This window comes from Hibiscus syriacus, unplaced genomic scaffold (genome assembly GCF_006381635.1).
Source record: "Hibiscus syriacus cultivar Baekdansim isolate YM2019G1 unplaced genomic scaffold, ASM638163v2 tig00116975_pilon, whole genome shotgun sequence".
Classification (NCBI taxonomy): Eukaryota; Viridiplantae; Streptophyta; class Magnoliopsida; order Malvales; family Malvaceae; genus Hibiscus; species Hibiscus syriacus.
This window is the reverse complement of record NW_024063499.1, coordinates 1,176,876-1,232,215: the sequence shown is the minus strand read 5'-3', so window position 1 is coordinate 1,232,215 and position 55,340 is coordinate 1,176,876. Positions and strand designations below refer to the sequence as shown.

The 55,340-nt window shown below is 33.2% G+C and overlaps 8 protein-coding genes across 13 annotated transcripts; 6 read left to right on the top strand and 2 right to left on the bottom strand.

Annotated features, from left to right (window-relative positions):
- Positions 1-1,816: 1,816 nt before the first annotated feature.
- Positions 1,817-2,385, bottom strand: LOC120192399. The gene has a single exon (XM_039195186.1). The coding sequence runs from the start codon at positions 2,368-2,370 to the stop codon at positions 1,843-1,845; it is 528 nt and encodes a 175-aa protein (XP_039051117.1). The 5' UTR covers positions 2,371-2,385; the 3' UTR covers positions 1,817-1,842.
- A 2,588-nt stretch (positions 2,386-4,973) lies between these two features.
- On the top strand, positions 4,974-6,760 carry LOC120192535. Its single transcript, XM_039195301.1, has 4 exons — positions 4,974-5,072; positions 6,128-6,193; positions 6,389-6,502; positions 6,566-6,760. The coding sequence occupies exons 1-4, from the start codon at positions 4,974-4,976 to the stop codon at positions 6,758-6,760; spliced, it is 474 nt and encodes a 157-aa protein (XP_039051232.1).
- A 4,414-nt stretch (positions 6,761-11,174) lies between these two features.
- Positions 11,175-14,812, top strand: LOC120192503 (NADP-dependent malic enzyme). Its single transcript, XM_039195278.1, has 17 exons — positions 11,175-11,316; positions 11,417-11,612; positions 11,706-11,857; positions 11,985-12,090; positions 12,371-12,436; positions 12,516-12,611; positions 12,706-12,777; positions 12,866-12,949; positions 13,057-13,155; positions 13,254-13,301; positions 13,383-13,535; positions 13,627-13,716; positions 13,817-13,894; positions 13,999-14,073; positions 14,164-14,254; positions 14,350-14,478; positions 14,568-14,812. Exons 1-17 carry the CDS (start codon positions 11,207-11,209, stop codon positions 14,654-14,656), a joined length of 1,734 nt encoding a protein of 577 aa, XP_039051209.1. The 5' UTR covers positions 11,175-11,206; the 3' UTR covers positions 14,657-14,812.
- Positions 14,813-15,603: 791 nt separating this feature from the next.
- LOC120192534 (tryptophan--tRNA ligase, chloroplastic/mitochondrial-like) lies at positions 15,604-23,888 on the top strand. The gene is made up of 17 exons (XM_039195300.1): positions 15,604-15,730; positions 15,827-15,982; positions 17,165-17,252; positions 17,750-17,791; positions 17,951-18,040; positions 18,118-18,240; positions 18,796-18,867; positions 18,977-18,988; positions 19,358-19,423; positions 20,161-20,217; positions 20,677-20,723; positions 20,883-20,950; positions 21,449-21,538; positions 22,243-22,549; positions 22,731-23,351; positions 23,445-23,674; positions 23,719-23,888. The coding sequence occupies exons 1-13, from the start codon at positions 15,663-15,665 to the stop codon at positions 21,490-21,492; spliced, it is 933 nt and encodes a 310-aa protein (XP_039051231.1). The 5' UTR covers positions 15,604-15,662; the 3' UTR covers positions 21,493-21,538; positions 22,243-22,549; positions 22,731-23,351; positions 23,445-23,674; positions 23,719-23,888.
- A 1,252-nt stretch (positions 23,889-25,140) lies between these two features.
- Positions 25,141-27,489, top strand: LOC120192411 (histidine-containing phosphotransfer protein 4-like). Of its 2 annotated transcripts, none has more exons than XM_039195197.1 (6): positions 25,141-25,323; positions 25,809-25,939; positions 26,058-26,126; positions 26,248-26,313; positions 27,250-27,322; positions 27,426-27,489. In XM_039195197.1, exons 1-6 carry the CDS (start codon positions 25,264-25,266, stop codon positions 27,459-27,461), a joined length of 435 nt encoding a protein of 144 aa, XP_039051128.1. In that variant the 5' UTR covers positions 25,141-25,263; the 3' UTR covers positions 27,462-27,489. The 2 variants fall into 2 exon arrangements, with proteins under 2 accessions (XP_039051128.1, XP_039051127.1); XM_039195196.1 differs by having other exon boundaries at positions 25,145-25,323; positions 26,242-26,313.
- A 1,735-nt stretch (positions 27,490-29,224) lies between these two features.
- Positions 29,225-30,751, top strand: LOC120192385 (mitochondrial import inner membrane translocase subunit TIM17-2-like). The gene has a single exon (XM_039195175.1). It carries the CDS (start codon positions 29,798-29,800, stop codon positions 30,503-30,505), a length of 708 nt encoding a protein of 235 aa, XP_039051106.1. The 5' UTR covers positions 29,225-29,797; the 3' UTR covers positions 30,506-30,751.
- Positions 30,752-32,531: 1,780 nt separating this feature from the next.
- Positions 32,532-52,711, bottom strand: LOC120192381 (nuclear poly(A) polymerase 4-like). 5 transcript variants are annotated; one of them, XM_039195170.1, is made up of 14 exons: positions 52,114-52,711; positions 51,962-52,039; positions 51,593-51,700; positions 51,283-51,345; positions 51,024-51,185; positions 50,245-50,358; positions 50,101-50,163; positions 49,687-50,016; positions 49,425-49,589; positions 48,340-49,323; positions 48,143-48,241; positions 47,503-47,579; positions 42,792-42,794; positions 32,532-32,542 (listed from the first exon to the last, which is right to left on the bottom strand). In XM_039195170.1, coding segments are annotated over exons 1-14 (2,379 nt in total). In that variant the 5' UTR covers positions 52,246-52,711; the 3' UTR covers positions 32,532-32,541. The 5 variants fall into 5 exon arrangements, with proteins under 5 accessions (XP_039051101.1, XP_039051102.1, XP_039051099.1 ...); XM_039195168.1 differs by lacking the exons at positions 32,532-32,542; positions 42,792-42,794 and adding an exon at positions 47,121-47,424; XM_039195169.1 differs by lacking the exons at positions 32,532-32,542; positions 42,792-42,794 and adding an exon at positions 47,122-47,390.
- On the top strand, positions 43,672-46,910 carry LOC120192380 (receptor-like protein kinase HSL1). The gene is made up of 2 exons (XM_039195166.1): positions 43,672-46,315; positions 46,432-46,910. The coding sequence occupies exons 1-2, from the start codon at positions 43,690-43,692 to the stop codon at positions 46,878-46,880; spliced, it is 3,075 nt and encodes a 1,024-aa protein (XP_039051097.1). The 5' UTR covers positions 43,672-43,689; the 3' UTR covers positions 46,881-46,910.
- Positions 52,712-55,340: the final 2,629 nt, after the last annotated feature.

The window sequence follows — 55,340 nt, the reverse complement described above, 5'->3', positions numbered from 1 at the left end:
TGCTATAATGTTTTTAAACTTGTCACGTGGGTATAACAATTTTGAAGAAAAAAATTATTTTTTATTGAAATTCGTCATGTCCACGTGTAAGTTACAATAAAAAAATATTTTATTAAAACTCGTTATGCCCACGTAATAAATTCTAAAATACTGTAATAAATTCTAAAATATTATAATAAATATCATAGATCCCAAAATAACTTTCTACTGTCAGTACATTTCAAAAAACAAATTGACGCCATCATTATTGCATTAATTTTGCCTGACTTTTGAACTAATAATTTACTTTAGAAGATGATATGTATATGTATATGTATATGTATATGTATATGTATATGTATATGTATATGTATATGTATATGTATATGTATATGTATATGTATATGTATATGTATATGTATATGTATATGTATATGTATATGTATATGTATATGTATATGTATATGTATATGTATATGTATATGTATATGTATATGTATATGTATATGTATATGTATATGTATATGTATATGTATATGTATATATATATATGTATATGTATATGTATATGTATATGTATATGTATATGTATATGTATATGCATATGCATATGTATATGTATATGTATATGCATATGCATATGTATATGGGCCAATCATAGCTTTTCTGGGCTTAACCATTGTTCCCTCCATTTCCAAGTAATAAACGCGCCTTCTTTGTTGAATCCTAAAACATTTTAAGAAGAACTGTATACAGGCCAACCTTATAGGAACTCGAATTTATGAGCCCAAAAGAAGGGTTAAAGAAATAATGACTTAATTGTATTATACATCCTTAAACTATGATCTATATTTTAAATTAGTCTCTAAATTTAAATGTCTACTTAAATCCGATATAATGTATATTTTAAATTACACGTATACATAGACAACTTATATTTGACGTGTTAACAAAGACATACACAGCAGCGACATATCTTGCTTCTTTCCTAGTTTGGATTAAGCCACCATCGAGCACTCCAAAGATTAATGTTGGTGATGCATGTACTATTGCTTACCCTGGTCTTAGCTCGAGATTTCAGAAGGTTGGAGATTGTTGGCCATGAGTTACCGGTGACGGACTTACACGATTCGAACGTCGTTGAGGCACGCACCATCACCCAAGGGATTCGATTAATAATCAAATAGGTTGACCAAGTTTTATTCTTGAGAGTGATGCTGCTAATGTCGTTGATCAGTAAGTTTATTGTCACTTCAATTTTATTTGTGGTAAGTTTTCATCTTGATGAAGCACGACACAACTCCCACATTCAAGTTTATTACATCCGACAAACTGTCAATACAACTGCGTTCGTCCTTGTTCATTGAGTTATTACTATTGTTCACCGATTTATTTTACTTACAATTATCTTGAATGTATATAAGATATTGTTCTAAATGATGTCATTTTTGACAAATACAAATATAATTCTTATTATTAAAAATTGAATTTGACGTGTTGAAAAGAAAATCCTCTTAAAATTTATCGATATTATTTGTTCTTTTAATACGCAAAGTCTAAATTGTTCCTATGATAATTACATATATGTTTAAACATAATATATTGCAAATATTTTCATATAGAAAAACAGATATGCGGATACAATAAACATATTCACAATACAACTACAAATCGCTCCAAGATACAAATATGCGGATACAACGTACGATCAGTTATTCAAGTACAACTGATAAGTTGCAACTATTTTAGTGCAACAAAATCCTATAATTTATGTCTAAGGCCTTGATTTTAAATTTTGATATGTTAAAACGTGAGATTTATACGACAATACAATTGCAAAGGCTTATTCGAGACCAAAGACACTTAATTCACCATTGCCTGGTCACCAATCCTTCGGCGATAGCCGACATACAACTCAAGCTCCTCGCTACCACCCTTGTTCGGACCACTTCTGTCTCTAGGACTCATCGACTTAGCCCGAATTTCCGAACTCTTCTTCAAGATTTGTCTCATGGCCTCAGCTTGGTACAGCACGGGGTGAGTCCGATCGAACCGATTGAACCTCATACAAGCACTCATATGCTCGTTCAAAGCTTCTTCCCTTTTGCCTCCGTTTTTCTGGGTCTCTTCGCTAATAGCCTCCGCGCAGAGTCCGCACACCAGTTTCCCCGAGAACTTGTCTCGAACTTGGTTAATGTACTCGGGAGTGCACTCCTCGGACATGCCGCAGCACTCGCAGTTGGCGTCCTCCACTTCGGATATGGGCGGAAGCTGCTCCGCCAGGTCGATGGTTTCTTTGCTTAGCTCCAACGATATGTCGGATATCGTTCTTTGGAGACCCTCCATTGAAAGACGTCGAGGCTTGCTGACTGTAGCGTTTTTGGTTTCCATATTCGGTGCCACGGCTGGAATAAGCTAACGGAGAAATGAAATGGAAAGTGTAGAGATTTAACTTATATATAGACGTTGTAATTTCCCGTAAAAACTTATGGGAAAATTATATGGACTGCTGAAAGTTTAGGGTGAAGTCGATTTAAAAATAATTGAGTTACTCAAGTTAAAGAGTTTTATTTTATAATTCAATTTTTTTTAAAAACTCGAATCAAATCGAGTTATTTGATTTAAACTCAAAAAATATTTTTAAATCAAAACATAATTTACAATTAAATCATTCGAGCTCAATTCGTTTAAACTCATTTATACAATTTATATACTTAAACTTTAATTTAAGGTTATAATATACACACACATACGGAGAATGAATATATGCAGTAATTAGAAAGAGTGATCACAGCTAGGTTTGGTATAGGAATATAATAATGAGATATGGTTTGATGAAGGTTGCGTGTTGGACGAAGTTTTAGGGTTTTTCACGAGGTTGTCTATTCCATCCATACAAATTCCAAGTAATAAATTCTGAAACAACGAATACAAAAGAACCCTAATTTCACGAGAAATACTGCAAAGCTTGCATGTGATTAGAGAAATACATATATTATATAAAAGTAGGGTTTTCTTCTTCACAGGGGTCCCGAAGAAAGGGAAGGAAAGTAGCTTTTGCCTAAACCTTTTCCCCTTCTATTGGATTACTGAAAATACTCCGTTAAATTAGTTGTACGGTCAAGTTAAATAAGTCCATTTTACCGAAATATTATACGTACATGTTATAATTACCTGTCAATCACCCTTTCTCCTAATATTTACCGATCTAGCACCTTTTATGACAAGATCACCATCCGCGCCTTCGTGGGGCTTTGTCCGAGCTAGTGCCACATAAGGGAAGGTGCGGATCATCATTCGCGCCTCGCTTCTATAGGTCACATCATTCCTAAAAGCATTTTAAAAACATGCTTTAAAAAATTAAAAAAAAAATTATAGGGATTAACATCATAATTTAATACATATTAGTTCCATGAGTTGAAGAGGTTAATAGGGATAGCTTATATATACATATTGGAGTGTTTAAGTTATGTTTTTTAACAACGTGAGATAAAAGCTAAAATGTGTATTTCTTGACAATGTATTTAGGTTATGTTTCCATGAGTTGTTTTTGATCATTTTCATTACATTTTTATTTCAATTATATACATATAAATGTAATAAGAAGTTGATAAATTATTAATTTTTTTAATTTTTAAGTTACCTTACATCAACCCAAAAAATAAAAGTTAAAAATTAATTGATTAATTACTTAGTATTAGATCATGTTACTACTATATCATCAACGTACATTGTGATATATATATATCTTATATGCATTTGGATTTCGATAAATAGAGAGGAATTAATTTAAGAAATTTAAAAGTGGGAATGAATCAACTTACTTTAGTGGTTAAAATAATTGTTGTTGTTCCTAGAAATTACGAGTTCAAGCACCAATAACTACAAAAGTGATTGAGCATTCATTATTAACCTTGTAATAATGCATGCATACTTCTGCTTAATGTAGTAATGCATTATCAACATCTATAATACGCTAAAAAAATTAATGAAATATTAGTAAGCAAAAAGACAAACAAATATCCAAGTGAAAGGACAATGATGGTAAATATAATAATCATACTTGTTTATCATATTTTGCTAACATCAAAATGGTTTACTTTCCAATGATGAGAAAATAGAAATTTCGACATAGAAATTTCGACCGGTTTGTCTTCTCTTATTTCACACATAAATTTGCATATATTATATAATCTTTTGGAAAGGAAAATAAGAATAACTTAAAAGGATTGGGTTTGGCTAAATGACATCCACAAGCAATTTGTTATGAGTGACGTAATATGATTTATTATTATTTTTTAAACTAAATATCAATATTCGAACTTATAGATAAAACAATCTATACGTCTTTGATTACTCAACACCTAATAAATTTCGTCGTAGTCATATTCTTTTTGTATATAATATATGAACCAAATTAATCATTACCACTAATGGTAATTATTATTTTCCAAATTCATTATATGCAACTAATCATATGGGAGAACATTAATTGAAGAAGACGATGGTTCATATCTCATGACAAAACTTAATGGTACCAATATAAAATATATATACAAAATCTACTTTTAAGTGAGTCAAAAATAAAATTATACTTGTCCTAGTTTTATATATTAACATATAAAAATATATAATATTAATTAATATAAACCTTAATAATAAATATTAACCTAATTTAACTTAATAAGAGTGTATAAGTAGATTCTTTAGATATAAAGATAAAAAAAGTTAAGGAATACACCTTTTAACTTTTATCCCACATTGTCAAGAAACATAACATAAACACTCTAATATGCCTATATAAGCTAACCCTATTAAGCTCTTCAACTCATAGAACTAATATGTATTAAATTACGATGTTAATTTTATAGTTTTTTTTTTTAAATTTAAAGCATATTTTTTTTAAAATGATTTTAGGGATGATGTGGACCTATGGAAGGCGCGCTTCATGATTTGTGCCTTCCATATATGTTAGAGGTTCAATTAAGGCGCAGATGACGATTTGCACCTTCCCTTACGTGGTGTCAGCTTGGACAAAACCCTGCGAAGGCGCAGAAGGTGATCCTCACCTTGTCAGAAAGAGTGTTAAATCGGTAATATTAAGAGAAAGGGTACATGACATATAATTATTACATGTACGGGTATATTTCGGTAAAATCACCAATTAATTCAAAATTAGTGTCTCATGAACACTCTCATAATTTTAAATTAATTCTAATATATCCCTTTAAACTATTATTTATGTTTTAAAATGATCCCAAAAATTTTGAACATTTTAATTTCATCCCTAAACTATGACCATCATTCTAAATTAGTCCACAAACTTTTAGGCATTCTAAATTCATCTTCAAACTATGACTCTCATTCTAAAATGGTCCCCAAAATTTTGAATGTTATGATTACATCCCCCAAAACCATTCAAAAGTTTAGAGATAAAATCAAAATATTCAAAAATTTCAGAACCAATTTAGAATAAGATTCATATTTTTTGGGATAAATTTGAAATACTCAAAAGTTTGAGACTGTAGTTTAACTTAAATTAAATTTAAAGTTTAATGATCTAATTGATAATTTCTTTCAATGGTCTAAATATAATCCACTCCATAATTTAATAATTATAGAAGTAATTTACCAAAAAAGTGTAGGCTCTCTACTATTATCAAGTGAGCTGAACCATTGTATTTTTAATGTGTTTATGAACCCAAAGCCCTTAGGGAATACATTGAGTTCATTTGGGGCTAAAGGTTCCTTTTATTACTCCCGATAAGGCCAAGATTGTCCCTAAAAAGTTAGGGCAAAGCGGGAAGAAAATGAGTTGTCACCATACGAGCAAAAGAGACAATGAGTGGAGATTAACACACTAACAATTATGTCTTAAGAGCTTAAAAATTATATGGTGCTTTCATAATTGTTGCATTTCCAACGTACATTTTATTCATATATTATCGTGAAATGTTTTAATCAATTTTGGATAAAGCACATAAATGATGTTTGATTATAGTGTATTATTTTGTTGAGTCTCTCGACTATTTAAAATTAAAAAATGGTCTTATGACTATAATACATAACTCATGTATTACATTGGTATCTAACGATTAGTTTAAGTTACCGATTTTATGAACTGAATTAATAAGTTTCAAAATTGCAGGCAACTTCATATCCACATATTGAAGAAATGGTGGAGGGAATTGTGCTGACATCTCCAGCTTTGCCTGTCAAGCCAATACACCCACCCAATTGTTAAGGTCAGTTGCTGCTTCTTGTTCTTGGTTTATAACTTTGCTAAAAATTCGAACCCGTATTTTAGACCGAACTTCAACTCGAACGAACTCATGGTCTGAGATGTGTGAGTTTCTTTGGTGTACTATTCTTCCCCATGTTGAATTTTCTACATGGCGTATATATGCAGGCTGTTGCTCCCTTTTTTTCTCTTCAAAGGTGCAAACAAGAGTGGCATCCCTGTTTCGAGGGACCCCGCAGCACTACTGACCAAGTACTCGGACCCCTTGGTCTACCCGGTCCGGTAAGGGTCCGAACCGGGCACTAAATACTACGCATCTCATCTTACTTGATGCAAAACTTGAAGTCCGTGACGGTCCCGTTTTTGGTTCTGCATGGCACCGCAGACAAAGTCACCGATCCACTTGCCTCCCAGGATTTATACAACGAAGCAGCCTCCAAGTTGAAAGACATAAGGCGCTACGATGGCTTCTTGCACGACCTTCTGTTCGAGCCGGAGAGCGAGGCGATAGGGCAATCCACCGGATGGAGAAGAGATTAGATGGTAGCTATTGAAACATTGATTTTAATCATCTTGCACGATAGATTTAAGTGTTCTTTAATTTTCAGATTCTAATAATTTTCATGATTTTATAGATTCTACTGTAATATCTACATCATATTTAATCTTAAAGAATATCTATAATGGTATGGACCTTTTCATCTCTGTCTTTAGCATTTTTATATTATATTTTAAAGATAAGATATTTAAAGTTCGACAACATAAAGTAATAATTATTTGGTAACAACATGTGATGATCATTAACAAATTCTTTTTATTGTCTTTAACATTAACTTTTCCTTCTGATAAAAAAATTAACTTTTCCTTCTGATAAAAAAACATTAACTTTTCCTTTGTTTAATTACTGACGTATGGTTGACAAATAATAATAATAATAATAATAATAATAAAACACCACGTAATATTATAAAACTGATGAGTGGGATAATTATTCCTTTTATTTACACTATGTTTCCTTTTTAATTTGCTTCATAATAAATATTATCTTAGTAATGATGTATTTTTTCTAAATATAATTAAGGGTAAAATATAATAATGGTCACTGAACTTTTCTAAAGCTTTCATTTAGGTCCCTCAACTTTTAAAACTTGCAATAAAGTCCCCCAACAATTAGTCTATTTGTAATATGGTCCCCAACATTTAGTTCATTTGCAATATGGTCCCCGACGTAACTGTTGGGGGACCATATTGCAAATGAACTAAATGTTGGGGGACTGTATTGCAAGTTTTAAAAATTGGGGACCTAAATGAAAGCTTTAAAAAAGTTTAGTGACCATTACTTTACTTTACCCTTATATTAAAAAATTAAGATTTATGTTTTATTAATTTAACATTCAAGGTTTAAAAATGTTATGATTTTTTTTTCATTTACATTATTAAATCTAAACTAAGTTTTTCATTTGTACGGATAATTTTAAAATATTAATATTTTAAAGTAATATTTGACATTTTAATAAAATTGTTATACATATGAATGAGCATTTAATCTATAAACTCAATGAATTTTAATCTGATTTTATAGAATTGAATTTTTTTATTAAAAAAATCAAATTTAAATCGGGTTGAATTTTTTTTAAGGTTGAGGTTAGATTTATAGTGAAAAATACTTGTATTACTCTCTTCACATATTTAATCGATTAAAGGCTGGTGTGAATTTATCTCAAAAATCAAATAATATTTTAAGATAAATAAAACTTTCTCAAACTCAGATCAAATAATAAATAAAAGGGTAAAGTATAGTAATGATCACTGAATTTTTCTAAAACTTTCATTTAGGTCTCTCAACTTTTAAAACTTACTATATAGTCCCCCAACATTTAGTCTGTTTGCAATATGGTCCCCCAACATTTAGTCCATTTGCAATATGGTCCCGATGTAACTGTTGGGGGACCATATTGTAAACGAACTAAATGTTTGGGACTGTATTGCAAGTTTTAAAAGTTTGGGGACCTAAATGAAATATTTAGAAAAGTTCAATGACCATTACTATACTTTACCCTATAATTAATTAAGAAGCTGCATGTCCGCTTCCCCAGCCGCCACCTCCAATTTAAAATAATATCAGATTAACGTGCCGATCACTATCAATTAAAAAATATTTTTTACATTTAAAATGGTTTGTTCCACTACAAATCAAGGGCATAGCAGCTGTTAATCTCATTATGTGCATATAGTATTATAGTAGATCGTACAACCTAATAAAATAAAGCATTTGGGATATAAAAATAAAATAAAGTAATTTTTAGTCTTTAAATATGGTTTTTTTTAATTTAATCTTTGATTCTTGAACCTTAAATTTTATTTATCCATAAGTATTACATAATTTGTTTTGACCATTTTTAGTTACTTAAATTATTGACATGAATAGGAAACATTGCAAAATGCTAAGTTCAAGACTAATATGGCAAAAACTTTTGGGACAAAATAAAAAAATATCAAATTTAGAGAATAAAATTTATTTTATTCTTATAAAATTATAATTTATATATTTTTTAAATTTATGTTTAATTATTGAAACTCTTATATATCTATAAATATAAGCAAACTCGAATCTATATTTAATTTATATATTTTATTATCAGTAATTATAATTTATATTTCATTGTAAACATTAAAAGGGCAAGACGAACAATCATTTTCTAAATCATTATTCACTTTTTATTACTATATTAGTAGCATGAGGTTAGAAATTATTTTGTTCATTGTATCTAATAGTAGCAATTATTTCTACTTAAATTCAATTATAAGTTTATATTAATAGGTTTTTCAATTTGATCAATTCATGTTTTTTGATATTTTTATCATGCCTAAATTCAGGTAATATATTTTTGTTTGACATAATTTGATCTATTTTATTTTATATTATTATTAACTAATTAATCCAACATAATTTTCAATTGTCCAAATTTATTTTGGATTATCTAGAATTTGAATACAGAATTCAATTCTGTGTATAAATAATAAGAGGCGCCGCGTAGGCGTAGTCATGATTCTTGAACAGTGGAAAATGAACGGATGCATGCGCTTTTTGAATTTTATAGGTACTCCCACACAGAACGATTTCAAAGCTTCTTTTTATTTTCATTTCATTCACACCTGTTATGTGAACTGCTGAATTATTTATGTTTATTTATCTATTATTTCAAAGAGATAATTCATACTCCAATTCACAGATTTACTTTTATTTATCACTTTAATATCTAAATTATTATTATATTCTAATTTACTAAAAAAATCAATGAACCAGTCAATAAAAACGAAACACGAAAAAAGAACAAATATAATTAAAAAAATAAATCAGGTATAAAGCATTTTTAAAACAATAATATGGAAATTTGAATCCATGATAGATTATAGGGGCAAATGAAGAAAGAGTTGGAATAATCATAATGGGTCGGGTCAAAAAGTGTAGCAATCTAAAGAGACTTGACCAGGTTTTCTTCCCTCCCAATACATTGAACAGAACACAATTGGATTAGTGGGTCTAAAATATTTAATTTCAACCCCTTAAATTAAATATAATATAATTTTTTATGAAAATTAATATTGTTCCAGTATTTTTTTTAATTTTTAAATTATATCACTTAAATTACCTTTTACTAAAAAAATTTATTTCCTTTTTATTTTTTATTAAAAATATATTTAATTGTTTCACATCAAATGTCTTATGAAAAATATTTCTTTTTTAAAATACGTAGTTACCAACTTCACTGGTTACCACCTGTGTAGTGCTTAGCTAAAGCAAATGAAAAGAATTGTTAAATTCTGAAGATGGTCCTTGTACTAATCGAGTAATCCATATATAATATAATTCAAACTTAATATCTTAACATTTTTTTTAATAAAAATATATCTCGAAATTTATAACATCTCAAGCTCAAGGCGTAATTGAACAAATTTAATGGTTAATTATAAATTATTATTATATTATTAGAGGTTTCATTAAATACTAAATCCTTAAACTACATTTTGTCACCCACCGTTAAATATTTTTAGATGAATGATCTATTATATTCCAAAAACAGGAAAAAACCTTCAACACAACTACAAACAGCAAAAAAAAAAAAAAAAAAACCTGTCAACAAACCACTATCCCTATTAACAGGACACTCCCTATCAACTTGCTTACCCCATAATCTCGATCCGATCAACCATCCCAGAGACAGAAGTCACGTTTCCAGCAAAGAGCATGTGATTCCTCGCCTTCCAAACCACAACAATATAACTATTCCACGTCAACTTCAACACGCGACTAAAATTAACATAACTGCTAACATGATAATTTTTTTTGTTTTTTCAATGATGATGTGACATTATCTTATGATGACATGTATCATTATTGTTAATTTTTTAATAGTGAATGACCAAAATAAAACCAAAACTAAATATTAGGTATGATTTTGAAACAAAAAATAGTTAAGTGGCTAAAATAGAACAAAAGTGATAGTTGCATACTAAACGTGTAGTTTACGCAAAATGTTATTGCTGTCGGTTGTTTCCAGTTTTCACCACGTTCCCTCGTCTTCAACGACCAATAATGCTTCCGCTGCAAAAGAATTCACCCATATTGCAACTTGTACATGATTTTGATAATAATAAAAATTCAATTTTTTGTCTTAAATATCTTTATGAGCAGCCAACACGTGGGCCAAGGCACAGTTTGTTTTTCTTCCATTTGACATGTAAAAAAAGGAAATAATGGAATCGCCGGTCACCTTTGATTTTCCAACTTTCGTAGAACCATCCTTCTGGGATTTCCTTCGCTATAAAAACATAGTTGGTTTTTCTTTTCTGTAATATAGAAGCAAAATCTCATTTTTCTCTGCTATTTTTTATCCTGTTTTGCTCTGTTTCACAGCTTTCTCTGATCTTTGATTGTTGAGTAGAGAAGGAAGATAACCTCGGGTCTATTATTGTTTAGAACAAATGTCGAACGGTGGTGATTACACTGTTGCTGGAGGTGTCGAGGATGCCTACGGTGAGGATGCTGCCTCGATGGATCAGCCCGTCACTCCCTGGACCGTCTCCGTTGCTAGGTGATTTATTTCTTTCACTGGCTTTTGAATGTACGAATCGATGATCTTTTGGTTATTTCGTGTAGCTGAAGATAGATATTTTGTTTGTTGTTGTTTGCAGTGGGTATTCCTTGATGCGTGATCCTCGTCACAACAAAGGGCTCGCCTTCACCGAAAACGAGAGAGATGCACACTACCTGCGTGGCCTTCTTCCCCCCGTCCTTCTCAGTCAAGAGCTTCAAGAGAAGAAGCTCATGCATAACCTTCGCCAATATCAAGTTCCTTTGCAACGATACATGGCCTTGATGGATCTTCAGGTACTTAAACCGTTTGTTGAATTTCCCCAAACATCACAGTTATTGATCGAAATCTCCGGGCACTGACGATGGTTTTTGACCGCGTTTTTGCAGGAGAGAAATGAACGACTTTTCTACAAGCTTCTCGTTGATAATGTGGAGGAACTGCTCCCGGTTGTATACACTCCAACAGTCGGTGAAGCTTGCCAGAAATATGGAAGCATTTTCAGGCGCCCTCAGGGTCTTTACATCAGTTTGAAAGAGAAGTATGTATTCGGTTCGATTAAAAAAAACTAAAATAATCTACAATAATCGAACTGATTTAACTTTATTTTTTTATGTTTTACCTTTTATATGTTGCATATCAAATGCTAAGCATTGTAAATCTAACAGGGGAAAGATTCTTGAAGTATTGAAAAACTGGCCTGAGAGAAGTGTTCAAGTTATTGTTGTCACTGATGGTGAGAGAATTTTGGGACTTGGAGATCTTGGTTGCCAGGTAACCCGTGACTCGAAACAGCGATAAATCTCGAATAGTTTACATTTTACTAGATAATTTAACTTCAACTTTCATCTAAAACAAATTATACCACTTATGCCAACTTCATGGAATAATTTTTGTTTAGAAGCTGCCTTAACTGTAACTGTTCATTGAACAAAATCAACTTTGAGATTTGGTGCAGAGCCGTATGCATTTTGAGCAATTTTTTCATAAAAGTCGAGTGGTTTAAACTCTCTTTTATAGACCAATGATTTTTAATATATGATTTGTTTTTCAGGGAATGGGCATACCTGTAGGAAAACTCTCTCTGTATACAGCTCTAGGAGGAGTCCGCCCCTCAGCAGTAAGCATTACTATAACCATTCTCTTTCATGATTTTCACTGGTATTTGATTGTTTACAACTTTCATTCAATATTTGCAGTGCTTGCCTATTACGATTGATGTTGGGACAAACAATGAGAAGTTGTTAAACGACGAGTTTTACATCGGACTTAGGCAAAGGAGGGCAACTGGACAGGTTTGGAGATTCTTTCCTTTATGCCTATATGATTCATTATGCCAATAAAGTATTTACTTATTTGAAATACTGATTTTGATTTTCCTTGGTATAGGAATATGCTGAACTTCTTCAGGAGTTCATGACTGCAGTTAAGCAGAACTATGGAGAGAAAGTACTAATACAGGTAATATCATAGGATCATATTCCTTTTAGGCATTAACTATGGACTTTTACATGCACTGTTCTCTGAATACACTTTGCTTTGCTTTCAGTTTGAAGATTTTGCCAACCACAATGCATTCGAGTTGTTGGCAAGATACAGTTCTTCTCATCTTGTTTTCAATGACGATATACAGGTAATGCACTATAAATCGATGCCAGCATCTTTTCATGGTTCAAAGTAGCTAGGTTATTTTAGTTTCCAATATCATTTTCTTTTATGAAAACTCTTTCATAATGGCAGGGTACAGCATCTGTTGTGCTGGCTGGGCTTCTTGCATCCCTTAGATTACTTGGTGGAACCCTCGCTGACCATAGGTTCTTGTTCCTCGGTGCTGGAGAGGTAAGGCTCAAACCAACACAATGCCAATAAAAAACTCAACTTTACTGGACAATTCCATGTTTAAAGTCTTGAATGCTTTTTAACTTTTTGATTCATAGGCTGGAACTGGTATAGCTGAGCTCATAGCTCTTGAAATATCAAAGCAGGTAACCAAAGTTTAACCATTTTCTGATGCTATATATATTTGTTTCCTCAGAAAAAAGGTTTATGGTACTTTTTCTTGACAGACTGGAAATCCTATTGAAGAGAACCGCAAGAAGATTTGGCTTGTAGACTCAAAGGGATTGATTGTCGATTCTCGCAAGGAGTCACTTCAACACTTCAAGAAACCTTGGGCTCATGAACATGAACCAGTCAATACACTCTTAGATGCTGTCAAGGTGTGTATATCTTGTCTTGAATCATCCACCAAGACTCGAAAATCATATATGTGTGCTTTCTTTCCTTCTTAACTCTGTGTTGATTAACCAGGCAATCAAGCCAACTATCCTGATTGGAACATCTGGTGTTGGAAAACAATTCACCAAGGAGGTTGTTGAGGCCATGGCATCCTTGAATGAGGTTCATTATCTCTCTCTCTCTCTCTCTATGCATGTCGATACCATCTCGGTCTCAAACAAAGACCTTTGCACTAATCCTAATGGTTGATTTAAACTTGCAGAAACCTCTTATCATGGCTCTGTCTAACCCTACCTCACAAGCGGAGTGTACAGCAGAAGAAGCGTACACATGGACCGAGGTATACATATATGTATATATGACATGCAATTTAGTAAAATGTCAGGTAAAAAATAGTCTTTCTTCATACAATATTTACCTTTTTTTTCATTTTTTTATTTGCAGGGTCGTGCAATCTTTGCCAGTGGAAGCCCATTTGAAACCTTTGAATACAATGGAAAAATCTTCGTGCCTGGCCAGGTTCTATCTACAAACCTCAAAACTATTTTTCAAGTTTGAAGTTTGCTTGCACCCAGATTTTCTTACACTAGTTGTTGTCTGTCATTTCAGGCAAACAATGCTTACATCTTCCCTGGATTTGGTTTGGGTGTCATTATTTCCGGTGCAATTCGTGTTCACGATGACATGCTTTTAGCAGCCTGTAAGTGCATTCAAGCCACTCAAGATCCCTCTTAGTTTATATCAAAAACTCGACCGACTGGACCCTAACGGTTCTCCCTTTTTTCTGTAACGCAGCCGAAGCTTTGGCTGCACAGGTGACGAAGGAACACTACGAGAAGGGAATGATTTACCCGCCATTCTCCGATATCAGAAAGATATCAGCCAACATAGCTGCTAAGGTTGCTGCCAAGGCATATGAACTTGGTGAGTGATCCTTTTATATAATTTGATTACGCTCTTAAAATCATTAAACCTATCCATTAATTAATGTATTATTTGATTGTTTGTTTTAGGTCTGGCTTCTCACCTGCCTCAGCCTAAGGATCTGGTTAAGTATGCCGAGAGCTGCATGTACAGCCCACGATACAGAACCTACCGTTGAAACTTGAAATTGAAGTAGAGCCGTCATGTGTTTTGTTTGTCTGCGATTTGCTAGCATAAGCGTTGTGTTTTGCTCTTGTAATGGCATAGATATTGTATTATGGTCAATTTATTGTTCATTTAATAAATTTTCTGAGAGTTCTTTTATGTTTTGAAATGAACCGCTAGTTTTCTCCCATCATTAAAATGATTTTTTTCCATTGACACGTCATAAAAAGTGTGCAACGAGGTCCAAGAAAAGTCGAGGGTAAATATATTTTGTACCTAAACTTAGTTTTAAGTTACAATTAGGTTTAGGTATATGAACTTGAATTTAAAGTTCAATTTGGTATCTATAGTTTTTTTATCCAATTAAGTACCTGAATTTAGTTTTCTATTCAAATTATTACTTTAACTTCATTTTTTTAAATCTAAATTAGTACTTATGATAAATGAGTTATTTCAACCATGAAGTCAAGTTTGGATACTATTTTGAATCTAAAAGTGAAGTTGAAGTGCCCAACTAGACCTCAAAAACATTTAAGTACTAAATTGATACTTGACTTCACTATTTGTTCTAAATTGTTATTTACACTAAATGGATTATTTTAACTACAAAATCAAATTCAAATACTAATTTAAATTAGAATTTAAATCTAAAAGTGAAATTCAGATGTCTAATTAGACCTAAAAAAATCAAGTACTAAATTGATAATTGAACTTCATTTTTTGGTCTAAATTGGTGCTTACAAAAAATTATTTTAATTATAAATTCAACTTTAAATACTAATTTGAATATAAAAGTGAAATTCAAGTACCTAATTATACCTTAAAATGTTTAAGTACTAAATTGCTATTTAAAGCCAAATTCACATTCCAAAATGTACTTTTAGCCAAACCTAAGGCCGTCAAAGAAACAGCACGAAACTGAACGGCTCTTCACACAGCTCTCATCTCGCGGTTTGGGTTCACGCTCGTTTTTGCTGGATAAATCCTTTTCCCAAAACAATTAAAAAAACGAAAAAAAAATGGGGCGTTCAGTTCTCTCTCAATTTCTCATCCTTTCCAATTCACCTCCATGCCTCTCATCCTCAGTGTATGTACTCTTTTCTTCTCTCCATGATTAGATCCGTGGTCTTTTTTTTTTATTTTCTCATGTTTACATTATTGTTTGGCGTTTGTACTAAATCAGGTCTTGTGGTGGGCTTGGAAGTAAATACTTGAAGCGGTCTGGATTCATCCGTAATAACCGTGCGACAAATGGAGACAATGGCGCTGGTTTCCGTTGCTGCTGCACTGTCTCGCTCTCGCATCCAGCTATTCCCCAGACTTCTTCCAGCTCGGTCAGGTAATCTATTTTTGTATACTTCTTTCCTCATCTTATTTCTAATGGAGTTAATGAAATGAAACTTTAGGAATTAGTATTTTGTTTTATCGTCAATGTAATGGTAAATATAAGCTTGTTTGAATTGTTGAAAAGCCAGAATGCGATTGCCAACCTATATTAAAGTTGAATTCATTGCATTAGAAAGTGAATTTTATGGAAGATTTGCTCACATGATTTTATGGATATTTTAAAAACAAACGTTTTATTGCATTCCAGACTTAGCGAATTATAGATTTCAAATGGCCAGAATCTGATCGCTAATCTGGAATAACTTTGCTTATGGCCTGTTTGGAACCAGATTAAAGTTTAATTGATTCATTAGAGAATGAACTTCATCATTGAATGAACTTTGAACTTGTTCTTAATTGTTAAAAAGCTGGAGTGTGATTTGCTAATTTGTAATAACTTTTGCTTATGGTCTGTTTGGAACCAAATTAAAGTTTAGTTTTATTGAAGAATGGATTTAAGGAAGATTTTTTCTCTCACATATGACTGTATCTGTTTTAAGATACTAAGCGAACTACAAATTTCAAATGACGTTAACTTTTTGTTTCTTACTTTAATTCCCAAAAGCAATGCGATGGAAAATATAAACTTGTACTGAATTGTTAAAAAGCCAGAATTTTATTGCTAATCTAGTGTAACTTTTGATTACAGCCTGCTTGGAACAAATTAAAGTTAATTCCATTGCATTATAGAGTGAATTTTAAGGAAGATTTGCTCATATATGATTTTATCTATTTAAAAAAATGTTTATTGCATCCAGACTAAGCGAATTATAGATTCCAAATGACTTCACTCTTTTATTTCATTATTTTAATTCCCAAAGCAATGCAATGGTAAATATAAACTTGTTTTTAATTGTTAAAATGGCTTGTTGAAATGTCAGAATCTATTAGTAAACTAGAATAACTTTGCTTATCGCCTGTTTGGAACCAAATTAAAGTTGAATTAAATGCATTAGAGAATGAATTTTAAGGAATATTTTCTCACATATGATTTGATGAATTTTGAAAAATAAAAACTGTTTATTGCATTCCAGACTAAATGAATTATTGATTCAATTGACCTTAATTTTTTATTACCTTATGTTAATTCCTAAAGCATAAACATGGTTTTGTAAGCATATTGAATTGCCCGCAGGAAGAGGATAGTGTCTGGAGTCCAGCCAACTGGAGCTATCCACCTTGGGAATTATCTTGGTGCCATAAAGAATTGGATTGCGCTTCAGTTTCTACTGACTTTCTTTCCTATATTCTCAAGGTCAATAATGTTAAGTGATGTGAATAATATGGTTTTATGAAATCAGAAAAATAGCTACTTCCGATGAAGTTACGGAATAAATTTTTGTTTTCTTTCCTATCAACTTTAGTCACTTTTGAAGTTAGTGTGAGCACTGATGTTTGTCCTTGAGTGGTGTACTTTTATAGATATTCATTGTGAAACTGAAGTGTGCTATCTTTTCTTTTTCTTTTTTCTATTCTTCTCTATTTACTCATTATCCTTGAGACTTTGAAAATAACCCCAAGGTTTGGTTTCATTACAGGTTCTAGATGATGCTTGAACCTAAACTATTCAGTGCCGTCAATTTCTGTATTTGAATGAGCATAGAATTAAATTAACCAACTAGTGGCCGTCCTTGTTATTTTGATACTTAAAAGGATACTTTAATGTTACATTTAAGTTTTTGAATGATTAATTGTTTCTTAATATGGTTTTGTTTTGCAGAACACATATGACACACTCTTTTTCATTGTGGACCTCCATGCGGTATGGTTGAAATATCATCTATTTGCAAATTTCTCATTGATATTATTGTCTTGCAAATTGCAATCATCTTGTATGTTGGGCTGCATTATGAAAGAAAGATTTCCTTGATCCTGGATGACAAATAAGCTATTTTCAATTGATTCATTTTTCTCTGTGCAGATTACACTACCATATGATACACAACAATTATCAAAAGCAACACGGAACACAGCAGCTATTTATTTGGCATGTGGTGTGGACACCTCAAAGGTTTGCTTCCACATTTTGTTCTTTATGATTTTTTTTCGAGCAATTTCACTGGATCTTTGATTTTTTTTGTCATGCAGGCTTCTGTCTTTGTGCAGTCACATGTTCGTGCTCATGTAGAATTAATGTGGTTACTGAGTTCTGCCACACCAATTGGTTGGCTAAATAGAATGATTCAGTTTAAAGAGAAATCTCGCAAGGCGGTGCGTTTATAGCTGTATTACAGCTCCATCTCCTTTACTTGTTATTGATTTATTATAACTAAAATTATTAGCTTTAACTTTCTTTTGATTCTTCCCCATAACCTCTTATAAGTGGAGTTTTTGTCCCTGTGTGGTTGGATCAGTCAAAGTGGGAGTGCTTTAGATGTAATTATTAAATGCCAACATTTGGAAAAGAGTTCGACTGGCACCTGATAAACTTCTTTAGCCTAATCATCATTGAGCAACACCCGGTATGCTCAGGTGATGTGAATATGTAGGAATCAGTCTCAATGATGCAGAAATAGTTTAGCTACAGGAATCCTTCTACTTGTGGTGATTTTACAATTTATATTGTATCCCAACAAAGAAAGTTTGTAGGACTTGTAACATTCATGTAGATGTTTTTCCAATATGAGGGGAACAGAGGATTGCTAATTTTTTCTGTTAAGAGTCATTAATTTAAGATTCATTAATTCATTCTTATTTCTCTTATCAAGTTTATGTTTGTTTTTTTGTCTGTTTGGATTAATTGCATTCCTCCATTATGTTTTGCAGGGAGACGAAAATGTGGGAGCTGCTCTATTGACCTACCCTGCTCTGATGTCTTCTGATATTCTTTTGTATCAGGTGGTTTTGGAAACATTAATTTTATCCTTTATTTGAGCATGCCTGATAGCCTTTGAGTATCTTATCTGAATAAGTGCCCTGAAGATGCATGACTCTTACGCAATTGCAGCCTGCTTCTGCGGTCTGATTTAGTTCCGGTTGGTGAAGATCAGAAGCAGCATTTAGAGTTGACTCATGAGTTAGCTGAGCGTGTTAACTATTTATATGGAGGAAGGAAGTGGAAAAAGTTGGGAGGGTGAGAACCAATTACATTTTAAAATACTGATTCAAGTAATTGAGTCATCATCATATCTGTTATTCACTTCCGATTGATGTACACTATCATCGCTAAAGTTTTGAATCCTTCTAATATTTTATTTGGTCACAGGCGTGGTGGTGCTATTTTTAAGATGATGTTTCTGTGCGAACACTTGGTTTAGACCTTGCATAGAAGCTCATGAACCATCAAAACTTATGGAAGGTTCTTATTTAAGTTTGTCCCCTTTTGTAGGTTCCTGAGCCCCTAATACCGCCAGCTGGAGCACGAGTGATGTCACTCACTGATGGTCTTTCAAAGGTTTCTTGTAATATATATTCTAATAAGTTAAACTTGCTGCTGGTAGATGAATATAAGAGTGCCTGACCTTCCCACCTCTATATGGTGCAATTTCCTCTTTGGGGAATTTCTTGCAGATAATCACATTGGGAACTCTTAGGACTTTAAGAATTGAGTTTATCTTCTGCATTTTTATTTCTATGGTTCTATTATTCTCAGTTAATACCATCTTAGTCTAATGGTTAAGTCTTAAACTATCATTATAATCTAGCACAGATAGACCAAATAGTCTTAAATGGCTTCAGTGTTCTCCCTGATTTTAACTTTTTTTGTCACTTATTCAATTAGCGTAAGACACATATTTCCTATTTTTTTATTTACGTTGCTTACTGAGGGTGTTAAGAATGTTTTCTTCAACCTTTAACGTAGTTGGTGATAGAAGTAATCATCTCATTATTTGAATTGTCTTTGGCAAAGCTTCACAATTTGTAACTGCAGATGTTTGATCCTCACTCTTGAACCTATAATTATCATCAAGATATAATAAAATTTTATGTCCTTTTACAGAGTGGAAGATAATAGGAAATATGATGTCACCTTTCAACCTTTATGCATCTTTTAGTTCTCACTCTATGATCAGTAAAGAGGAAATGAGTAATAGCTGAGGGAACTTTATAACCTATTTGTCTGTTTTCTGAAATGATATATATATATATATTTGACTCTGAATGATTTATTTCTGGAGTTCAATCTTATAGATGTCGAAATCTGCACCTTCCGATCAGTCTCGAATCAATCTTCTTGATCCCAAGGATGTGAGTGGTTTAATGAACTTTTCTTCCTTGTCTGTATGTGTTTGTTTGAAAATTATAGAAGGTTTTATTAATACATGCATACTGAAGTTAAATTTAGTATTTATGCATAGAAATTTGCATGTAGTCGTTGATATCATAGGAATTTAACCTGACTTGGGATTCAAACGCTAATTTTGAATTACAGTGTTTGGGGTTGGGGGATGCAAAGGGTTCCTCTGAACCATTTTACAGAGTTCTTTATTTTTTTTATTTTTTTGGAGTGGGAGGATAGTTAAGTTTATCTAATAAGGTTGATTCTAGCTTTTTAATTAAGGATTACATGCTCATATATGAATATGACTTATTGCACTTAACTATTGATGCCATGAAAAGGTTATGGAGCTTAGCTGATTTTAAGGTTCTGTTTTTACCCATATTTCAATTCGATCAAAATTAATTTCCTTTTTATTTTGGTGGTAGGTGATAGCAAACAAGATAAAGCATTGCAAGACTGATGCATTTTCAGGGTTAGTTCCTACTTCCTAGTCTATCCAGATAATTTGAAATTCCCTTCCTATTTCCAGTTTTGTTTTCTTCTTTACATATTTCTTTCTAAGAAAATAGCATCTGATATGAAGTTTTCTAACTTATCGTCTTGTTTGTCTTTCTTCTGGCAATTATTATAGCCTGGAGTTTGACAATCCTGAACGTCCCGAATGCAACAATCTTCTTACGATATATCAGCTAATATCAAGTAAGATGAAAGAGGTTTGAAAATTTGGTGTTTGTTGAGTTTTTTAGTACTCTGTGTATGACTTAAAAATAAAAAAAGGGAGAAAAAACTTTTAGTTCTTGTCTTTCAGAGACGAGTCAGTCATATGCTAATCTCATCCAAATACAAGTACTTTGGTCTAAGCTAACAGCCTAGCACCAAACTACTGAACATTTGATCTAGTCTTATCTGGTTACAATTTTGCATCAATAAAATGTGCCAGAGGATGTGCTCTGCTTAGAGTATCTTGGATTTAGTATTCACCCATGGGTCTGAAATGCTTTAATAAACAAATATTTATTCTCTCCTTTCAAATCTAGTAAAATTTTTGTGCAATATTGAACTTTGCATTTTAAATTCTTATTGATTATTAAAATTGCTGTGTGATAGAAGAAATTGTAGGATCATCAATCTGAGGCTAGATAGATTAGGAGATATTCAACACCAGATAATTGTCTTATGTTTTTATCCTTATTTCAGGAAGTTGCACGGGAATGCCAGGATATGAACTGGAGCACATTTAAAACCCTCCTGACAGATGCATTGATTGATCATTTGCATCCTATCCAGGTTCTAATCACTATATGCAGCATTATTTGCGCATGATAGGGGCATATACATGCTATTTTATTACCCTCTTTTCTCTTTTGATTAGGCGTGTTATTGCCCCAAGGGACTTTAGATGTTTATTTCTGTATTAATACATCATCCCAGAAATGTGTTCCAACTTAAGATTAATCATGTTAAATCAAATGCTGGCTTACAAATGATTCTAACTGTAACATTTCATGTGTTTTGGGGGACGAAATTTATATTTATGGATGTTTTTTACTAATTACTTTTGTTTTCAAATCACTGCAATTTAGCAATAGAAGCCTTCTTGATGTATGAGGTCTAGTGTGTTCTGGCTATCTGGTCAACCTTAGAAGTCAAACATTTCATTAAATGATTACTGGCAATTGTTATGAAACTGACTACTTTAGTCTCGGCAGTCTAACAAACATAAAATCTAGTTATACCAGGTTGCTGTTTAGCGTTGATTGGTGCCAATATGATGCCAATGTTTTGATTAGATTCCATGTTTGACTTTTGTGACAGATGTGGTCCTTTTCATAAATAATTTCTATATATATGGAGATTTTTTTTGCTTGATGTGTATGAAGCTGTTTCCAGCCAATGTCTTGATCACATTTGGCCCAATCATTTGGTTGATGCTATTGGTTTATCATCCACTGAGGTGCCCCCATCATTAGTGAGGTTTTCAACTTTTGCAGGTTCGTTATGAGGATATTATTTCTGATCCAACTTATTTGGACGGAGTCTTGGCAGAGGGGGCTACTAAAGCTGCAGCTTTAGCTGATGCTACTCTTAGCAATGTCTACCAGGCAATGGGATTCTTGCAAAGATGAGTAAAATGATTTGTATACAAACCTTAATGTGACTTTTATACGATTCATCATCGCCCACCATATTTTTGGAGTACATACCCGTTGAAATGTTCTAAATGAGTGAAAAGGTTACTTTTTTTGGAGGCCCACAAATTGTTTGATGGAGTTTCCTCTACCTCTCCTTTCCAGACAGGTGCTATTTATATCCCTTACTGTTCTTTAAAGTTGGGGCTTTATTGTTTTTTTCCCAAGACAATTTTATTTGTATAAAACACAATGAGCCTAATTAAAATTTAAACTCTTTTTGCGTGGGAACAAATACCAATCTTCTATAAATTGTCATTTTTCTTCTATTATTGAGAAATCCTTTTCAGGCTTCAGCTGATGAAACAGATTACTGGCTGGACTGCTGGTTAAGTTCCCATTGATTATTTAGTGCAAAACAAGCATGTTTTTTTCCATCGAGATGATTTGTCGTTTCAAGTGATTGCTGCAATTAAGTGTTTTTTTTTCTTTTTTCTGAATGGACTTACTATACTTATAAGGTATATTGTATCCTTTGGTTAGACAACTTAGAAAGGTACCCTCTAAAGTTTCCCGAGTCGTTCCAAGTATATTTCCCCTAAATGATTTGAATGGGGATTAAATATATACTGGTTCATCTAGCTTATCAGAACTAGTTTAGATTTAAGGCTTGGCTAAGTTCAGAAACTTTAGAATTTGGGTTTTTGAGAAGTGTGCCTTGGAAGCTCCATCCTTGCTCGATGCAAACCTGTCATTGCATGTAGTGTTTATCATGTCCATGGTGGGATTCTTATCAGCATAGGAGAAGATGATAGAAGAGCGAATATTGATCCTCCCAGTAAAAGTCAAAATCAACAATCTATATTCTCATCCAATTCCACGTATCCTCAGCATTTTCTTTAACAAAGGAGAAGATGTGATCAAGCATCTATAAAAGACTGTCTGAGGGAGACTCAGAGGAAAATGGCCATGTAAAATACCCTTCTACCCTCTTGCTTTCCCACTATCTCTTCAATGGGTGGCAAAGGAATAAAGGAGACTCTTCTTTAACTTTTTGCTGACAGTTTCACGGGACGGATGGACAGAGATACAAGACAAGGACCACTGTCTACTCACTGTAAATGTAATGTTCTCATTCCAATCATTAACATAATGTCGGTCTTTCTATTTCCCTGTTTTGGTTGCTGCATGAATCATGATCCTTTCTGCATCCTTTTGGCATTCTCATTTTCTCTTGTTACAAGCCTTTCCATTTAGAACAATCCTATTTCTGTTAAAACAAACTTACGCCAAGGTTTTAGGAAATCAGAGTTTTGGTAATACAATCTCATTGCCTAGGTGCTTTATGCTTATAGGAAACTGTAGTATTTGTAACGGCAACCATGCAGAGACTAAAGATTTGTTGAAGGCTTTCCTGTTATTGATCAGCAAATGACCTTGCTTCTGTAACATTTGTAAACATATTGCAGGCTGCATAGGGTTGCTCAGTCAATATCGATTAATCTTTCTATAGTATTATCTACCTGACTGTAAATTTAGCTCATTCTGAAAGATTTATCTGAACCAGTCCCCATAAAATTTATAGAGATTAAGAGTAACCTTTTCGATTAGTGACACGAATTATTAGCATATTATACTTTAGCGCCTAAATGTTAGGAACTGCCATGCGTTTCCATGTTTCGAGCTTTGAACTTATAGTAATAATGGGATTATTTGGAGCTTTGAGTACTTCCTAAGAGTTATAGTTTTTTGAGTGCATACCTAGATGCTTAGTTTATTGAATAGTTCGAATAATTGACCTTGTGTTCCTCAGATTATTTGATGGAGCAATATGCAATTGGTTTATGTAATTTGACCGATGGGTCGGAGGATGCTTAATGCTTCTAACCAATGGCTTGTAAGTCCTAATAAATTCCTTGTGTCTTACAGAATCTGGTATTGGTTTTTCGACGGTGGACATGTTATATTATAGGTCAGAATATGTCGCTAACCCTTATATTTTGACCCAAAAAAAGAGATTTAATCTCTATACTTCAAGTTGAAAAATGAATTTTCCTATTTTTCAATTTAAAATTTCTAATCAAATCGTTAATACCGTTAGTGTTTTTCATCAATTAATAATAAATGTACACACATTTACAGACGTAGTTGCTTGAATTCGAGACTTTTGAAGAGAACAACACTCTTTTTTATTATCGAGATTGTTTTATGAGATCTCTTTTAGCTTTTTAAATATAAAGATTAAATCTCAAATTCTATTACGGGACTTGATATATTTTCTCCTATAATGAAACCTTTGGGGAAGGTTTTTCCAGCGATGTTCGACAGCTGGAATTGAATATAATGGCGACATGGTTAGCCACGCCCCCTATATCAAAAGGTGTTTAGCTTTAGTAGGAGTTGTCAATTTATAAAGAATATAAGGGGGGAAATTGTCAAAATTAACTTTCTCGCTCGTGTTTTGTTTTGCAAGTGGTCACATTCTTGTAGGAAGATAGAATATAATTTACACAATTCTATTATAATTCATATCTAAATAGCGTTGCCCTCAAGGGTTAGTCCGGTTGGTATAGTAAAAATGAAATAACTTTTTCTATATGATTATAGTACAAAATATAAAATCTCTATTTCATAAAAAATTCTTATTTTAGTATAGGAAATAAAAATCTAAATGTATATACCAATTTGATAATCGTTTGACATGTAAACATCTCCTTTGATTCTCCTTTTTTTTTTTCATTTTTGGCCAATTATTCTTCCTCTTTTTCTTTACAAAAAGGGAGTAGCAATATACTATAAATACCAAGGCATGGACATGGCCTTGAGCTACCAATCATTGGCATATCAGATATTTTCCCCCTATTGTGTTTACAAAGAAAAAACATGAATAGGAATCGCTTGCAACACCAAGTTGCCTGCATGAGGAAGTCCCTCTTTGATCAGGTCTCTCTCAATATATGCACATGAATTCAAATTATTTTATTTGTTCATATTCAGAATTCGAAATTATCGCTTAATAATATCTTTTTTAATGTTCAAATCTAAGTTATTTGCTTAAAAGTGCAATATTTCTTACCACTTTATTCAATATATTTGTTGATAGTTAAGTATATGTGTCGAGAATGAATATTTAAAAAAGTAAATAAATAAAATAGATACACTAGTTCATACGTGGAATTAAAAAAATACTATTTCTTTTTGGATACTTAATTGTGTAAAAATTTATAACACCTTAGAGGTTACTTCTGTATTTTAATTTTTATTGATATTGTTTTATCTAAATATTCACTAGCAGTGTATCAAATATATAGGTATATTAAAAATACAAAAAGCAACCAACTTTTTCTAAACTTCCTCTATTTGGAAATTACTTATTTACTTTCATTACCAAATCAAGTAAAATTTGCTACTTGAACCTTTGTTTGTAGGGTTATCTAGACGAGCCATTCATCCAGCTGGAGGAGTTACAAGATGATGCCAACCCCAATTTTGTACAAGAAATTGTCACACTATTTTACACTGATTCGGCAAGGTTAATTCAGAACATCGAACATGCACTGTAAGGGGAACAACAACATATATCCTCATTATTAATCATCAACGTGGTTAAGATTACTATGTCACGAATATAAATTGCAAATTATAGTTTTCCTCACATGATTAATCCATGTATGCAGGAACAGTAGGCCTATTGACTTTAATAAACTGGATGATTACATGCACCAATTCAAGGGAAGCAGCTCTAGGTAATTAACCCTAAGAAACCGATATTATTTTAAAACGAAAAGGGGGAAAAAACTTGAGTTGATGTTAATATTCTTTATCCGAGTTACCTGAATTATTTTGGCAATTTTCTTGAAGCATTGGAGCTAAAAAGGTAACGAATGAATGCACTGTTTTCAGAGAATACTGCAGTGCAGAAAATGCTGAAGGGTAAGTTTCTTGTCTACTTCCTGTACCTTTCATCAATTAACTCCATTAGCACATATATCAAAAGACTCGTCAATCTATTTGCTGATTCTTTTTGGTGGTAGTTTGGGTTTGACACTATTCCTCGAGGAAGGTGAGTTGGGTTCGGAAAGGTTAGGTTCCTGTGAAATTAACCTGGGCTAAGAGGTATAGGAGGAATAAAGAAGCAAGAGCTTTAAGTAAAGGAGTATAGGGGTCGTACTTGGTTTATTCATACCTAGTCTTCGGCTTGCCCAAAAGACTACTCGGTGCATGCTCGCAGGCTGCCCGACTAAACATAATGGTATTCTGGTCAGCCCAGTTTGTTCAGCCTGTTGTCAGAGATGGACCGAAAGGAGGTTGGCGGGCATCTCATAAAATTTTTAAATTCTCATATAATTTAAGTATTTTTTTTATATTTTCTATTAATAATTTATTTTCACCCATTTGGCATAAAATCATGTCTCCGTCGCGCCCTCCTTCTTAGAACCCATTGAGGGGGGCCTCGGCCCGGGAAGGGGAGATTAGCCGAGTGGTCAAAAGCGACAGACTGTAAATCTGTTGAAGTTTTTCTACGTAGGTTCGAATCCTGCCTCTCCCACTTGTTTGTTGTAGACTTCAGAGAAGAGAAAGGAGGCATTCGTCAGCGTAGGAAGGCCCACCGAGCGAAGCTCTTTCTTTTTTTGGGGTGTGCCGTGAAGTGAAATTGTATCAGTGCCCTTTGGTTGCTTGAGTTTTTTCTGGCAAGTGTCAGGTGGTTTGCTCCCAATCGGCAGTTGGTCACGCTGAGTATCAATATTATACTAATATATTTATATTTGGATATGTGTTGAACATAAATAACTCCGAAGAATCTAGAAAAATATAACCCGTGATATATAATAGGGGGACTAAAGTGAAATCGATGTCATGATTTTACAGCTGCATTAGGAGTTTTCAACAAGTGAAGCAAGAGTACGCAATCTTAAGGAGGAAGCTGGAAGTTTATCTTCAGGTCTCACATTTCTGATCCATTCCATTTCCATTATAGTATAACGTGTAATTAATTTAGTACTAAAATTCGTTTCAAATATTGCTTTTTGTGGAATCTTATTCAGATGGTGGGACAAGCTGCAGTTTCTCAAACGGCATGAGTTGCATGCCCTGTCAATGCAGATAAACAAGTCTCTTGAATATCTAAATGTTATCAATAATGGGACAATAATATCGCACTTTCTTATTCCCTACAGCTTTTGATCCTGTTGTTTTAGTCAGCGTATTTTCAAACCCTAAACTGGATACAAATATATAAACATGTTAAAAATTTGTATAGAGATCAATGGATAAAGAGAAGAGAAAGGAGGGTCGAAAAAGTCTCTCTTAAAGCGAAGTTGGGAATTGCAAATGTTAGGGTTCCACAGCCACTATCAGATGATGAGCGCAAAAGGAAAATATTTATACTCTCTCAAAATAAAGTCTGGGTTTTAAATTTTGTAGGTGAGAAAGCTAATGTTGGATGAGTTTGTTTTCTGTTTATGTCGTATTGAAAGAGTTCATCTTTTATTCAGAGGTTAGACTTTATTCAACTCATAATTTAATATAATTATCAAATATCAAAATGCTTCGGATGAGATATTTGAACACATGAAAAGATAAGTGGTATAGCGGCGGAAAAATCTTTCTTGTACTGTTTATACAGACAACTTGTAGTGAATGGTTTACAAGATATATGGATACAACACATGGTGTTTTTCTTTGTTCTTTTGAATGGATCCCATTCCTTTGGGATGGAAAGTATTTTGATTTTCACTTTTCTTTTTACGAAAGTTCGAAAAGATTATAATATATATATTCAAATATTTATTAACTTATATAGATATTTATACAAATTTTATAAATACAACTATTTGAATTGAGGACCTTTAAGGAGAATATCATCTTTTTTTATCACTAAAACCACTTGATAACTTCGATTAGAACTTTTAAATATTACTCGATTGTTATTGCCAAAGATTATGGACAAGCTAACTAGATTAAAGATAAATGTTCAAAGTCCATAATATATTATATATAGGGAAGGAGACATGAATTTATGTTAGGGTTGTGAGTTTAGGAAATTATATTAAAGATTTAAGGGTGTAAAATTATAAAATTTCAGAGGGTGCAAAATTAGATATTTTATATAAAATACAAAAAGAATACCTAAAATACAAAGAGATTTAAAATTTCTAGAAAATACGATTGCGTTCCAACACTCCTCGATCAGGGATGGATCGAGGGGGTGCTGAGGTGCGGCCGCATCCTCTAGAAATTTTAAAACCTCTTATATTTTAATTATTTTTCTTATATTTTATGTGGATTATCTAATTTTACACCCCTAAAGTTTTATAATTTCGTATCACCTATATTTTTAATATAATTTCTTAAATTCGAATCTCTTGACATAAATTCCTGCGTTTGTGCCTGCCTCGGTCTATCCTCATCATACACTGAAAGAATATATATAAGATATAACTTTTATGCATTTAATGATGTATAAATGTCAGCGTAAAATTTGCATTATCAGAAAAAATGAACAAGACAGTTTTTGTTGGACTGTGCCATATCTGTGTGCCTAAAGCCTTAGGATAAAATCAACATCTGCTTTTGCATTTCCAAAAATAATTTTTTTAAAAATATAAGGATTAAAAATAATTAAATTAAAATATAAAAATTTAATTTAAAATTATGTATAATATAAATATTAATAGAAGAATTTTACCTAAAATAAAATAGGTCGAGAACGAGAAGCCTCTAAAGCTAACACCGACATAAAAACTCAAACTCAAAGGCCACTAATGGAGCCCATTTAAATCAAAGAGAAATCCAACCCAGTACCCCAAACCCCCAATTTATTTGCTTTCCCGAAAGGGCTAGCTTGATGTTTCTTTGCCTCTTTCGTCTTTCTTTGTCTCAGAAATAATAAACTTTTACGTAATCGAATCCCCTTCTTCTTCTCCAGACCCCACAGTCTGGTTGCAGATCGCCGCCGAGGCAAAAAGAGAAATCGATGGTTTCATTCATACAGAACTATAAATTCATTGCCTTCGCTTTTCCTTTTCCTAAATATTTTCTGGGTTATATTAGAAACTGATTGTTTACCTTCCGGAAGTTACAATTTTTCTAGGGTTTCATCTGTTCTTGTTCCTGTGTCTTAGTGTTATAGCTTTGATCCTGTTACCTGATATTAGCTAGTGATGATCTTATATTTGAATTCGTCTCCATGAAACTTTTTAATTTATTGAGTTGTATGCCTTCCTATGTTGAATTTTGTTTGATTTTATACTGTTTGTTTGTTGCAATTGAACTAGATTAGCTGTTTATTCATCTTGTTGTTTGGGTTTTTCTTGTTTGTGGAAATTTGAGAAAAAAAATTGAACTGGTGAATTCTGTAGGGAACTTCTAACTTTGAGAGGTTGTTTTGAATAGAAAAGGCACTATATTGTGAACCATGGGAACCCCGGAAACTTCGCGGGAGCCATGCCCTGATCGAATTCTTGACGATATTGGTGGTGCCTTTGGTATGGGTGCTGTTGGAGGTGCAGCCTTCCACTTCTTGAAAGGGACATATAACTCTCCTAGTGGTGCTCGGTTGATCGGTGGAACTCAAGCAGTGCGTATGAATGCTCCTCGTGTCGGAGGTAGTTTTGCTGTTTGGGGCGGCCTATTTTCCACATTCGATTGCACTATGGTGTACCTCCGACAGAAAGAAGATCCTTGGAACTCCATTATAGCCGGGGCTGCAACTGGAGGGTTTCTTTCAATGCGTCAAGGGCCCGTTGCTGCTTCCAGATCAGCAATTTTCGGCGGCGTGTTGCTTGCCTTGATTGAAGGGGCTGGTATCATGTTGAATAAAGTTCTCAGTCAACCACAGATGCCTATTATGATCGATGAGCCAGCTCCCAGTGTAGGCGGAATGCCCAGATATCCGATGGGACAATTGCCAAACCAACCCCCTGCATCAATTGATAGTTTTAGACACGATTCATCTCCGCCGCCGCCACCACCATCGACGTCATCGTCCTCGTCTAACTCTTTCTCTTCGTGGTTCGGAGGACTTTTTGGTGGAAAGCAGGAACCAGCAACAGGTAGCGGAAGTAAAACCGAGGTTTTGGACAGCTTCGACGCTCCTCCCGTCCCATCATTCGAATACAGATAAGGCTGTTCCCATCCCATTTTGTCACTGTTTTTCAGGTTTCAAATCGTGATCGCGTTTTCAGTTATTTTAGATTTACCGTGATTGCGGCCGTCGCGGGCGCTATTGCGCCCGTCGTGGGTAACTCGGACAGCGGCGAAACTACTATATCGCGGCCGAAATCACGGTCGCGAACTATTTTTAAAACCCTGTTGTTTTCTTTTGTTCCCAGCACTTTGAAGTGTGTCGACTTATGAAGCTTGCATTTTATCATTTTTATTGCATTCTTATTATTGTCTTCATTATTGCAAGATGCATGCCCGAGTGTAGGGGTGTGCAAATCCGGTACCCGGATTTTCGGGTACTGGCAACATTAGGGTCGGTGATTTCTCGGCCCGTGTCCCGAACCGGATATCCGGATTTTACGGGTACCCGTTTTTTTTCAGTTTCAAACTATTAATTTTAAAAATATACACAAATTTAAATGTTCAAAACTTCGAATTACATACCTTAATATCCGAACATAAAATTTAAAAGATCGAAATACAAAATCTAATAATCTATAATATAAATAATCTATTATATTATATATATATATATATAAATAAAAACTAATTGGGTACTTAGGTATCCGAAAAAATTAGATTGTGATCCGAACCTGATTCGGGAAATGTCAGGCCAGGTATTCGACCTGGTTGGGTAATTTTTTTAGAAAATTACCCGGTTTTTAAAGTCCGGGTCGGTGGGTCGGGTAATTTTGCACACCCAGAATAAAAACCCAGGCATTCTAGCATTCTTCCAGTGTTAAGTTATATTAAATAATTTGTAAATTGTTTTTAAAAGGTTATTTAATATGTTAATTAAATTAATAAAATATCTAAATCTGAAATTTAGGTGAAGTTTAATGAAAAAAAGTTACATCAATATTTTTCAATTTAATATTAAAGGTTAACATGATTAAAAATGACTTATTACATGGATAATTGGTATAAAGTGTCCTTAGATAATCTTATGTTTCATTAATTAAACAAAATCATCTTATACATATGAAAAGAATTCTCAAATAATTTTACATTTTCCGATAATATAACTTGGTAATATAATATTATGTGAATTAAACCACCCCTTCAAAGTTATTTTTTTAAAAATATTTTATTATTTTAACAATAACAATTGACGGTGTTATAAATTAATTTGAATATAATAATTATTATAAAATAGTGAGGTGGGATTATGTTATGCAGAAAATTAAATCCTAAAATTTAACTTAATAGAAGGAATGAGACTAGAATTAGATATTTAATTTTATATAAGAATAATATTGTTATGGGGATTTCGATTTCCGGTATTTCTAAGTTTCTTTAACAACGATTTAATAAATAATTGTGCATAAATGTTTTAATTTTTAAATTATATTATACTCTCATGGTATAATCCTTAATTTTGTTGATTGTCTGTTGAGTTTTAATTCTATTTTATATTTTGAGAGGATTACAATTAATTTAAATATTATTGTTGACTTAATTACGGAAATGATGAAAGTTTGATACCAAATTTCCATTTAACAACATTCTATTATTCAAAAAAAAAATTAATGGTACGAAGTGATTATAAGATAGTATATATTCATAATCTTTTTCAATCATGGACAACGCACGCACTCTCTGTAGATGTAATTGCTCGAACCAAAGATATTAAGGAATAACAACACTCCTTTCAATCATTAAAACCGACGGAAGTCATTCAATAAATTCTTCTTATTGGATTCCTAATTTCAGACTTGTATGAATGAATTTAATGTATCCTTTGAATAAGTAACAGTATGCTCCCTTAACAACCCCACAATAACGTTCAAATTCCAGCAGCAAGCGAAGACTCGACCACTACTTTATTTACCAACTAATTATGAATGCCAATGACTATTCCCATGCTTTTCCACAATGTACATAACTTAAGTGGCCCTTCGCATGGTAATCACCGATGACGCCAAACGTGAAATCACGTGGACTTTGAATTGCAATGTCCTAAGAAACTAGGGCATCTCACTTCTACCACACGCATCTAGATAACTTTATCTCTACATTATTTTTTTTAAATTAAATACAATAAATAAATCTGATTATCAAATTCAGGCGTAATAAAATTTAATCTCTTTTAAAACAAGGGATATTTATAGGATTTGATGGCTTTCAAATTCCAATATATTTTCTCCACTTATTGCATCAATTTTCCACTTTGCATTTAAACATAATACTCTTAACATCTTTTTTCTATAGTGGAATATAAATTAAAGTGGCTTAACATCAAGAAACTGGCTTGAAGATTTATAATAGTTTACGTTATACTTATTATTTAATCGATAAAGAACACAAACGATTTCTCAACTATAGAATGATGTTGAGTACTTCAACTATTAAAAGTTACAAAATGACCATCCGATTATAAGACATTGATTTGTTGAATCATCGACTATTAAAAGTTAATAAAATAGTCATCCAATTATGTATATGTTCCAAATTCATCTTTTTCTGTTAACAAATGAGAAATCACTTGAGCTTGATGTTAACATATTCACTGGGATATCATAAAAATATGATCCATTAATTATTTGAGTTGTATTTTGTAAATTAAGTCTCTGTTTACATTATGTCATTCGAACCACTTCTCGAAATATTATGTCATTGAGTCATTGCTTGAAAGCAGTAACAGTGCCAATATACATCATTAAAATATGATTTTATCATATCTCAGTCAGCGGATTAATATCCAGATCATACGACCGTCAAGTTTTTAATGAAAAATTATGAGTTTGGAACATATAAATAGTCATATGACTATTTTTAAATTTTTAATAGTCGGGAGATTTAATGAAGTAGCACCTTATAGTCGGTATATTGTTTATATATTTACCCTTATTTATTTTGAATTAGCTATCCTAATCAACAATTTTTTTAAATTTAAAAAATAAAACTTAATCAATATTCACAACTATCATCTTTTTTATTATAATCAAAATTTTTATTTTCAAAAGATAGAATACTTTAACAAATGAAATCTTATTTAAAAGAAAATTGTGTTGCACGAATTAAGCTTTTTTCAGATTAAATGATAGTTGTTAATTCTAAAAGTCTTAGGTCCGAGTACTAAAAATTGTAAAGATTTTTAACCTTTAATTGTCAAATTATGAAAAAAAAATCTTTATAATATCTATTATCTTATAACCCTCTAAATTAATATAATAATAAATTATGTTAAATTCTTTTATATATATTATCAAATTGGCACTTGTTATGAGCAGTGCACGTGCACACTTTTCTAGAGTGAAACACTTTTGTAAATTCTCCATATAATTACAAAATCAAGTATATTGACAGATGATATAACTAAAAGCCAGGCAAATTCTCCGAGATAATGTTTTCAAACTTTTTATTTCACGAGATAATACTCTCGCAAGATTAGTTGTTCAAATAGGGTGAATTCTACAGTGCAGTTGTAGGTTGCCATGGCATCCGGGTGAGCTTGGAGGTCACTATGGCATCCGAGCGACCTGTATGGGGTTTGCATGAGCCATGCACGTGAATGGATAGGTCGCCAGGGCATCCCAGCGACATTGTAGGACGCCATGGCATCCCAGCGACATGGTAGGCCGTCAGGGCATCCGAGCGACATGCATGTTTTGCATAGACAACACTTCACATGGGATAGGTCGCCAACGTTCATGGCTGCTACTCGCCTCTGCACGACTGTCCCCTCCCGCTGCGCCCATGCAGCGTGAATTCAACTGCATTATTGCAGCACTTATTGCTGCATTATTGCAGTCGTTCAGCTCACGTGAATGACAATTTGAGGGTGATATAATTGAAGCAGACGGGATGGGTAGTTATATTATATATTGGATGGGTTAATGAGTGAAACATAAAAGAAAGAATGGGAGAAGAGAGCAAGGGAAAAGAGGAAGAAGAAGAAAGGGAGAGCACAACATTGAGGTAAGTTTTTTAATTAATTAAATTAGTTTATTATTTTAAATTATTAGTTTGTTAGTTTTTGGTTTAAGGTAAAACAAAATTTTAGTTAATTAGTTTGTTAGTTTAAGTTATATTATTGTTAGTTTAAGTTATATGATACATAAATATAAAATTATTTAATTAGTTTATTTGATAATTATATATTAAAAAAATTAATTAGTGTGTTAGTTAGTCTAATATTTAATTAGTTTGTAGTTAGTTAAATAGTTAAGTTATATTTTGGTTGTTGAATTTATATTATATAAAAAATTTAGTTAAGTAGTTTATTAGTAGTTTAAGTTTTATTATAATAAAAAATAGTTTATTAGTTTAAGTTATATAAAAGAATAATTATTTAAATTAGTTTATTATTATAAATTATTAGTTAATTAGTTTATTATTATAAATTAGGGTAAAACAAAAAATTAGTTTGTTAGTTTAAGTTATATTATTGTTAGTTTAAGTTATATCATATAGAAATAAAAAATTATTTAATTAGTATGTTTGATAGTTACATATTAATAAAAATAAGTAGTTAATTTGTTAGTCGTTAGTTATATATAAAAAAATATGTAATTAGTTTGTGTTATTTAAATAGTTAAGTTATATTTGTTTGTTGAATTTATATTATATAAAAAATTTAGTTAATTAGTTTTTTAGTAGTAAATTATAAGTTATTATATTAAATATTTTTGTTGTGTTGTAAATTAGTTATTTAGTTACTTAACATTAGATTATATTAAATGATTTTTTAAATACTGTTGTTTAATTTTTTCTACAGATTCATTCGAATGGCTGAAAAAATTCCACTGGTGAGACTTGCCAATGAACATATTTCAAGTCATTTGGGAATAATGGTGAATAAAATATGTGTTTAATAAATTATTATTAATAAAAATTTGAATATTATTTTATGATTGTGATAAAATTTTTGCATTATTTAATTGCAGGAGGACGAGCAGCGAGTCCTTCGTCATCGGCTACATAAAGTGCCCAAGCCACACCAATTGATAGAAGAAAACCTGCAAGAGGTTGGATTTTGGTATGTAACATTTGTACGAGATAACAAATTGGTCCCAGGTTTGATCAGTGAGTTGATTGAACGTTGGAGATCAGAAACGCACACGTTTCATTTGCCGTGTGGAGAATGTACGATCACTCTGAAGGATGTGACAATACAACTCGGGGTCCAAACTAATGGGATGTCGGTGGTAATAACATATGAGTTTACTAATGTGGCACAACTTTGCAGTTTGTTTCTTAGGAAAACGCCCGTACCACCAGAGTGTAAAGGGTGGCGTGTGAGGTTGTCATGGTTGAAGAATGAATTTCAGCTTCAACCAAATAGTACGGAGCACGAATTTATATATGCAACACAAGCATATATATTGCAATTGATTGGCGGAATTTTGATGTTGGATAAATCTGGTAGTTATGTTCACATTCAATATCTTATTTTTTTAAGAAATTTTGAAAATAGTAGGCAATATACCTGGGGATCGGCGATATTGGCGTTCTTGTATCTTGAGATGTGTAAGGCGTCATTAGTCGTGAATGATAATAATACATCAGAAATCGGTGGATGTTTGCTGCTGCTACAATCATGGGATTGGTATAGACTTCCGTTCTTGACACCGATTAGTTGGACTGCGGTTGACTTTCCACTTGCCGGAAGGTAATATGAATTCTCTATTTTAATATAAAATATTAATTATAAATTTATTTATTTTGATTAAAATTATTGAACAAAATGACCATATTTTTGTTTTGATTGATATACAGATGGAGGCATAAAATTGAAGGCACGGAGTTGGTGCACAACAACATTAAAGAGTTCAGGCTGAAGATCGACATTAAGGCCAAAAAGGAGGTATGTATAATTTGTTATTATTATTTATTATTTAAATTAACTATATTATTTGATTTAAATCAATTTTATTGTTAATTTAATTGTACAGTTTAATTGGAGACCATACATGAATGAAGAAATTTTGGCATTGGTGCCGCACGATGTTTTAGATGGGTTTCAATATTGGTGTGCTGTTACACCATTGATCAATTTTGCTTTTGTTGAGATCCAATTTGGTGATAGAGTGCTGAGGTAATTCCACTTCCACCAACCTATTCCATGAAGTCCATAGGATCATGACCTCCTCCAAAACTTAGATGGTCGTCATCTGGTGAATTGGGTTGAGACGCATGACCACCTGCACAGATTAGATGGTCGCCACAAAGAAAAGGTGAATTGGGTTGAGAAGCATGCAACCTACATTAATGCTTGGAACAATAGGGCTTCATCCATGCCAACTCTTGACGAAATTCAAGACGACGACTTTTATTTTGAGACTTCGACTTGCCTTGCTTATTTTTGGGATAATGGAAAGCCGTTCTTGACAACAATAGTAAAGAGGCGACAGTTTTTAAGGTTTAAGAAAATATTTGGTAAAGTTGAATACTCTCTATCGAGTAGGAGTGGGAGTTCATCTCAACAACCTGAAGCGAAAATGACCGATGTGGAAGCGCACCATAACCGTTCGACGATGCGGGATCGTTGCATCACGCATTTGATGATTATACTGTCTCGGCATACATACTAGAGTTTGTGCAGCTTGAGGTACCCATCTACTCTCCCATGTTTGCGTCGACGTATGACTTTGAGCACATGACATCTATGATATCAAATACCAGTATTTGTCAGTCAACGTTTGCAAGTGGGATGAAATCGCAAACTGGTGGAATGGCAGTTCAAATGCCCCCAATGAATGAGGATGATGGGTACCATACTCCTGAGCAACTGCAACGACCACAACGCATCAGACGTCCACCCTGACATTATCATTCAACAACACCCCGGCATCGGCAAGAATTGTAAACTCGTTTATTATTTGTTTCAAATTAAATATTGAAATTAGACTAGCTTTTTTTAACTTTAACAAATTCGACATATTTATAATGGTTTTTAGTATCAAATCTCGTGAAATAATTGCATTACTAGTAATCATTAGTAAATCAATAAAATCAAATAATTAAATATTAATAATAAATCATTATTAATAATAATTACTAAATCATTATTATCAAATTATTATTATAATGATTATTACTAAATCATTATTATAATGATTATTATCAAATCATTACTAAATCATCAGTACATTAAATATTAAAATCATTATTAAATCATTATTATCAAATCATTAATAAATCATATAATTATTAACAAATCCTATGTGTTATTTGCTAAAAGTTAAATGGTTAACGTTCGAATCTCTTTAAAAACTTAATTATTAAATCATTAGTAAATCATTAGTATCAAATCATTAAATATTTAGAAATCATTAATAAATTTGACTATGTATAAATTTAAATTCGAGTAGTCCACACTTGTAAACTCATTTGTTATTTGTTACAAAATAAATATTTATTAATGATTAAATTATTATTATATTTTCATTATTACTTAACCATTATTTAATCATGAACATAAGTGTATGGGCTTACACCAGCATACATACATGCAGCGACTGCATGAGCACATGGATATTTCCATACCTGAAAACGACTACAATCACACCATTTGTGTAGTAAATCAACTCTAAATGTTTGGTCTTCTCCTCCGATGTTACGGCGTATGCACGAAACGACAAAAGTATGACCAACTCGGTCGAAATTATGAACAACCATTGACGTTGTCAATCGCTCATTTACTTCCATTGATTCCACCACTGTAGGAGCCCAAGTTTTACCTCTATTTATGAGACTCTCAATTTCCTTGTCTTTATCCGACCATACTTTAGCCAATCTAAAGTATGTCTCTTTCACCACACTCGCTATTGGGAGATTGCGTGTACCTTTTAGTATTGAATTAATGGCCTCAGCAAGGTTTGTGGTCATATGTCCGTATCGCTGACCTTTATCGTATGCTTGCGACCATTTTTCCCGCAAAATTTTTGAAGCCCACTTCCAAACACACCGATCATCGTAAAATACCTTCAAATTCTCCAATCTCTTGTCAAAATTTAGTCGGCGTAGTTCTTATCCTGTTTCATAATATATTGTGTTAAACTGTAATTAAAAAAACCACATAAAAAATGCACAAATATTGAAAATAAAACTTACCCATGCTGACTATCTCGCTACGAATGTGTGCATTATGAAACTGGTCGATACTATTCTTACCAATATGACAGATACAAAATGTCGGATATGCATACGGAGGTATCCAACGACTTCCTGGTCGTTCAATTGCCGCCAAAATACCCGTTCCTCTATCGGATATCAAGCAAACTCCATCTTCACGAACGACATATTGATATAGATTGGTCATAAAGAAATCTCAAGCCTCTATTGTTTCTCCCTCAACAATGGTGAATGCAATTGGGAAGATATTTCGCTCTCCATCTTGCGCAATTACCATCGAGAGTACATGCCTATATTGACCATACAACCACGTACCATCTACTTGGATCCTACATTTGCAAAATGGAAATCCTTCGATACATGCCTTGGATGCCCAAAATAGTCTATGAAATATTTTCTTCCCTGGCACAAATTGACCTTCTTCGTCATATGCGGCCATGGTTTGAGACTTTACTATTGTTCCTGGGATAAATCGCTTCATTGCTTGTAGCAAATGTGGTAGCTCATTGTACAATGTATCCCAATCTCCATACGTCAGCTTCATTACTTTCATCTTCGCATTCCACACCTTGCAATATTTTACTTGATATCCAAATTGGCTTCGAATAGATACAACTAACACTAAACAAGATATCCTTGGATCCTTTTCAACCATCACCTTTACGTATTCGCATATTACATCAGAGTCCAATAGTCGGTGGTCTTGTTCGATAGAGTTTTGCAAACATGTGTGCGGACCATTGTACCTCGTGATGACCCAAGCATCGTGCCTTTGATTTTTCGACACTCTGATCTTCCACTTGCACTCTGGGTCATATTTTACACACTTCGTGTATAGGGTTTTATGGTTTGACTTTGCAACATGGACATCAACATGGCATTTGATGTATTACTCTTTAATCGCCAGCGTAGCTTCATTTTTTCCTCTGAATTGCACCCCAACTGAAAATTCACCAGAATTATCGAATGATTCAGCCATTTGGCATAGAGGTAAATGTGGCATGTTTGGGAATTCAAGTGCCCTCATCGCATCATAGTCTATCTCGTACATGTGAGGAGTAGCTTCATACGGTGTCGGAACTTCATCAATTGCACCTCCACCGGAAAAAATTTCATCATTGCCCAAAACGGGTTCTTCGGTTTCTTCTTCTTCGCTTGAATCATCATGAATTTCTCCCCATCGATTTTTAACAATAATATCAATAACCAATTTTGGTATGTTTCTCGTCTCATACTCTACTGCTGTAGATGTCCCTCCGACTTCATTTCCAAATTCTAGCAGTTCCATAAAATTGTTCTGGAACCTGTATGTCGGGTACTCAAACGCACTATCGAAAGCCATTTCAGATGGATTTCGAGCCACATCTCTTGATGGCCCATGAACATCACATATGTTACGCATATCAACAAATAACTCAATAATTGCTATATTGGTTGACTCATATAATCCAATCATGGTTCCAATATCATCTTTTTCTTCAAGTGAAACTGCAGCATATCTGACTGGGTTGGGACATATCATAAATATGTACCTCAAACCATCTACTGCAGCTCAAATTTTTATTTCTATGTTCTGCTTCATTTCTATAAATGTGATATCTTTTTTGAACATCATATTTATTGGTTTTTCATACTGAAAAACAACTCCGACCTCATTTTCCATAATCTGTCCATTATAATGGACAATCGTGAAAAAGTTGTTGCTCATTTTCTCTACAAATTAAAAAATATATAAATTTAGATTAAAAAAATTAGATAAGAAAATTTCTTAAATCATTTAGTATTGATTACTAATAATAATGATTAGTTTGATAATATTTTTATTTTTTTAAATATCAAACAAATTTGTTAATTAATAGTTATAAATTTTAAGATTATATTCCATTCAATTTTTACTCCTTACTAATTTACACTTAATCTAATGTAAATTAAACAAAATATTTTTAAAAACAACACTAAATATTTTTAAACAAAATATTTTTTTAAATGGGAATAAATTAAACAAATTAATTTTATATAATCTAATATAAACTAACTAACTAACTAATTTACATATACACAACAACAAAAAATAATTAACTGCCATGTATTTATGCCTTCTTCCTTTCCTTTCTTTTCATTTCTTGTTTCTTTCTTCGAATCAATTTGTACGTGGGCAAATGTTGTGGAATAATGCCCTATACGTGTAAAAAAATTATTTCTTTAAACAACAATAAATTAAACAAATTAATTTTATATAATCTAATATATTATAATATAACTTAAACTAATAAACTATTTCTTTATTATAATATAATTTAGTTAAAATAACAAACTAATTAAGCACTAATTAACTTTTTTTTATAATATAACTTAAACTTCAACAAACAACCTAATATACGTTTAAACACACTAACAAATTAATTAAATATTTTTTTACATTTAATAACTTAAACTAAGAAACTAATTAAAAAAATTTCTATATAATCTAATATATAACTTAAACTAACAAACTAATATAATATAATTTAAACTAACAAACTAATAATTTATACTAACAAACTAATTAACTAAATTTATGTTTTACCCTAAACCCTAAACTAACAAACTAATTATTTCATATAATAAACTAAATTAAACAATAAAAAATTACCTCACGAACGATGTTTGAGCCTTTATTTCCCTTTCTTCGTATTCTTTTTCTTTCCTTTCTCTCGCCAAATTTTCTTTCTTTCTTATGATTCTACCCTAAACCCCTCATATCTAATATATAATGATCTTTACACGGTTGGTAAGCTACAATCAATTTGAGCTGTATAATTCACGTTGAAGGCTGCAACTTTTCAACCGTTGAACGTTGCAATAATGCATCACTAATTGCTGCATGCAACAGCTAATTTTACACTGCAGCAATGCATCTATGATAGCGGGAGGAGACAGCCACGAAGCTATGGCACAAGGGAGTAGCGGGAGCAGCTACAGAAACTTGGTCGTCGGGCGTGCATGACGACCTATGTGGAAGTGTTGGCGATCATTCTCTCTTCGCTGGACGTCGTGCATGGCACATGCATCATTTTCTGGACGTACAAGGGGGTGAGAGTGCATGTATGACGACCTACAAGGTCGCCTAGAGGGCATGGTGTATGTCGCCCGGAGGGCATGGCGACCTATGGTTGGGGACTTGTATGGCACATGCAAACGTTCAAATGTTCATTATCTCTCTGCAGCTCGCCGGGAAGCCAAAGCGACCTAGTAGGTTGCCCGGATGGCATGGCGACCTACGACCAACACTGTGGATTTCACCCTATTTGAGCAATTAATCTTGGGAGTACATTATCTCGTGAAATAATTTCTTCGAGAACATTATCTCGAAAGTTTTGCCTCATACATATTATTATCACAATTACAAAGCTGTTACTTAATGGTCAAATTTTATAAATTATCCTTATATTATGTATTTTGTTATATATTTAACCTCTTTACTTTTTTGAAATATATACTTTTATTGTCAAATAATTTTCGTTACTTATTTCGCTGAGCATATAACGTAACATATTCATCTTGATATTTGTGTGTAATTGTATAAATATTAAATAAATTTTTTGGAGGGAATAAATCATGGTAAATAGATTAAATCGATAAAAAAAATCCACCACAAATGGATTTTTTCTTAGAGAATTTGGCCCTTCATTAATGTGAATGTATTGCTTTGAGATTGGAGATTAAATAAAGAGAGGAAAATTGCTTTGAAGCACATGGTGTGAATGGGATTAGATTCAAATGGAATCAAAGTTGCTAAATCATGGTCAAACAATTAAAAAGAAAAATCAACTTACTTTATGTTAGCGCATCAACATCACGTCGACCCAATGCTTCCAGCCTTTGACTGATCCACAACAAAAGTTTTCTTTTTCTTTCAATTATTGATATTTTATTAATTAATGCGGATCAAATATTATATTTATATGAGTAATATTTTTAATTTGATTTAATTTGTTTATAATATCAAGATAGAATTTTTAAATTGTAAAAAATCTATTGTCAGAAATACTTTTTGAGAGAGGACACATATATTAATAACACAATTGATAATATTTACCTGAGATGGAGGACCAATAAAAAATAAATAATTGTTAGAAAAATTAATTTCCAAATATAATCTTGTCACATGTCTCGACTTACTAAACCATCTAATTATTGATAAAAAATTTAGCCTAACTTTTGCATTGTTTTATTTTATTTTACATTTATTAATAAATTGATGTCTAAATTATATATATATATTCAAAATTATTATTTGATTGATATTTATATTTTTTTTATCATTTTAATATCTGAAATTTAAAAAATTAAGATTAACATTTAGATTTTTTAGTTAATATATAATATTTTAACAATAAATCACATTATGATATATAACATTTAATAATATCGTAATCTTAATCGATTAATATAACATCAATGATTTAATTAAGTATTGAAATATCATCAATAAAGATATTCTTTTAAAAAAAATTAACATATTTAGATATTAATTTTAAAAATATATTAAATTTAAATACTAATTTACATAATAAGCAATTATTTTTTTTGTCTGGGCTCACTCAAGTCAAACATCAGTACCATACCAGTGCAGGGCAGCACATGTTGGCTGACTCATTGACTATTCCACAGTGCATTTTCCCTGAAAGGCTAACGTATTTCCAACTAATTGCGTAATTGTCACAACTGTGAAGAATTTGGAAGAGGAAAGTAAAAAACAAACCCACTGGTAGTTAAAAGAAACAGGTCGAGAGAACAGAATCATCCAAACCTAGTGTTTAGACCCAACTAAACTAAATATTATTTTTATTTTTTATTATTTTTATAATGTTAAAAAACATTAAAAAAAAGTCAGAGAGAAAAAGCAAAGGCAATAATAGGAGGAAAATGATTGCAGTTAATCCGTCAAAAGACCAAACTCTGGCCAGTTGCCACTTGAATGTGGGGGCTAAAAGTATACAGTACACATTCAACAGGATCCCAAAGCTCTTATAAGACCTCTGCTCTGCCAATGCCAAAACCAACCCATTTCGAGGAAAAATAATGCACCTACCTCCACATCAAATGTCTCAACTATGCTTACCATTTCTCTTCCTCCTCTTCACCTCCATACCCTTCAAAGCCACTTCACAGGACATTAAAACCGAAAGAACCGTTCTTCTCCGACTCAAACAACAGCTCGGCAATCCGCCGTCACTTTCACACTGGAACACGTCGTCCTCGCCTTGCGATTGGCCGGAGATCAACTGCACCTCCAACTCAATTACCGAACTTCATCTCGGCGACAAAAACATCACGGCAAGTGTCCCTCCAATTATATGTGACCTCACAAACCTCACTTACCTTGACCTTTACAACAATTCCATCCCGGGGGAGTTCCCAATGCTTTACGATTGTTCAAAGCTTGAGATCCTAGTCCTTTCTCAGAACTATTTCGTCGGTCCGATCCCCGATGATATCGACCGGTTGTCGACTCTGGTTTACTTGGATATAAGTGGCAACAACTTTTCCGGTGATATTCCGACGAGTATCGGAAGATTACCGGTGTTGAACACGTTAAACATTGTCCAAAACCAGTTCAATGGGACATTTCCCAAGGAAATTGGTAACCTGTCCAATCTAGCGATTCTGATGATGGCTTATAACGAGTTTGTTACGATGAGAATACCTCCGGAATTCGGTCAGATGAGCAAGTTGCGGTACTTATGGATGACAGAAACCAATTTGATCGGAGAAATCCCGGAAAGTTTCAACAATCTTTCAGGTCTAGAGCACTTGGACATGGCTATAAACAATCTGGAAGGCCCCATTCCTAGAAGCTTGCTTTCATTGAAGAATTTAACAGAAGTTTACCTCTACCACAATAAGCTGTCCGGCGAGATACCGAAAACCATTGACGCTTCGAGTTTGACCAAAGTCGATCTTTCCATGAACAATTTGACAGGCTCCATTCCAGAGGACTTTGGGAAGTTGCAATATTTGGAGTTTCTAAACCTGGCTTACAATCAGTTGACGGCAGAGTTACCAACAAGCATTGCTCAACTTCCTGCCCTGCGCGATTTTCGTGTTTTCCGGAACATGTTGAGCGGAGTCTTGTCACCGGAATTCGGTCTTCATTCGAAGCTCGAAGGATTCGAGGTGTCGGAGAATCAATTCAGTGGCCAACTGCCTGAACATTTATGTGCTGGAGGTGTGCTACAAGGAGTGATTGCATATACAAACAATCTCACCGGGCGAATACCGGAGTCACTCGGAAATTGCCCCACGTTACGCACAATTCAACTTCACAACAACAAGTTCTCCGGTGAGATTCCTCCACGTTTATGGACGACTTTCAATTTGTCGGTCTTCTTGTTAACAAACAATTCCTTCTCGGGCAAGTTACCGAGTAGAGTTACATGGAATATGTCGAGGGTGGAAATTAGCAACAACAAGTTCTCTGGTGAAATCCCACCCGGAATTGCATCTTGGTCGAATTTGGTTGTCTTCCAGGCGAGCAACAATTTATTTTCAGGCAAAATTCCAAAGGAGGTAACGAACCTTTCTCGCCTCACTGCTTTGCTTCTCGACGGCAATGATCTCTCCGGTGAACTGCCATCTGAAATAATCTCATGGAGATCGTTAACTACGTTAGATGTCTCCAACAACAAGCTCTCCGGAGAAATCCCTGCTGCAATCGCTTCTTTACCTGACTTGCTTTACTTAGATTTATCCGAAAACCAATTCTCCGGTGAGATTCCTTCTGAAATTGGCAACCAGAGGCTGGCTTCACTCAACTTGTCATCCAATCAACTTGTTGGAAAGATTCCCAAGCAGTTAAACAACCTTGCATATGAAGGCAGTTTTATGAAAAATTCCGGTTTATGTGCAGATCATCCAATTCTAAAGCTTCCGGACTGCAATTTCAAAATCCATAAGCCTGATAAATTGTCATCTAAATGTATTGCCATGATTGTGGCACTTTCCATCCTTACTTCCACAATTATCCTTCTATTGAGCTTCTTCTTAGTTCGAGACTACAGGAGGAAAAAGTATGGACAATACCTAGCAACATGGAAGTTGACCTCGTTCCAGAGATTGGGTTTCACAAAGGGGAACATCTTGTCCAATTTGACAGATAACAATCTCATCGGAAGTGGTGGCTCGGGGAAGGTTTATCGAGTCGCCGTAAACCGGTTAGGTGAATCCGTTGCTGTTAAGAAAATTTGGAATAGTAAGGAAGTGGATCACAAGCTTGAGAAAGAGTTCTTAGCTGAAGTCGAAATACTGAGCAACATTCGGCATTCCAACATAGTGAAGTTACTATGTTGCATTTCTAGCGACGATTCGAAGCTTCTGGTATATGAGTACATGGAGAATCGGAGCCTCGATAGATGGCTTCACGGGAATAAGAGAAGCCTGGTCTCAGGGTCTAATTCTGTTCACCATGATGTCTTGGACTGGCCTAGAAGGTTACAAATTGCTGTTGGAGCTGCTCAAGGGCTATGCTACATGCACCATGAGTGCCTGGCACCAATCATCCATCGTGATGTGAAGTCTAGCAATATCTTGTTGGACTCCGAATTCAATGCAAAAATTGCAGATTTTGGACTTGCTAAGATGCTAACTAGGCATGCAAGTGCTCACTCGATATCGGCGGTCGCAGGATCTTTTGGATACCTCGCCCCAGGTAAATATGCTCAAAACATTATCATTGTCCCCTTTTTAATCTCATCTATATTTTGAAACAGAAAGACTGGAGACTGGAGCATCTATTTTAACACAAAGTTGTCATTCGGATTGCAGAGTATGCATATACAACAAAAGTCAATGCAAAGGTTGATGTTTACAGCTTTGGAGTGGTACTTCTCGAATTGGTGACTGGAAAAGAAGCCAATAGCGCAGATGAAAATATGAGCCTGGCGGAATTGGCGTGGCAGGACTTCTCAGAAGATAAACCCATGGTGGAAATACTAGATCCAGAGGTAAAGGAAACATCCTACTTGGAGGAGATGATGCTGGTATACAAGGTCGGAATCCTTTGTACGGATGCATCACCTTCTAACAGGCCTTCGATGAAGGAAGTTTCGCATATCCTTCGCAGCTGTTGTCTTCCTAATGGTCATGCAGCCAAAAAAGTGGGAAGCGACTTTGATGTGTCTCCGCTTCTTGGCAGAGACAACCCTTATCTTTCCAGTTACAAGCACGGTAAAAAGGGATCCAAGGAAGATGACAACTTGATTAACATAGTCTGAATTTTACCAATAGCCGCGGTGAATCCAAGTCGACAGGATTCCAGAGAGCAAAAGTGAGCTTTGCTCATTTATTTTCACACTTTTTGAATTAATACATAGAGTCGATGTCTGCTAAATTTAACATTCTAAGTAACAAGAAACACTCCTTGTAGTTCAGTTGCACATAGCATTGTGTGAGAGATGAGTTAACCAGCTAGAGAGAAAGCTTAAACTGTATTATTGGTTATCTATGTACAAAGGATTAAATAAAGTTGCCAAAACAAATTCTAAATGATACACTACACCGCCTCTATGATTTACAAAACCTTGATTAAGAATACTCGATTTATAAATGGAGGCAAACAAGGCCACAACACTCGAGTGGTTAAAAATGAGATAGCAGTCTTCAAAGCACCAGCACTCTTGTAGCCTCATGACTCCTTCAATCTAAAACCACACAGCAATTAATGAGACACTTACCAAGGCCAGGCCTTTACTCCTTTGATAACACCGATTCTCCGAGTGTATCATCTACAATACATTATGCCATTGACTTCAAACCAACCTGCTAAAGATTATGTGGAAAACGGCATAAAGAGATTGTGATTTCCATAAACAAAACACGAGTTACAAATGCACATGCCTGGTCATTGGCTTCTGCAAAGCTTCTGACCAAGCTCCATCTTGAGAATCTACAACCTTCCCAACAGGGATATTTGGCTATAAAATAAAACAAGGTCAAAAGGCAAGTTAGATACCCAAAAATAGTCCAAAGATACGTAAGAAATAAGAGGGAGGGTCATGTATCTGAGCCTACAAAACATAGTCAGGGTCTTAAGCACAATCACTGGAAACATAGCCCATATGATGGTGTTACAGGGCCTGCCACCACATATACACCAGTTAGGAGATCGGGTGGGCAAAGAATTAACATGAGAAAAAAAGGGGGTGGAGACAAGTATACAATTGTAATGATTACATGATATCGCTGAAAGGTTTCCTAAATGAACATAAGATAATTCAAGTCATATGAAATAAAGATTTTATTCACACACAGTTAAACATCAAGTTAAAGACCATTTCTTTAGTCAAAACTTAATTTCTCAAGAACAAGATTCCTAAAAAAACAGGACTAGCAATCACAATGACCCAAATATACAGAAAAAGACAAGGAACAAAGAAGGTTACCTAAATAGAAAACAAAACAGTAAAGTAAGCAGGCAACTACTACAAGGTAGAAGAGAAAAAATTATTTATTTTTGTCCAAAAGATGAATTCAAAACCTGTAATTCTTCAGGCAAACTGTTTTGGAAAACACCACTTGCATTTGGATGTCCATTTTCCAGAAGTGAATCCAAATCTGCACAGCATACACTACCACCCTGCAAAGATCCCCGACTCACTATCTCCAGAACTTCCAGTATTGTCACATCCATCTGCTACAGTCTTTAACCCAAATACCTCAAACAAAAGAACTCACCTCGCAATTGAGGCTCTGCGCATTGGAACTTGACCCATATACACTTTCAGCAATTTCCACTACTGTTTGATTACATGGTTTGACCGCCTCTTGACCGACCCCATCACCACCTCCTTTCCAGTTTAAGATGTTCCTAGAGGATCCAGTCTCTACATCATCCGTGTAAGCTAATGCCAAATCCTCAGTTTTCTCTTGATACAAGCTATGCTTGCGTGACTCCCTTATATCAGAATCAGGAACTTCACATGGAGGAAGCGACTCCTGCCTAAGAACAGGTTCACCCAACAACTCAGCAGACTCTACATTTCTAACTACCGAAAAATTATCTACATCTAAAGAAGTCTGCCCACATATGGTGAGGGACCCTTGACTATCAGTTCTAGTCTGCTGAATAGTAATTTCCACATTTCTTTCTTTGATGTCTAACAGCCTATCATCATCCGCACCTCTTCGGTGATCTGGTTTAACTGCTTGACCATTACTGATATGAGATATTCCTCCACCTGTACCACTTTCTAGAGAAACAGACTCCAGCCTCTGGGGGCTAATAGAGGCCCGCTTCTCAGGTTTGTCCAGTATTTTATCCACCGTCTCATCATCATGTTTTCTCTTAATTTGTCTTTCTGCAGACCCTAACTTAGACCTTGGGACAACTTCACAAGTTTTTCCAGTATGGTGGTTCGGATGCCTCGATGGTCGAGGCCGTCTATATCCATCAGGGAAAACAAAGACAGGAAGCTGCCTCCTACGAACATGAGAAACATAAATATCCATTCCCGGTTTCCAAAACATGTACATGCTTATCTCCTGTCTGAACTCATCAACTGTCCCACGTATGTCAAATTGTTGACCTTCTTGACCACTCACTCCCACTTTCCTCTGCAAGCCCATGAAGAATGCACAATGTGCAAACTGCTTTGACTTATCAACATACTCATTTGGGTAAGGATGACACTGCAACATTCCATTTGTGTCCCGCTCTATCTGCAGAGAGACATTGAAACCATGAGAAAGAGAAAAATATTCATTATACAGAACTAGTATCTTAAAAGTAGTACTCCTGCACCAGAATAGTTGACGTTTACCTTCAAGGTAAGCTGCCTAAGCCGTGACTCTACCCAGCCTTTCCATACCAGTAAATCATCAGTATCTGCTGAAACTATGTCAACTTGTAGATAGTTTTTGTATGCCTCAAAGAAAAGATAAGGTTCAAACAAAGCATACCATTGAGCTTTGCTTAGCTCAATTTCCTGCATGATAACAAAATTATTAAGATGAGTGATCGATAGTTTAAGCTTCGGTAGAGGCAGCTAGACCTTAATACACAATAGACTTGTATGATCTCACCTCACATATTATGTTACCATACTGGAACTGTTCCATCATAACACGAAGAGTGCTTGTAGAGACATTGTAACTGGAATTCATGCAAGGGTAAGCAGGAGTTATTATTGGCATAAGATGAAACCGGTCCCGATGGTTCTTCCGAGGATCCCAGACAGGAAAGCCAAGTTCTTCTTCTTCTATTGAGCACAACATAACAGGGTTTGGCCACCTCCACTGAGTATATACTCTAAAAAAACGAGAAACTAGCATACTAGGTATTGCATTGGGATAAAGCTGGCACACACGTGCAACTAGAAGAGCCCAATTTACACCTCCCAGAAATCCCGTAACCTACAAAAGTGAAAAACAAAGACTGAAACATGATACAAAAGCAAAGAAGCCAATGAAAAAGAAATTAATAGATATCAATCTTACATTGGAATAAACACAACGCCTCTTGGCCCAGAACTTCAGACATCTAAGCGTCATGCGGAAGTGCTAAAATCATACAATTAAACAGAAGAGTATAAAAATGGCAAAAAGTAACAGAACAAGTGTTGGTCAACACACAATACTCACCTCAACATTTGGAATGAGTTTAAGGATTTGATCAGCAACCCTACACCCATTAAGACTTCGAACAGTTTGCTCATCAACATTATGCAGCACAGACTCATGTGAGATGTCAAGGTCCTGTTGATTAGTTCAGAAAAAAATACCAGAGATGTCAAAATTCAGAGCAACTAAACATGTACTGAAAACTTAACATTAAAAATTTGTAATGAAACATCAAAAATATTCTATATTGGTCTGTCCCTTCAGCAAACATAACATTCAACTCTCAACCAAAAATTCAGTTAAAATACTCCAAGGCCCATCCAACTGCTAGTCAAATTCATTCTGAACCCAAACTTATAAAATTGTCTAAATATGCCAGAAGTCACTTTTGCTTATTGAAACTATTGAGAGAAAAAAAACTAACTGAAGGAAGAAAGGGACAGCTAAAAGAACTCATATATTAGGATGTATCCATGAGTTGCTAAAGGCCAGATGTAAAGACTACTTTGACAGTTAGTCAAAGGATAATGCGGTATTTTAAGCAAAAGAGTACCAGATATGCATAACACCATATACTTAAATTTGCTTATTAATTGTCATAAAACAAATAGGTTATAATATAAGGTCGAGTTGGCAACATATCAAGCAACTAAGAAAGATTTCTTTATCATGGAATTGCTTGCAACATCCTGCAATGTGTAAAGAAAACCATTCTTGGACTTCATTCAAGTGTTAAGTGATGCAGTGATGAAGTAGACAAGTGTAAATTCAAAAGATCGTCAAATGGAATACAAACTTACATATGGAACAACCAAAAGAGAGATACTTGCATAAAGAAGATCAATTGATATCCCTTGGAACTTAAATTTCATTACTGGAACATGAGCATCTGGAACTGGTTGAAGTTCAGTGACTTCATCCATTTCAGTCAAAATATCATGCAAAATGATGAAGAAATCTTCCTGATGAAATTCAAAGTAATGCTAGTAAAACTGAAACAACGTGACTAGCAACTTAATTGAAGGAAAAAGAAAAGAAAAATAGGCAGATTAAAGACACCTCACGGTTCACAAAAGATGGTCCAACACACAAAGTGTCTAAGTCAGCTCCCGGTCCATGCACCTATCAAAACAGTGAATTGTTGCTTAGAACATGAATATCATCAAATATTGATTTAATTTGTGACACACGATATAGACACAACAATCCATAAAAAATATCATCAATGGAAATTGGTAGAGCAACAGACAAAGTTCATGTTCACAGAGAAACCTTAAAAACTTTGTATTTCTATGAACACCAAGAAAAGTCAGAAAGATAACAAGTTAATGAAATGGCAGTTTTGATCGATCATTAGAGTTATACTTACCCCTAAGCGGTAAGATCCAAAAGTGAAAATGACAGCATTTGCTTCCTCCACCATCTGATCTGTGTATCCCTTTTGACGTGTTAATCGCTTTACCCAACTTTTTACAATCTACAAGGAAAATAATCACTTTTCAGAACTACAAAAAAATAAATTAGATCAAACATCTTTAACTGACATATGAACAAGCTAAAGCCATCTGCAATGCATTTGTCACCGTACAATCACCATAACATGCAAATCTAGGTGCTTGGTAATTCATAAATGAAACATGAACCGGTAGTCCCAACCGAAACGCAATGTACCAACTATTCGCTTTTTTCTTCAACTAATGGAAGACAACAAACAAACATCCATTATTTGGTAATTTACCTTAGTGATATGGCCAAGAACCTCCTCCCTTTTCGCAGACTCTTCTTTGCTCTCGTAAAGCCCAGACTCTATCAAAAACTGAAGAAAAAAATATATCGTCAATTAAATGTCACTAAAATATGCAATACTTAACAAGAAGACCATAACATTACCTTCTCCAGTTCCGTATTCCGTTGAATATCAGCCTCACTTGGCCCCGCGAGTGATATCGGTTTCGTGATTCCATGCTTCTTCGGAGGTTGTGATTGCTGCGGAAAAGATGCATCAGGGCTCCGAGTATCCATCGGTTTCAGAAATAAACAAACCCAATAAACGACACCAAAAACACTCGAGCTTCAATTTAACCTCAAACTGACACAAGCTCGAGCAACTGTAACGGGAATCAATCAAATTTAACAAGGCAACGAAATTTTGATTACAACACAAACCGACATAAAATGAAAGATATTTTTTTTTTTTTTTTGCAGATGAGATTTTAAACACAAAACACGAACGAAACGGAAAACAGATCGGAACCCTAAATGGTTGAAGGGCAGGGAAACTGCTTGGGAATTTCAACGAAGAAGGTCAAACACGGAATTTCAAGGAATATAACATCAGATTTAAACTCGATTCTCAAGAACAGTGCACGAAGGCGAGAGAAAGATAGACGAAAGATCGAGAACGCGGGATGAGATGGACAAGTAGGTTTCAGCGGGCAAAGGCTGCGTTGCGTTTGGTAGGGTTTATTTCATTATATTTTTCTTCCCCTTTTTGTCCACTGTATACTCTATTGATTTAAATTGGGTCAGTTCGAGTCTCAATAATTTAGATCTTTTAAATTCCACTTATTATATTTTTTGACTAAAGAATTAGAATTAATGTTTATATTATAATCAAAATCTTATTATTACATGTATTTCTAAAAGTAACCCTATAAAACTCATATGCAATAGTTATTAACCGAATTATATGTGAATTATTATTAATAAAAAAATACATATTATTAATCTAGCTTTATAAAACTACATGCATTAGTTGTTGACTTAGTTATATGTGATTTATTATTAAAAAACTATAAAGTATTATATATAAAAATCATATTATATTATTATTTGCAAGATTTGTCCTAATTTTTTCTTTTTTCTTACTCGTCCTAAGTATATTTTTATTCTTATGGTTGATTGTGACATTAATCTTGATGTTGATTGTCGACCATCGATATTTATTGTTTTTCTAACTTTTTATTTTTTTTAACTTTACGTTCATGGCACGTCTTTTGTTGCCTTTATGGCATTTTTTCCCCCTGTTTTTATGGCACATTTTCGATTATTTATTTGTTGTTTTCATTTATCCTTTTTTACAGGATTGAATTTAACGTTACCACGACTGATTAAGATGTCATTTATCTGTTATAATGTTGATATTCATAACTTTATACTCTTGGATTAGATTTGAATATGCGATTTGCGTTGGTGGATAATTTTTTCACGTCGTTCGGTTCTGATTTGTGATTTGTCGATGATCTTTCAATATATTGATTCCCTTTTGTGATTTGTTTGCCGATCAATATGTTTATATCTACCTATTGTTCGAGTTTATTGGATTATGTATTTTAACAATTTTCTTATATGATTCTTATGTGATCTTAAGTGGCTAGTTTTCTTGTGTTAATGATTATATAAAATGTTTTTATTATGTTTTTAGTTTACAGTTGTAATTGTAAACATTAATTGTAATTTGAATATCTTTTATTTTTAATAAAATTAGTAGTTTCTATAAACAAATATACTATATTAAAAATTTTGTTTTTATTATGAAAAGAGTATGTGTTTAAGTGTTTATATACACATAGAAACAGTTGATTTAAACATTAAGTGTCTGAATCAACTTCTACAAATATTATCGTTTAACCAAAACTTCAAATTTGAAGCTATTAATATAAAATATTATGTGTAATTCATAAATGAAACACATCCAATTATCAAACATGAGTTTGTTAAAAATCCACATCCAAATCATTTTTATTGAAATCTTTCTATTTTTTTCATTAAATCTTTAATCATTTGTCTAACAAATAATATAAAAATATTTTTATATAAAATATAAATATATAATTATAGGGATGAGTTTAGAGTGCACGTCATATATCAAAACACACAATTAATGTGACATACCGATACACACTATTAATAAAACTGTCCTTATTAAATAAATATAAAAAAGTATAATGATCTATCCGCAAGTAATAATTTATTATTATTTAGTTTAAATTTTAATAGGAATATAATTAAACTATATTTTTTATTAAAAAATCTAATTGTTTAAAAAAAATTATTTGTTTAAGATTGGTATACTTAATTTGTTTAATTTCGCAAAGTCATCCTAACAGTTACTATCAAAATCAATCATCAACGACTCTATTCATCGTCAGAAAATTGTATTATTCAGCATATAATTGCTATAACAATCAAAATATATTACGTATTCATTAATGAAACACTAACAAAACATTACCAGAATACTCAAATCTTATGGAACTTATTATGTTTTTGAGTAGGGGTGTTCAAATTTCAATTTTAACTGATTTAATCAACTAAATTTAAGTTTTTTCGGTTAATCAGTCGATTAATTTTAGATTCAGCCGGTTAAAGGTTAATATTTTTTAAATTTTGGTTGTCAGTTAATTTGGTTCGAAATTAGTTAGTTAACCAAATTAATAGAAATTATTAAATATTAATATTTTATCTATATATTAGTCTTATAAGTGTTTAAACTTCGATTTTAAATGATTTAACTAATCAAATTAACCGAAAATATTTAATATATAATATATATTATTTATAAATTTCGGTTAGTCGACCAAATTAACCGAACTTTGTTCGGATCAATTAATTGTAATACCAATCGTTGGAAGAAAAAAAAAACAGAAACTAAATAATATTGTTTATGTTTTGATTTCAATAATATGGGAAAATATATATGTTTATATCAAATACTGCTGTAAACCCGTTTAAAATACCTTTGCTGAAAACAAAAGAATTTATTCATGCCTTATATCAAAGCTGTCACGATTATATGCCGAAGAACGCCATATTTTAAAAATGAATAGAATGGTCGACAGTTAATTTTAATTATTGTTGTTGGGATTATTTTATAAACTTAAATAAATTAATTGTTTCAATTCTAAACAAATAAAAATTTAAAATAATTATAATTTTTAATAAAAAATACAAATTAATTATATTCCTATTAAAATTTAATTTAAATAATAATAAAAAAATAATTATGGATAGATCATTATATTTTTTTCATATTTACTTAAAATAGACAATTTAATTAGTGATGTGTTTCAGTATGTCACATTAATAATATATTTCAATGTGTCACATTAATAATA

Bases quoted from the DNA above. Each gene is read 5' to 3' on its own strand.
- LOC120192381 (XM_039195167.1), bottom strand. From the start codon at position 52,245: ATGGATACTCGGAGCCCTGATGCATCTTTTCCGCAGCAATCACAACCT. The intron at 51,346-51,592 runs GTAAGTATAACT...CTGTTTTGATAG, and splicing joins TTGGATCTTACCGCTTAGGG to GTGCATGGACCGGGAGCTGA. The intron at 50,359-51,023 runs GTAAGTTTGTAT...ACTAATCAACAG, and splicing joins CTCTTTTGGTTGTTCCATAT to GACCTTGACATCTCACATGA.
- LOC120192535 (XM_039195301.1), top strand. From the start codon at position 4,974: ATGACGATTTGCACCTTCCCTTACGTGGTGTCAGCTTGGACAAAACCC. The intron at 6,194-6,388 runs GTCAAGCCAATA...GTATATATGCAG, and splicing joins TGACATCTCCAGCTTTGCCT to GCTGTTGCTCCCTTTTTTTC. The intron at 6,503-6,565 runs GTAAGGGTCCGA...CAAAACTTGAAG, and splicing joins CCCTTGGTCTACCCGGTCCG to TCCGTGACGGTCCCGTTTTT.
- LOC120192411 (XM_039195196.1), top strand. From the start codon at position 25,264: ATGAATAGGAATCGCTTGCAACACCAAGTTGCCTGCATGAGGAAGTCC. The intron at 25,940-26,057 runs GTAAGGGGAACA...CCATGTATGCAG, and splicing joins CAGAACATCGAACATGCACT to GAACAGTAGGCCTATTGACT. The intron at 26,127-26,241 runs GTAATTAACCCT...ATTTTCTTGAAG, and splicing joins TTCAAGGGAAGCAGCTCTAG to CATTGGAGCTAAAAAGGTAA.
- LOC120192380 (XM_039195166.1), top strand. From the start codon at position 43,690: ATGCACCTACCTCCACATCAAATGTCTCAACTATGCTTACCATTTCTC. The intron at 46,316-46,431 runs GTAAATATGCTC...TTCGGATTGCAG, and splicing joins TTTTGGATACCTCGCCCCAG to AGTATGCATATACAACAAAA.
- LOC120192503 (XM_039195278.1), top strand. From the start codon at position 11,207: ATGTCGAACGGTGGTGATTACACTGTTGCTGGAGGTGTCGAGGATGCC. The intron at 12,950-13,056 runs GTAATGCACTAT...TCATAATGGCAG, and splicing joins TTTTCAATGACGATATACAG to GGTACAGCATCTGTTGTGCT. The intron at 13,536-13,626 runs GTGTGTATATCT...TTGATTAACCAG, and splicing joins CACTCTTAGATGCTGTCAAG to GCAATCAAGCCAACTATCCT.
- LOC120192385 (XM_039195175.1), top strand. From the start codon at position 29,798: ATGGGAACCCCGGAAACTTCGCGGGAGCCATGCCCTGATCGAATTCTT.
- LOC120192399 (XM_039195186.1), bottom strand. From the start codon at position 2,370: ATGGAAACCAAAAACGCTACAGTCAGCAAGCCTCGACGTCTTTCAATG.
- LOC120192534 (XM_039195300.1), top strand. From the start codon at position 15,663: ATGGGGCGTTCAGTTCTCTCTCAATTTCTCATCCTTTCCAATTCACCT. The intron at 17,792-17,950 runs GTATGGTTGAAA...TTCTCTGTGCAG, and splicing joins TCATTGTGGACCTCCATGCG to ATTACACTACCATATGATAC. The intron at 18,041-18,117 runs GTTTGCTTCCAC...TTTGTCATGCAG, and splicing joins GTGGTGTGGACACCTCAAAG to GCTTCTGTCTTTGTGCAGTC.